The 71822-nt window shown below is 44.7% G+C and overlaps 1 protein-coding gene and 6 long non-coding RNA genes across 14 annotated transcripts in view; 4 read left to right on the forward strand and 3 right to left on the reverse strand.

Annotated features, from left to right (window-relative positions):
* Nucleotides 1-29698: 29698 nt before the first annotated feature.
* On the reverse strand, nucleotides 29699-30288 carry LOC135369236 (uncharacterized). The gene is made up of 2 exons (XR_010414998.1): nucleotides 30230-30288; nucleotides 29699-30057 (listed from the first exon to the last, which is right to left on the reverse strand). It is a non-coding gene; the product is annotated as an uncharacterized LOC135369236 (long non-coding RNA).
* A 1674-nt stretch (nucleotides 30289-31962) lies between these two features.
* LOC135368066 (uncharacterized) lies at nucleotides 31963-32307 on the forward strand. The gene is made up of 3 exons (XR_010414657.1): nucleotides 31963-32045; nucleotides 32114-32176; nucleotides 32241-32307. It is a non-coding gene; the product is annotated as an uncharacterized LOC135368066 (long non-coding RNA).
* LOC135368065 (uncharacterized) lies at nucleotides 32042-33149 on the reverse strand. The gene is made up of 2 exons (XR_010414656.1): nucleotides 32798-33149; nucleotides 32042-32304 (listed from the first exon to the last, which is right to left on the reverse strand). It is a non-coding gene; the product is annotated as an uncharacterized LOC135368065 (long non-coding RNA).
* Nucleotides 32812-33297, forward strand: LOC135368067 (uncharacterized). Its single transcript, XR_010414658.1, has 3 exons — nucleotides 32812-32851; nucleotides 33022-33156; nucleotides 33217-33297. It is a non-coding gene; the product is annotated as an uncharacterized LOC135368067 (long non-coding RNA).
* A 65-nt stretch (nucleotides 33298-33362) lies between these two features.
* On the reverse strand, nucleotides 33363-36240 carry LOC135369237 (uncharacterized). 6 transcript variants are annotated; one of them, XR_010415002.1, is made up of 4 exons: nucleotides 35100-36240; nucleotides 34864-35025; nucleotides 34543-34740; nucleotides 33363-33375 (listed from the first exon to the last, which is right to left on the reverse strand). It is a non-coding gene; the product is annotated as an uncharacterized LOC135369237 (long non-coding RNA). The 6 variants fall into 6 exon arrangements; XR_010415000.1 differs by lacking the exon at nucleotides 33363-33375 and having other exon boundaries at nucleotides 33382-34740; nucleotides 35100-35437; nucleotides 35819-36240; XR_010415001.1 differs by lacking the exon at nucleotides 33363-33375 and adding an exon at nucleotides 33382-33714.
* A 29674-nt stretch (nucleotides 36241-65914) lies between these two features.
* On the forward strand, nucleotides 65915-67857 carry LOC135369238 (uncharacterized). 3 transcript variants are annotated; one of them, XM_064602857.1, is made up of 5 exons: nucleotides 65915-66100; nucleotides 66755-66791; nucleotides 66934-67017; nucleotides 67234-67392; nucleotides 67464-67857. In XM_064602857.1, the coding sequence occupies exons 1-5, from the start codon at nucleotides 65990-65992 to the stop codon at nucleotides 67808-67810; spliced, it is 738 nt and encodes a 245-aa protein (XP_064458927.1). In that variant the 5' UTR covers nucleotides 65915-65989; the 3' UTR covers nucleotides 67811-67857. The 3 variants fall into 3 exon arrangements, with proteins under 3 accessions (XP_064458927.1, XP_064458928.1, XP_064458929.1); XM_064602858.1 differs by having other exon boundaries at nucleotides 67240-67392; XM_064602859.1 differs by lacking the exon at nucleotides 66934-67017.
* Nucleotides 67858-71004: 3147 nt separating this feature from the next.
* LOC135369239 (uncharacterized) overlaps nucleotides 71005-71822 on the forward strand; it is a 1682-nt gene continuing 864 nt past the window's right edge. The window contains exons 1-2 of the long non-coding RNA XR_010415005.1: nucleotides 71005-71105; nucleotides 71173-71418. This is a non-coding gene — a long non-coding RNA (uncharacterized LOC135369239). The remainder of the gene's footprint in view (nucleotides 71106-71172; nucleotides 71419-71822) is intronic.

Raw genomic sequence — 71822 nt, forward strand, 5'->3', positions numbered from 1 at the left:
AAGCGGCCAGGGTAGTACCAGTGTATAAAGGTGGCTGTAAAAATACTCTAACTAATTATCGCCCCATCTCAGTACTTAATGCTTTAAATATAATACTAGAAAAAATATTATCCTCCAGGGTCTCTAGCTTTCTTGAAAAAAATAAAGTAATTAGTCCCACCCAGCATGGTTTTCGTAGCTCACGCTCGACTGCAACCGCTGTTCTCTCTATTACGGAAGCTATAAACAACTGCCTTAACAAGGGAGACATTTGTGTAGCCATCTTCCTAGATATAAAAAAGGCATTTGACACAGTACGTCACGATGTCTTGTTAGGTAAGATGTCCAAGTATGGAATTAGAGGCCACTCACTTGAACTTTTTACTAGCTACCTCAGTAACAGAACCCAAATTGTATCCGTCCACGAGTGCTGCTCGCCTCCTCTTCCCGTGCATATGGGAGTCCCACAGGGTTCCGCTCTGGGCCCAATATTTTTTCTTCTTTATGTAAATGATTTTAGTGAGGCCATCCACTCTAATAGTATCATGTACGCCGACGACACCGTGTTACTTTTTACTGGCCCTACAATTGGTGTCATTCATGATAAGATTGCTAGTCTAATTCCCCAGCTCTTGGAATGGCTTAAAGTGAATTCTCTGTCACTAAATCTTTTGAAAACAAAATATATGGTATTTAGGCCATATCGTAAGACTGTTTCATTAACAGATTTTAATATAGTTATTGCCGGAACAACAGTTGAACGTGTCGACACCATTAAATACCTTGGTGTAATTTTGGACTCCCACTTGCACTGGAAGCCACATATAGAAAATGTATGCACTAAATTATCAAGAGCAAATGGAGCACTGTTCAGAGCACGTCGACTGTTCCCAACTGCTGTCCTGAAAAGTCTGTATTTTGTGCTCATCCAATGTCATTTGCTGTACTGTGTAGAATCGTGGGGGCACACGTATCAATCTTATCTTAAACCGGTTGAGGTCTTGCAGAATAGAGCAGTTCGCATTATATCCAATACATATAACAGACAATCTTATTCATGCATATATAAGACGTTACACATTTTACCTTTCAATTTACTACGCTTTGAGCGAACTGTGTTAATGGTTAATTTTTGTATACTAAATGAGGGAATAATTGATGGTATCAAGTTACTTTCAGTTACTCGCACAAGCCGTACTGTATTGGAACATCACTTTATTGTACAGTGTTTCTCAAACATATATGGTAAGCGCCTTCTCCAACACCAAGGGGTCATAAAGTGGAATTCCTTGCCCCTTGATGTCGTTGTAGCCAAACACTTCAAATTAGCCGTCCGGAGGTTTCTGTTCGATTCTTATTGAATATATCGTTATAGTGATGTCAGTAAGAAGGGTTGATGATATATGTTTATATTTTTGTTATTGTGTAATCTTAGCGCTTGTATAAATGTGTTTCCTCAGCCAATCTTTTTCTTAATGTAACTGCCGCGTTTGAATAACTAAACGTTGAAAAATATTATCGGATCGCACTAGCTTGTAGCTATGATCCGACTGGTATATAGTGCCTTACCATGTATATTACGATGTTGTCAGTTCAATAAAAAAAAAAAAAAAAATGTCCCGTGTTCATCTGTTGTACGTTCTAACCCCCTCGCCTCCCCGTGAATGGATTACTTTGCCCTACGCTGAAAAAAAAAGTCACACGCACGCTCATAGTACAAATCGTCGCAAAAGTTTCTAGGAGGTAATTGCCGAGAGTCCGACAATCCTCCGGCGAGTACGTAGCCATTTAGAGTATTTTATCACCCAGGGTGAAACACCCTGTATAGAGGTCTTAGATGGTACGTTTGACGACTCGTGACGCATATCTGGCCGTATTTGCCTGAGTCATTGCTAGCGCAATCGACAAAGCCTGTAAATGCAGTTGTAATGATAATTTTCAAATCATCGTACTTTTGCCAAATCACGAAATCATTGTACTTTCGACAAGAACAAAAATACAAAAAAGAAGAAAAACACCACCGCTCGCTCACTTCTATAAATTTGTAAATTCTATAAATTTACCGTATTTATTGAAAGCACCAAAAAGTATTTCAGTTTCTGGTGCTCCAATGTCAATTTCTTCTTCGCCTCAAGCTAATCAAGAACGCGAGATTGCCTTCCCTATATCCGTGCTACACCCTCCACCGTGCACCGGATTACTTGGACGACTCGTTTCTAATGAGCATGTCAGTGGCTTCCATTTTGATATTTGTAGGTTAGGTTAGGTTAGGTTAGGTTAGGTTACGGTAGGGTAGGGTAGGGTAGGGTAGGGAAGGGTAGGTTAGGTTGGGTTGGGTTGGGTTAGGTTATTTAGGTTAGGTTAGGTTAGTTATACGCTGGGTGTTAGTGCCCGTCACAGGACACACAAACTTCACGTTGTTGTCAGCTGTTGCGTAGTGCAGATTCATGTGTGTCCCGTTGACCTCGCGCAGGTTGCTTATGCATCTGTAGTCCTGTCATTCGTCTGTCGCTACCTTCGTGCCCGGTGCGAAGCCCTGCCGAATGAGCGGGCCGGGTGTAAAGAGCTATACTCAGATATCGTCAAAATGGTTTGAACATTATCGGAGTCTTCGATTGTCCTGATGCTTGTCCTGTGCATACATGTCCCGTGTTCATCTGTTGTACGTTCTAACCCCCTCGCCTCCCCGTGAATGGATTACTTTGCCCTACGCTGGAAAAAAAAGTCACACGCACGCTCATAGTACAAATCGTCGCAAAAGTTTCTAGGAGGTAATTGCCGAGAGTCCGACAATCCTCCGGCGAGTACGTAGCCATTTAGAGTATTTTATCACCCAGGGTGAAACACCCTGTATAGAGGTCTTAGATGGTACGTTTGACGACTCGTGACGCATATCTGGCCGTATTTGCCTGAGTCATTGCTAGCGCAATCGACAAAGCCTGTAAATGCAGTTGTAATGATAATTTTCAAATCATCGTACTTTTGCCAAATCACGAAATCATTGTACTTTCGACAAGAACAAAAATACAAAAAAGGAAGAAAAACACCACCGCTCGCTCACTTCTATAAATTTGTAAATTCTATAAATTTACCGCATTTATTGAAAGCACCAAAAAGTATTTCAGTTTCTGGTGCTCCAATGTCAATTTCTTCTTCGCCTCAAGCTAATCAAGAACGCGAGATTGCCTTCCCTATATCCGTGCTACACCCTCCACCGTGCACCGGATTACTTGGACGACTCGTTTCTAATGAGCATGTCAGTGGCTTCCATTTTGATATTTGTAGGTTAGGTTAGGTTAGGTTAGGTTAGGTTAGGTTAGGTTAGGTGAGGTGAGGTGAGGTGAGGTGAGGTGAGGTGAGGTGAGGTGAGGTGAGGTGAGGTGAGGTGAGGTGAGGTGAGGTGAGGTGAGGTGAGGTGAGGTGAGGTGAGGTGAGGTGAGGTGAGGTGAGGTGAGGTGAGGTGAGGTGAGGTGAGGTGAGGTGAGGTGAGGCGAGGCGAGGCGAGGCGAGGCGAGGCCAGGTCAGGTCAGGTCAGGGTTGGGTTGGGTTGGGTTGGGTTGGGTTGGGTTGGGTTAGGTTAGGTTAGGTTAGGTTAGTTATACGCTGGGTGTTAGTGCCCGTCACAGGACACACAAACTTCACGTTGTGGTCAGCTGTTGCGTAGTGCAGGTTCATGTGTGTTCCGTTGACCTCGTGCAGGTAGCTTATGCATCTGTAGTCCTGTCATTCGTCTGTCGCTACCTTCGTGCCCGGTGCGAAGCCCTGCCGAATGAGCGGGCCGGGTGTAAAGAGCTATACTCAGATATCGTCGAAATGGTTTGAACATTATCGGAGCCTTCGATTGTCCTGATGCTTGTCCTTAAGGTGGGCTTCACCTGACATCAAAACGTTACATTTCGCCATTTTTCGTGGAAACGTACGTACAAATCTAGTGTTAGCGTGTTAGCGCAGCGGTCAAAGTACGCGCGCACGAGAGCGAGGAGGGCACGATACCCGAGGCGGGCGAGACGGCCGGGGAGTAAGACAGAGGATTCCGTCGGAAGCATTTGACGCTACACCTTTGGCAATGTCAGACGTTCGTCTTACGTATGAAAGTTTCGTTTTTTTTTTCTTCCTACTTCCGATTCCGATTCCATTTTTATCCGACACTAGCCATTCTGGTAGGTTTGTAAATTAGGCTTCACCTAACGCACCTGCGCGCTAGGTGAAGGCGAGTTGCAGAATGGTGACGCCTACCAAAACAATGCCCCGGAAGGAGGCAAATCATGACCAGGAACGGTGTCGATGCCGGTTCGGCTGATTTGCTGACGCGAGTTTCGTTTCTACTGCAACGCGAGGCTATCGAAAACGAGTAAATATAACGAGTTTCGACAAAAACTGATGTTCCACGAACAAGACTCATTTAAGAGAAAAAAGTTTCATATTCAAAGCGCACTCTGCTGCACGTATACAGCGTCCATATACAGGGTGTCCCAGAAAACGTGTCATTGAATTATAATAGAAAAACTACGCCACCTAGAATCATGCGGTCAACGGCATTCGCTCTTACTAGGTTTTTGCCAACTCCTGATGTGAATCTTATGTACCGAAAGTTTAATTATGTAAATATTTGCTAAAATTTGCCAAGTAAAGGTCTTTTTTTACCCCACCAATATAAAGAGGGTGCCGAATTCACTCAAGTTCATAATAATTGAATGCGATATTTCCGAGCTATCCCATTCGAAAAAATAGCAAAACATCATGCTTTTGGTAGCACCGCACCATAACGCGCGACGACTTTTTGAGCGCAATCGCTCTCAGTCCGACGATAGGGGGTTGTAAACCTATCGCACAGAGTGATAGTAGAAAAAGTGACAGTTCCTGAAATTGGGAGAGGGAATGTGCGATCCCAGCGAAAGTCGGCCTGATAAGCCATATACCTGTGTTATCTCTTTCTGCGTTGCAGGTGTGGGCTGGGTTTCCAACCTCCTTTCGTTGGACTGAGAACGATTTCGCTGAAAAATTTGTCGCGCGCTAGCTCCGTAGAGCATGACGTTCGGCTATTTTTTTCTGATGGGATAGCCCCTGAATATCCCTGTCAATTATCATTAATTTCCGATCATTAAAAGCGACCTTTACTTGGCAAAATTCCGACTTCAATTCGCAAAAATTTACATTATTAAAATTACGTTGCACGACCTTCACATCAGTCGGTGGCACAAACCTAGTAAGAACAAATGCAGTTGACCGCATGATCCTACGTGGTGTAGTTTTTCTAAATTATAATTCAATGACACGTTTTCTGGGGCACCCTGTATACTGGGATGCTCAAGATATTCCTCTCCAGACCTTCTCCTCTCCTCTCCAGACCTTCCGATACCGATAGCTTCCGATTAGAGCTCTGCCGGGCCCGGGCCCCCGACCCGGCCCGCGGGCCGAGCCGGGCTTGTTATTGGGTGTGTGCTCCGGGCCGGGCCGAGCCTGTGCCGACAAAATACGCTAGTACCGCGGGCGGGGCCGGGCCCGGGCCGACAAATATGTTTCCGAGAGTCAGGCCCCGCCGGGCCACGCAGTTAATTCATACAATGGAGGTGCGTTAGTTCATATCGTCATGCGCTTGCGTCATTCCTGTGCATATTTTGCAAAGACAAGCAAGGGATACTGCATTAGGCATATGATTCGACCCTCTGGAACATTCTGAAAACCACTTTACATTGCTCCTCACTCCTCACGTATTTCACAATCACTTGGCAAAGCTTGGTGAGATGGGTATGGACTGGGAGAAGGAGTTTGTCGACCGCATCCTGTACCTCCGCAAAATCTTGACAGTGTAACGATAACGCCCATGCCCGCGTACGTTCTGGATTTAATTTGGTCTGGTGCGGTTATGGTGTTAAACTGCCATCACTTGTATGTTTGTCTTCTCTCCTTATAAATTTACTGGTAAATTTGTTGGATAATCGCCAGAAACGCGTACGTCGCGGCTGGAAATACTATGCCAGGATCTACTCGCCGGGTCACCGGGCCGGGCTCTATTTGCTTAGACTCCGGGCCGGGCTCTAGTCACTGGGTCACCGGGCCGGGCCGGGTCGGGCTGCATAAAAATATGAAGGCCCGGGTCGGGTCGGGTCGGGCCGGGCCATTTTTCGATGCGCCCAGGCCGGGTCGCGCCCAGAAAAGTTCGCCCGTGCAGGGCTCTACTCCCGATACCGTCTACCAAGCTACAGTAAGCGGTACATATTGCTGCAATACTGCAGGTATCACTTGAACCTCCATGAGAGTCCTCCTGTTGATATGGTTGTGCCTCCTCTTTGTATGCCTGCAAGAATTCAAAGAAATCTGCCCCCATTCACTGTGTTGTCCTCTACTTGTTCGCAGATGCTCAAAATATTCCTGTCCCGACCTGAAGACAGCTTCCGATTACGTCTACCAAGCTACCAAGCTGCAGCAAGCGGTATATATTGGTGCAATACCGCAGGTATCACTTGAACCTCCATGAGAGTCCTCCTGTTGATATAGTTGTGCCTCCTCTGCCACATCGTGCAAGCCTGCAAGAATTCAAAGAAATCTGCCCCTATGCAATTTGTTGCCCTCTACATGTTCGTAGATGCTCAAGACATCCTTCTCCAGACATGAAGATTGCTTCCGATTACCGTCTACCAAGCTACCAAGCGGTACATATTGCTGGAATACCACCGATGTGACTAATTCCTTGTGAATCCCCTTCTGCCATTTTAAAAGAGTGTCACTACCTCTTTGACACTTGTTCACTCTACGCGACAAATTTCCCGAGACATGAGAAATGTCGCAGCAGACAAACTAGTGTACACTAATGCTAAGCAAAAGTGCCCGATGCAAAGCATGAAACCAAGTCCTTCAATGCAGACAAGAATAGGCATTGCCCAGTAGGATGTCAAAATGACGCGGACGCATTGCCCTTCCACCGACAGTTGGTTCGCCCCGGTCCATGACTGGTACACCTTGACAACTGCCCTGGGTATATTGTACCAAAGCAGCCCACAAAAGACACCCGGATGCAGCGTGAAAACAAGCGCAAGGTATGGGCGCCCTACAGCTAAGAACACTGCTAGACCCGTCAGGTACACAATTGCGAGCGCGGTTTTCGCCATCATCTTTCCGCCACGAAGCAGTTGATCGACTTGAAGTTTCATCCTGAAAGAAATGACAGAAGGGAATTAGATACGCGAAGAGAGAGAAGGTAGACGCGAGGAGAAGTAAACACGAAGAAGATATAGACGCGAAGAGGGCAAACACGAGGAAGAGATAGACGCGAAGAAGAAAAGGCAAACACGAAGGAGAGATAGACGCGAAGAAAAAAGGCAAACACGAAAAGGAGACGGTAGACGCGAAGAAGATACGAGAGAGGAAAAGACGGTTGAAGAAGAGAAGAGAGGAAAGACGGAAAAAGAGGAGAAGGAGCGACTGGAGGTTCGGAAAGATTGGCGATCGATGGAGATGCACCGTTTTGCAATTAAGTACTCCCTTCTCATCGTCTATGGTGAAACGCCAGTTGCCTTTACCACCTAGCGGCACTATACGGAGCACCAGTGCATGGAGCACCTAGCGGCTGTCATTAGATGGTCTGACCTTTCCCCGTATATCTTTCCTTTTCTCTGCAAATACCCCCTGGTTTTGGTCACGACAACGGTTTCGAAAACATGATAAGCCAATGGCGCTGTTCCTTTGTACGGGGTGATATCACAATTCCAAACTTGGATTTGGTAACTTCCTTTTCCGTAGGGCTTTCCATGTATTAAAACTCACAGGAAAGGGAAGAGGAAGAAGTTATAGTCTCTGTGAGAAAATGGCAAAATAACAAAATTCGCCGGCCGCAACGCGGTGCTCGCGTGCCCTGGAAAGCTAGATGCTGAGACCTATAGCCTTCACACTGCGTTATTTTGCGAACGACTTCATCAAAAACAATGGTAGATAATAAGGGTTTCTTCGCATGACGTCATTCGCTGGAGACCGCCACTGTCGCTTGCAGGTAGATGTGCTGCATACTCTAGGCACTGATCTCTATGTATAAAGGCTGGAGCGCGCATAGGAGAGGGGCGCGTGGGAGAGAGGTGCGGCAACAGGGCGCCATGTTGGAAGGCCCACTGGCGCCGGCTGTTCCCATAGGAAACAATGGGAAGCGATTGGACTTGGAGTATTTATTGCGATTTAAACGCACCTCATTGCTGATTAGCAGGCATCTTTCTTAGGAATCAGTGTGCTGATGTATTCCAAATGTGCTTCAGTCGTGTTCCTGTAGTTTTTAATGGTAATTGCCTTCTTTTTCTTCTCCGCTGCCTGTATTCCGAATAAGGGGTCGTAACTGTCGTTCACAGGGCGCATACGCATGAAGGTGAATTTGGTGAATGTTAACCTATAAAATTAATTATTTTTGTTCAGGAAGGTTTCATTTTCCGTTTTTATATTTTTTGTTTGTTTTCCTTTGTTGTTCGGTTTTCGTGTGGTGTTCCGCGGTTCTCGTTCGTTATGATGTTGTTTGGTATTGTACGGTTGTAGTTTGACTTTTTCCTTTATCGTATTATGTTCTACGAGTGTCTCTGGGTGTGTCCTGCAATAAGACATCGATCCTTCTTCTGAAGAGGCTCATTATTTTATTCACCACATCAGCATCCAGCAATGGGCGATGAAACTCCCTATTCCTCGTCTTAAAATAACGTTATTGTCACGAGTGCTTTCCAGTTGTTCAGCTGTCAGCGTATTTCATTCCAGAAATTCGAAGCGCTGTGGACGAAGAGCATGCAATGCATGACTTATCACATACACTGTAGGAGCGACTGCACATACGAGGTTAACGCATCAGTTTATTTACTTCCACAGTACCTCACAAATTAAAAGAACAGCGGAACAAATAGGCATATTGGCGCAGGTTCCTCATCCGCTTCTTCGGCACAGCTGAGCGACTGTGAGGGGAACCTGCAAGTACAAGCGCATTGTTTATAGAAAATACATGGTCTTGAGATTTGTAGGAGCAGCCACAAATGCTTTCTTAGTACGTAATGGCACCAGCGAAGCAGCAATGCAAACAAATCCGAGATCAGATGCATGCGATACGAATAAGCATATTTTTCCTCAAAATAAAGACTTACCTGCGAAAAATTATCCCTCTTTCTCTGCCCGTGTGAAGTGTACTCAAAGCTGCAACAAACTAGCATGACATACCCTTTAGTTTAAAGTAAATTTTAAAAAATACGGGCAGCCCCGCTTGAACTAAATGCAGACGACAGAATGCGTTGGGCCCACAAATATGGCGGCCGGTGACCACGCTGTGGAGCACCCTATGCGTGATCCAGCCTATATACTATAGAGGTCAGTGACTGTAGGTCCCGTCCAAGCCGCCACCGATATCGCACCCACCGTATATTTCTAGATGGGCAGAAATCCAGCGAACCGGTAGAAATGTAGGAAAGGAGTTGCCTCAGGACAGAAGCCGCCGATATTTCGAATAGAGAGCGGCTTCTGTCCTGCTGAGGCAACTTATATATCATACATCGTATATTTAGTGTTTCAAATTTATTGTGCAGCGTGATTTGTAGCATATCCAAGCAATTTTCATGTTTTCGACGGTAATAGTCACCCAAAAAGCATATGGCAGCGAACTAATGCGGGAACATCACTTCGAGGGACCTACAGTATGCCGGCGAGGTGACGTCAGTGAATAAACCCTGCTCTATACCCTCAAGACTCGGTCATTTAATTTTTTTCGCGTGCCCTCTCGGTATTTCTTCAGTCCGCAGAGGACATTACTGGAGCGCTGCTGCGACTTGAAAGGCAGCCATGTTTGTTGACATAGTGTGTCGTGTAGCGCTATGGTCTTTCTAGCACGCCATATATAGGAGCGCTAACCAAGGGTGCGTTCTAAGAGAAACTCGCGGGTCGAGTAGATCAACTCTGGATTGTGAACATAGAGAACAACGTTGATTTTCCAAGAGTCACTCTACTTACGCAGCAAATATTTATGTGCATTCTACATTGCACCCTCAACATATTGTCAAACTTTATCACGAATGAGAAAGCCGTCTTTATTGAACATACTGCGCACCCAATTGCAGTGATCGAGTCGTGCCCACGTGACCCCGGAGAAATCCCGGGTCGAGTAGATCAGAACAAGAAGCTTAGGAACGTGTACTCAGAAAGACGTGTACTTAGCATGTACTTAGGAAGGCTCAAGTAGCTTAGGAATGTGTACTCACCTCGACTGAGTAAAGATGGCGACACGTAATGCGCGTTCGGTCGGTTCGATAATCACCCGCGCAATACCACTATAGGTGCATTCTTTTCGCTTGCACCTCCTGCACCAGATCTGAACTGGGTTATTTGCGTGCTGCACTTTCCTGTTGAAAAGAAAGGCATTACTAATAAAGTTCCTTTCAGCTGGAAAGTGCAGCTCCCGAAAACCCGTTTCGCGTGGAGTCCAAAGTAGTGCAGTCCAGTGCAAGTGAAAAGAATGAGCTTACTATTTAACTTCGAGGATGAGGACGACGAATTGTGGGCACTGATCGCGAGCTTGATGGAGGACGACTGTCCCACCGAAGAAAGGTACAACTTTCTTTGCTAAAGTACGCATATGCTGCTGACCTCTGCACCCTTCACGCATGTGTTTTTAGTGCCGGAACTTGTACTACATCAAATGATATCAGAGAAAACCGGAATATTAAGATTTCGGCTAACTACAATAGCCAGTGCTTGACGAGTGCTGCCCACAATTTTCCTACATGATTCCAGCGGCCAGGATACGGGGCTATACGCCGAAATTACCGTGCCCGCCCAAAGCCCGGAATCGTTCCGAAGACACTTCAGGCAACAGAAGTCTTCTTTTGAACGACCAGTGTTGCTGCTAGCGCCCAGCATCATGCCCGAAATAAAATGGGCAGCGACAGAAGCACCGAAGCAGCCCATGATGTTCATTTGGTGGCTTGCAAATACGGAAAGTTTCAGCTAAACAACTCTCTCGCAAATAGTAACACTGCTCAACAGTTGCGTGTGTACATCAGTGTTTGGAGATGGTCAGGTAATATGAGTAAAATTATTAGGAAAACCAGGAAAAGTCGGAGAATTGAAATAGTAAAGTTTGGTAGACACCCTGCGTTGTAACTAGTTCCCTTTCAGAGGCAACTGCCTCAACACTGCTGTACATACACACTGCTCGCTCGTTTTTGGAACGAGACATCAAGGAAGTTTTATCTGACGTGTATCTGCAGGTCTATTGGAGACAGATTTAACGTCACGAATTAAGTCGTCAGTGTTTCGTGTTGTGAAGCGTGTTGGCATGGCGCCATTGGGTCACTCACGACACTTCATACGGTGGCCCACACAAGAGGAGGCGCTGCACATCGTGTTGCGCTTTGAATCAAAGGCAGGATTCCCCCAAGATGCTTGGTGCCATCCATGGAAGCCACATCCCAATAAAAGCATCCCGCAAGGACTCACGGGCATATGTAAACCGGAAGGGGTTTCACTCCCTTAACCTCCAAACAATCTGTGATGACAAACTAGGGTTCGTTTACTGCAGCGCTGGTGAACCAGGCTCCTACCACGATGCACGGGTATTTCGGCGATCTGATTTTGCGCGTAATGGTGAGACCCGAAATGTTTCCACTGAACAGCATATCTAGGGGGATGCTGCCTATCCATTCAAGAGATACCTAATCACCCCATATAGGAACAACGGGAAATTGACCTCAAGCCATACATCTTTCAATAAGAAGCACTCGAAGTTTCGAGTTGTTATCGAGTGTCCATTCGGGCTGTTGATGTCTCGCTTCCGGAGACTTATTTACATGGAGACGCGTCGCCTAGACATCGCAGCGGCACTCATTACTGCTGCATGTATCCTTCGTCCATTGAATGGGGAGAGGAATAGACAGGCACAGGGTACAAGTTCGACAGCATAGAGCAAGAAGAAGCAATAGCGGAGGATGAGGATAGACGGAAAGAAGTGGGCACACAGAAGCGAGATGCCATAATGAATCGCTTGTGAACTAATCTTCAAGAAGACCACGCAAGTACATGTAATTAGCTTTTATCAATTGATTCTTTGAGGTATTGTTCAAATAAAACTGTGAATCTCTCTGCCTCCTTGTACCCTCCTCTCTTCCAACTCTAACCTGCGCTTCATGACGTCAAGGAGGTCGTCATAGCTGTGCCTCCTCTTCCGTGCTGGTGAGTCTGGTTGGGAGTCTGGCTCCTCCGTCACAGTTAGGCCTGTCGATGAACTCGCAATTACCACGGCGTTGGTCGACGCACTTTTGCATTGGAGGCTTGTCCAAGAAGACCCAGTTTTTCCTATTTTTTGGCAGTGAACAAAAGTAACGCAGGTCGGTCACTTTAAAGCCATGTACGCTCAGTGCAGCTCACCTATTGTTCCCACTCTGCCTGTTATGGTCCTTGGGCCTCCTGATATTTCTTTTTCGAGTTTTTCCATTTATTTTCCACCAGCAGTGGTGTGAAAACATGGCCGCCTTCCTGAAGACCGACAGATGTGCTAGTGGAAAATAACGTGGAATAGAGCTGGCAGCACACAAATACTTGCAGAAAGAAAATGTAAAGTGCAAAACAATTTTTGCCAATTTGCTTCCACATACGAACATAAGAAAAGCAGCATAGCACTTACGTTGACCAGAACACCTGTGCTACAGGCCCCTTCTTTGGCAGGCCTTCACAAAGTGCACTTTCCGTCAATTTCGCTGGGCCCCGTGATCAGGAGACTCTTGCATGTAGTTGCAGGAGTCTCGTAGTTGTGTTGTGGGGGACAGGAAACTGGGATAAGGTCTGCCGGCATGTGAGACGCGCATGGCACCAGCATATTCTCGGCGGGGCTGTCCTCACGCTCGTTCTGGGGAGCGCTTTGTGTATCTGGGAATAAGAAAAACAAAACGGGAAAGTCATTTTCAAGCATGTTTGAACAGCGCCGTGTCGAACTATAAGCCAGCGTAAAATGTAACAATCTGGCAAAACCTCATTTAGAAAATCTATGCAGGAAATGTTGCATGGAAATATAACATCGCTTGAAATACTAATTAGCGATGCCCTGAAAAAAAGGCAACATGCACTGCTAATCACGCGGCACGTGGTACAACAATAGTAAGATCCCATTCTAGCATAGTTACAATAGCAAAGGGGTAAATAACCTTATAAATCGGATGTAAGACTTACTTTGAAGTCCCCCATAGTGAACGTCTCGGATATGATCGTGGGCGTCAGCCTCGTTGCCGAATATGCGGTCGCAAAATCCGCACCGAAAAATCATTGCCACCTTCTCTGCCATCCACGAGTCTATTATGTGCCGTCGCCACACAATGCACTTTCAGCGGATTAGTTTTCGTTTAGTGTTTCGGTTAGTGTTTCGACCACGGAACACGCAGACGACAGGCGCTTCCGCGGAAAACAGCAGACGACACTCCCATGACGTCACTTCCCCTGTCGGCTTTGAGGGGGTGAGTTGGACCGAGTTAACCCAAATCCGGCCCGATCTGGTTTTGGAACGCGAGTAAAGACGCCATCGAGTTACTCGACCCGCTTTTGGAACGGCGCTTCGGTAGAGATCTACTCCCGAGTTGATTCGATTAAGGTTCGGAACGCACCCCAAGACACATAGGATGCGTTCCAGAACAAACCCACGAGTCGAGTATGTCACATGACCGAGTTGTATCATGTGACCACAGAGTACGCGCCCGGTCGAGTAGCTTTGGGAACGCATGGGACTCCGACCGAGTTAAGATGGAGGCCGGTGTCCTCACCGCCTTCATCTTGCGCGCGTCAGATTTAGTTTGCAGAGACGACGATAACGACGACTGGGAATGTATTGAACAAGGTTAAAACTTGGACGGGTTGGTATGACAGCTTCGCACACCTTCGCACTGGGGTTTTTATCGATTTTAAAAAGGGAATGTATTGTGAGCTGTTTACAGGAGTCACCATGCCCCGTCGGACATAGTTGAACTCTGTCTTGTCGGCCCAGTGGGCATTTGGCTTTTTCAGCACTCTGTGTATCTAGTTACTTACTGGACAGTTACATTCAGAGATTGCTTGTCTGGTAGTATTTCTTCCAAGACACTGCACAATTTTCCCCCCTCTACTGGAGAATGAAATGGAAAAGAAGCTGACATTGTCGTCATTTATTTGTTAATTTTTTGTGGGATGGAAGACTTCACGTACCATTAGCTACCCTAAATGCAACAAGTGGATACATCCCGTTGCATTTGGTAGTCAAAAGAAATAAAAGAAGAATATTAACATCATGACGACAGAAGGTGAAAAATACAAAAGGTGGAAGCTGCTAGTTGGAATCCTAGAACTGAGTTAGTGGTGCGGGCGTGGTTAGGTCACGGAAATGTCCGCGGCGTCGAATTCGAATGTGAGCTGAACGGTTGAAACAAAACATGTAATCAGAGCGCGATGAAGCGGTTCTGATTGTACACGTATCGCGAAGCGCGCAAAAGCCTCCTGTTTCATTCACCTTGAAAGAAGTCTGGGCTTGGGCGAAAAGAGGGGAAATTCGTGACCGAGTTCTGTCGTGTTGTCCCTTCCTTCCGCAGCTCATAATTTATCCAAGTTCCACCCAGGCATTTATCCACCAGCTATCCTGCGCCTATGCTACATATTTTATCTGAATCCTGTTCACACGAACGTACCGACAAACCTTCTTACAAGTGTGAAGGCAAAGGAAGAAAATTAATATTCCATTTAAAATCCAATTTCGGACACACGCACACAAAAGTAATCATGATAATAATGCTGGTCAGTAATAGCCCTTACTCCTAATATAGTTTTGAACGTTTCACATAGAGCTCTGCCTTTACAAGGACCACGGGGCTACAAGGCAGTGAAACAAATAAACATTGCAGGGCAGCTGTTAGTGAACATATGCTAAATAGATAATGGCAAAGCGATGTACGTGAAGACAAAATAGAAAGGCGCACCAGGGAGACTGACTTTGTCCTGGGAAATATATCCGGCTCACGTGTCTTTGGGCGTTCGCCTGCCATTTCGCTGTCCATTTGTGTATTGATAACCCGTCGTGGAGGCAGTGGCGTATTTAGAGCTACCTGCGCCCATGGCAACCAGTGAGTCCTCGTCCCTGTTCAGGCACATATCGAGGACACAGTTGGTCGTGTTTTGTAAATACTTTAATGAAATCCACAGAACTACTACACATGGAGATGGCCCACTAACGTCACATGATAGCCTTTCTGGGTTTTGCTGCTGCAAATTTGTCGATAATGTCATTGAAATCAATTTCTTCTGTTTCGTCTCGTTCAACACTTAGGACAGCAAGGTCGGAAAGCCTGTCCTGGCCCATTGATGCTCTTAAATACGAAAGTATCAGCTTTAGCTTGCTAAATGACCGCTCACAGCTGGCAATTGAAACTGCGATCGTAAGCATTATCTGGACCGCAACCGGAAAGTTCGGGAAGACATTCTCATCTCCAGGAAGTCACATCACTTTACACCTGCCCCAGCCCGACAGACGGGTTCAGGTCAACCCTCTTGTTGGTCCGCCCTATACGAACTCCTCTTTTCGTCGGGTCGATTTTCTTGCTCAGATATCTCTCTCAAAGTCCCACTGCTGGGATCGGCTTGCTACCTAAACATCCTCAAATGCTGCTGTCGCGTCTCGAGTAACCGTACAGGGTACTGGGATCTCCCTTTTGTTTAGGCTGCTTTGGTCTCGGCCGTGACAGTCGCTCACTGAGCTGGTTCGGTTAGCTCACGGTGCCCCGTTCTCGTCAAATACGTCACGTGCCCAGTTTAGCTACCTCGTGGTTAACATGATGTCCTTGGGGATGCGTTTTCGTGTGGTCCGCACTAGGTTTCACACTGCAACCTCTCTAATGGCGGGTGCTTTATATCATTTATGAATGTGCCAGGTTGAGTGCCTGACCTGGCACATTCACACCCGACCACATAATGGCGCTCCTGTTCACCTGGCGCCCATGGCACCTGTCCACACCTGCCACACCCTAGATACGCCACTGCGTGGAGGTCGAGGCTTTTCGACAACCAAACGTTCAGCTGGTTTCGATACCGCGCTTTCGCGGAAAAGAGCCGACGACAAAAGCCTGACGTCATTACTCGAGCGAACCTTCCCTGACCGGCCATCCGAGGAGAGTTGAATCGAGTTAACTCTTTGGTTACTCCACCTTGTTTTGGAACGCGGTAAGTGACGTCATCGAGTTACTCGACCCAGTCTTGGAACGGCGCTTCGGGTAGAGAGCTACTCCCGAGTTGACTCGAGTGGGTCCCGGAACGCACCCATACTTCCAGCCACGTTGAGGTTTAGAACATCACGAGCTTTACTCCCCTCCCCGAGCCCACGAGCACTCTTCGTCGTCTTTCACATGAGTACTTCGATAACATCACAACTCATATTTCACCTTTTTACGTAAAACTTAGCTAGGGGCATTTCTCTTTGCACTTTACACAGGGTGTCCTAGGGTGCGTTTTTTTATTCTACCCGGGTAACTCAGGGGTAACCCTTACTGGGCAGAAAATCGAGGGTGACGGAAGTGACGTCATAACCTACCGGCGAAAATTCAAGTCTCGTCGCTGGAGGGTTACTCTGGGTACCTACTCTCACTGACCCAGCTCAGCAGGTGGGTAGCAGAGGGTTATGACGTCACAGCACGTCAAGTGAGAGTCCCGCGTCTTTTAACTTTGCGATTCCGAGCATATTTCGGTGGCTTTAGCACGACTATTGTTTCGTTGGATGGATGCCTTTTTCTTCCTTCGTCATCATCTTCCGCTTCGTCAAATGCGTCAAGCAGCACAAGTGCCGCAACTTCTAAAATCATGTCCTCGTCAAAAACGTCGTCTGCCTCTGCCGCCATGTTCGCTGAGACGGGCGTAACTCGTAATGGGCGAAAATTTCTAAACGGGGGTACCTACCCACAGATCACGTGACATCTCACTCGGGTCACGTGGTGCGTAACCCGAGGGGTTACCCGGGTAGAATAAAAAAACGCACCCCCAGCTAAATGCGCACACATTTCTTAAAAATTTATATATCACGTTTTCTGAGATGAAATCAATTGCAATATGCTGAAGGGCACTCCTTAGGAGGGTATTAGCGAATTCCCATGGCCATGTGTTAATTAACTTTCAATCATTAACGTTGTAATTCTAAAAGATACGAAGTTGTCCCGACGAGCACATCTGGTCCCTTCGGTCAACTGATACCGGAGCCAGTAGTAAAGGGTGGTTGAGAAACAACATGGTGTCCAAACTACGTGACCCCTTCCCCTGAGCCCTGCGCGTATTTTTCCCTGCGCGACGCGTGTGCGGATCTTTGTCCGAGCGCTTATCGGCGGGGGGAGGGCTGCGTGCGCGTTTACCCTCTCACATTTTTCAGCCTGGGCCAACTTCTTTCAAAATTTTTGCGCCTTGGCCGACCTTTTTCGCGTATTTTTTCCCACGATCGGCGGGCGGCGCTCGGGTGGAGGATCTTACCGGTGGGCGGCGCGTGGCCGGAGTGCTGCGTGCGCGTTTACCATCACACATTTTTCAACCTGGGCCGACTTCTTTCGTCTTTTTTCAGCCTGAACCGACTTGGATCGCTATTTTTTTCCCGCTACAACAGGTGTGCAGTAGGCTGTGTACATGCAAAGGATAGCCATACACAAAAGTACAAGTGAAAATATATTTATTAAAGTCATCATAAATTATGTTATGGCTCTGCATAAATGTATCATGCCTCTAAATTTCAATGACCGATCCTTCTCCAGCAATTCTATCCTTCAGATGTTGAACTTGTACAGAGTGTAGTCAGGTAAAACCTATTTGATGGTCAGGTCTCATTCTATATGAGAATTCTTACACACAGTGTGGAATATTCATCTCCTTAGCAATCTTCAATCTAATCATAAGCTGTTTTCGTTGCGATGTGTAGAATACATTGCAATGATGACAAAGAATACAATTATTATTTCAATTATATGCTTGTTTATTCCGATAAATTACAGTTCTATTTCAAACGCTGAAGTTTTCGTTTGTTGTCTTCATTGATGAATTCCGAAGACATGAAATAGTTTATTCTGATTATTGGGTGCTTGAATCCAGCGTTTATTAACGCAGGTGATATGTTGTCGCCGTGTTTGTATTGCTTCAACAACTTGCACTTTGTCGCGATGAACTTGCACATTCTCTTATTGATGTTTCCCTTCTTTGTATGAAGATTCTTGAATGCTGTACAAGAGAGTATTAGATGAAAATCGTCCGGTGGTCCACCGCAATTGATATGCTTGTTGAGTTTCAACAGGTGATAATACATCAGACCTTGCACGACAATATTGAACTTCTGCTCATTCGACATCACTGACTGGTAGAATAAAATACTTGCGTTGCCGTGGTAGTGGAACATATCACGTGATAAGATTTTATGTACTTTCCATCTCAGATATGTGTAATTTCAACAAATCCGTAATGAATCGTGCGATATAGACCGTTTGTATATGATAATTTGATCTGACTGCTTTCTTGATGAACGCAACGCCCATTGCAATGATTACAATTACATCTGGTCTAGTGTATTTCAATTCTTCGTTAGCAAATCTCAAAAACTCCGCCATCAATCCCAGTGGTCCTTCCAACGTTGATGTGCAGATATTTTTATAAGTATTGTGGATTCGGCATATAAATTCTTGCACCTTCAGTTCTGTAGTTTGTACCATATCTCCAAATACGACCATGTCTAGGACGTATTGAAAGGCAGCGATAATGGAATCGTTTCGCGGCTCTTCCTTTTCGAAGCAGTGTTTTATCAGGTCCTCCCATGACTTATGGTAGCGAGTACAAAATCTGTCCATCTTTTCAATGTAGAACAGTTGTCTCTTCTGTTTTCAAGTGCGCGTCTACACTTAATTAAAAGCATATCTATGCTCATTTTATTGATTAAAATTTTTCAGAATGTTAATAATATCCCCGTGCCATGAGAATTATGGAAATTGATTTACAAAAAGATGTGATGAGTAAGAAAAAATGTGCGCTTTCAATGATTCTATGTACAAGGCCATACTAGAGGCCATCCCTCCCTAACTTGATGTTGGTGTTGGGGGTCGTCGGGTTTCGTCACACTTTATTGCTTGAATCCACTAGTTGATCATGTTTATTCATTGAAAATGACAAGTTTCTGTACAGATTCTACGGTGTATTCACGCTGCTTGCTTAGAAATGATTTGTCTGAATTAATTATTGTTTTGTTTCGATTGATATTCTATGAGTTGAACATTATGTATACATGATGTATTAATTGTGTCGTATTTGTTTCAATTGTTCACTCGATTGAGATAAGAAAAAATAATCTCTGAGTTAGGAATGCCTCATATTTCTGAGCTGCGTTTCACATTTGATTTTTCTGTGTGGTTCATTAGAACTTTCTGTTGCAAGATATTTCAAAAATTGATGTAATTAAATTTGTTTCTCGTTTTTTGATTGAGTATCGTTGCTACCAATTAATAATTTGGACTTTCTCACATGTTCAATAACAATATCGCATCTCTACAAACTTAGTCGACTTGACAACCACTTTGAGGAAAGATTTCCGTCTCAAGGAAAGGATGCGAAAAGATAGTGATCCCCGCGAGTGATATCGACATCTATTTGCATTGCACAATAAAATATATCGCCTTTGAACTATCTTATCTGAGCTCTAGAACGTTCTGTTCGCTGGACGAAGGAATATAGCCCCCAACCCTTTGAGTGATAAAGCATTGGAGCTTGGTCATATAGATACAGATGTAAAGTCTCCCGGCTTTGAGGAAAAGAGTTAAAACCAAGATGAAAACAGTGCATATTTTCTATGTCATGGATACCTCCATCAAGGTTCGTAGTGTTTGCTAGAATGAAAATTGTATCTTGTTCGATTTTATGATGGTTCAATGATAGATTATTTTCCTCTGTTATTGTTTACGTGTCGCCGCGTGTTCCCCTGTTCTTCAGCGTTAAGTCTGTGCTATATTGTAATATTTCTGCTTTTGATAGATTGATTAGCTATTATTTCTCTATGTGTTAGATTGTGCGCAGGTTTGGCTCTCTATTAATTGTAGCTGTTGATTGTGTTGTTTCTCGTTATTTCCTTACGTCTATGCTGTTCACTTAATAAGAAATTAAAAGTTGTGTAATGTTGGAATTGCGCGCGAAATGTTATGACAGATATTCAGGCTATTGCAGTGATGGTTTTCACGTGTAGGAATATTAGACTTTTTATAATACAACTTGTAATTTGATTGTAATCATATCGATTAAGAATATCTTCTTTGTAGTGGTACAGATTTTATTTCCTCTTGTGTTCGTGTCGTTCGTGTTCCGGGGTATTCCATACATCTATACGCACCCGTCTTCAACAAATCAGGGCAGATATAATCAGATCTGGTTGTTAGCTGGGAGCGTGCTATGTGGTGATGTTCATTTTTAACATATCTATTTTCTGTCTTGATAAAACAAAGTAATGTTTTTAGCATGTCTTAGAATGAAAATTGTATAGTGTTCGATTAGATTACGTCACGAGGATGATTTGGGTGTTGTTTTTAATGCAGCCCCCAATAGACGGATTATCTCCGATGAATAGAAGGATTAGCCATTGTGTAGGGTACACCATTAGAGGGTCCTACGAGCGACGCTTCACCACTGGGGGCCGCTGCTGTCGCATGCCGCGGATGACGTCAATGCTCCTTCGGGGAGCATGGTGAGAGATTGCGGGAGGCATGGGATGGCGGTGCGAAATAGAGCGCCCTTGTGCAAGGCTGTGGGGGCGCTGCGAGCGATAGGACCGCCACTCTCGGCGGCGGCCCTCCACAGCGTTGTTATGGCCTCGTGACCGCGATAGGCGGCGTCGGCGGCAAAGGGTTTTGGGTTCAGCGTTGTGTACCAGTCTTTGAGCGAGTTTATATTAATCTCACTCCGTTTATTCAACTGATGGTTGTTGTTTGAGAGCTCAATTGCTATGCTGTGAGATTGGTTTGTACGGCAAGCATACGGCATACGACAATATAGATCAATTAATATAAACAAAAGGACGTGCACGATAAATTACGCCACATCATTCTTCCCGTGTTGCTCCACTTTGTGTCCAGCGTTGTGTACCAGTCTATGAGCGAGTTTATATTAATCTCACTCCGTTTATTGTTCAACAGATGGTTGTTGTTTGAAAGATCGATTGCTATGCTGTGAGATTGGGGTCTACGGCACCCATACGACAATATAAATAAATTAATATAAACAAAAGGACGTGCACGATAAATTACGCCACATTTTTCTACCCGTGTTGTTACACTTTACATTATAAACGCACTTTCGCGAACCAGTCCGTTCACAAACAGCCGTGTGCATCCCGTCGTGTATATATACTTAGATATTTTCCTTTTAATTGCCTAATAGCCTTTTGCGACTCGAGCGAGTATGTTAGAAGGCTCAAGACTTGCGCAATATTATTTTGGTGATGGTGCATATGTTCAGACGAGAGTGGAGGAAAGTTGTTCCCTATTTGCTTTATATATTTATTCACTTCATTTATCATTCTCACATACTAGTTTAAATTTAATTAGCGGTTAGTAATACTGCAGTATAAGCAATTTAGAACACTACAGTGCTGTCAGATATATTGTAAGCGCCTTATGGCTGCAGAATCACTGCGTGGATATCAGTAAAATTTTAGTGCCTTCTTTGCTGTGGTGGTCACTGCCTCTAATAGGGATTCAGCTGAGCGTTGTGGCAATTCCAATGTAAACAGTCATCTGCTATATTGGAAAGTGAGTGATTATGATCAAACAAGTCTCAATAAACATGATACATTCTACAATCTGTGATTCCTAAATGTCAGTATGACAAGGTATGAAGAAATGTTAACATAGTGCATGTTATCATGTTATCCAAAGCAAGTTCTTCCACATCCCCCCTCCCATATACACACACTGAGAAAAAAAATGGGTCTTGGGTTTGCCTCTGGTGACATAATTTAACTACACAAATGCAGATATGTGCAAGCGAACGCATTAGCAAGGAAAGCATGAAGATTATTGCAGTTGCAACAGCCATGTCAGTAGGTCATGCACACCTTGGTATTTTTGAAATTTCTCAAACTTTTCCATATCTTCTATATGCAACGTGCTGGACATCTGGTGTGCAACACCAGATATCGAGCCAAAATCTGAGTCAGTATTGGGTCATGAACACACCGGTTTAACATGAGCAACAATAAGGAAGACGGAATGTCAACAAGTTGCAAACCGCTGTTCCATCTTGCACATTTGTCATGCTCATCTAGGTATTTTTGAAATTTCTTAAACAACTCCACGTCTTTTATATTCAACGTGCTGGGCATCTAGTGTGCAACACCTGATATCGAATCAAAATCTGAGCCATTATGGTGTCATGAACACACCGGTGTAACATGAGCAACAATAAAGGAAGACAGAATGTCAACAAGTTGCAAACTGCTGTTCCATCTTGCACATTTGTCATATGCTCATCTAGGTATTTTGGAAATTTGGAATATGAATAGGATGAATAAATGTTAACACAGTGCATGCTATCCGAAGCAAGTAGCAAGTTCTTCCACATCCCCCCCCCCCACACACACACACACTCAGAAAAAAAAAGGTCATTGGTTTGCCTCTGTGCATGCAGCTTCTCTGATGAAATTACCTAATACTGATATAAAAAGTTTGTTGTTTTTGTTTCCATGTCGTCTGGCTTATTGTTGCTCATGTTACACCGTGTGTTCATGACCCCATACTGGCTCACATTTTGATTCGATATCAGGGGTTGCAGACTAACATGTCCAGCACATCTAGGTATTTTTGATATTTTTGAAATTTTTTAAACATTTCCACATCTTTTATATTGAACGTGCTGGACATTTTAGTCTGCAACCCCTGATATCGAATCAAAATGTATTTTTTGTATCAATATTAGGTAATTTCATCAGAGAAGCTACATGCACAGAGGCAAACCAAGGACCTTTTTTTTCTGAGTGTGTGTGTGTGGGGGGGGGGGATGTGGAAGAACTTGCTACTTGCTTCGGATAGCATGCACTATGTTAACATTTATTCATCCTATTCATATTCCAAATTTCCAAAATACCTAGATGAGCATATGACAAATGTGCAAGATGGAACAGCGGTTTGCAACTTGTTGACATTCTGTCTTCCTTTATTGTTGCTCATGTTACACCGGTGTGTTCATGACCCCATAATGGCTCAGATTTTGATTCGATATCAGGTGTTGCACACTAGACGTCCAGCACGTTGAATATAAAAGACGTGGAGTTGTTTAAGAAATTTCAAAAATACCTAGATGAGCATGACAAATGTGCAAGATGGAACAGCGGTTTGCAACTTGTTGACATTCCGTCTTCCTTATTGTTGCTCATGTTAAACCGGTGTGTTCATGACCCAATACTGGCTCAGATTTTGGCCCGATATCTGGTGTTGCACACCAGATGTCCAGCACGTTGCATATAGAAGATATGGAAATGTTTGAGAAATTTCAAAAATACCAAGGTGTGTATGACCTACTGACATGGCTGTTGAAACTGCAATAATCTTCATGCTTTCCTTGCAAATGCGTTTGATTGCACATATCTGCATTTGTGTAGTTAAATTATGTTACCAGAGGCAAACCCAAGACCCATTTGTTTTCTCGGTGTGTGTACATGGGGGGGTGAATGTGGAAGAACTTGCTTTGGATAACATGATAACATGCACTATGTTAACATTTCTTCATACCTTGTCATACTGACATTTAGGAATTACAGATTGTATTGTAGAATGTATCATGTTTATTGAGACTTGTTTGACCATAATCACTCACTTTCCAATATAGCAGATGACTGTTTACATTGAAATTGCCACAACGCTCAGCTGAATCCCTATTAGTGGCAGTGACCACCACAGCAAAGAAGGCACTAAAATTTTACTGATATCCACCCAGTGATTCTGCAGCCATAAGGTGATTACAATATATCTTACAGCACTGTAGTGTTCTAAATTGCTTATACTGCAGTATTACTAACCGCTAATTAAATTTAAACTAGTATGTGAGAATGATATTTATTTATTTATTTATTTATTTATTAGTTTCACGTGCCCGCCAACAGCGTGAGCCTACATAGAGGTGCACGGAAAGATTAACTTACAAAAGGATAAAAAGTTACAAAGAGGATAAAAATAGAGTAATGTCAGCAAAAATGTCCACACTAGTGTTTTCAATGTCATTAAAGCAACACTGCATGCGCGCCAAAGGAGAAGACGGGTGACAAAAATGTGGATATAATGAAGTGAATAAATATATAAAGCAAATAGGGAGCAACTTTCCTCCACTTTCGTCTGAACATATGCACCATCACCAAAATAACATTGCGCAAGTCTTGAGCCTTCTAACATACTCGGTCGAGTGGCAAAAGCGCTATTAGGCAATTAAAAGGAAAGTATCTAAGTCTATATACACGACGGGATGCACACGGCTGTTTGTGAAGGGACTGGTTCGCGAAAGTGCTTTTTAATGTAAAGTGTAGCAACACGGGAAGAATAATGTGGCGTAATTTATCGTGCACGTCCTTTTGTTTATATTAATTTATTTATATTGTCGTATGCGTGCAGTACACACCAATCTCACAGCATAGCAATTGAGCTCTCAAACAACAACCATCAGTTGAACAATAAACGGAGTGAGATTAATATAAACTCCCTCAAAGACTGGTACACAACGCTGGACCCAAAACCCTTTGCCACCGACGCCGCCTATCGCGATCACGAGGCCATAACAACGCTGTGGAGAGCCGCCGCGGAGAGTGGCGGTCCTATCGCTCGCAGCACCCCCACAGCCTTGCACAAGGGCGCTCTATTTCGCACCGCCATCCCATGCCTCCCGCTATCTCTCACCATGCTCCCCGAAGGAGCAATGACGTCATCCGCGGAATGCGACAGCAGCGGCCCCCAGTGGTGAAGCGTCGCTCGTAGCGCCCTCTAGTTGTGTATAGGGTTGCCGCCAGGCCGGTTTTATACCGGCACGGCCGGTTATTTGCCCGCTCTGCCGGTACGAAGATGATACCGGCAGCCTTTTGCCGGTATTTGTGGCTCAACATCTCTCATAGGGGCTTTTACAGGGATATATACTGTATATATATACTCTCCACCCCTATATACTATATAGGGGTGGTATATACTCTCCACCCCTCACCCACTTTCTCTTTCCCGCGAACATTTCCTCCTTTCCCTCTATTCCACCTCCTCTCCCTCAGCCGGTATTTTTCACTATGAAAGGTGGCAACCCTAGTTGTGTACCCTACACAATGGCTAATCCTTCTATTCATCGGAGATAATCCGTCTATTGGGGGCTGCATTGGAAACAACACCCGGCTCTCTATTAGCTGTTGATCTTGTTTCAATAATGTTTTCTTGTCTGTTGTTTACACGTTGGCAGATGCGCCGTTTAGAGTGTTTCTCTGCTATTCAGTGTTTAGTGCGTGCATGTTTCTCGTTTTTTATAGATTGTTTTTCAATTATTAATCCTTTGTGTGCCTCTTGTTTACGTGATGGGTTTTCGTTCTCTATTAGCTGTCGATCGTTCTGTTTCTCGTTATTTCCTTACGCCTATGCTGTTCATTTAATAAGAAATTGGTTAATTGTGTAATGTTGGAATAATCAACTTAGATTCCCTATTGAGCTCGAAAACGTTCATAACTGTCACAAAACAGGTGTACGCCTCCCGTCTTCAACAAATCAGGGCAGATATTATTAGAGCTGGTTGTTGGCTAGGAGCGTGCTATGCAGTGAAGTTCATTTTTTAATATATTTTCTTTGTTGGAATCATAAAACAAAGTAAGGTTTGTAGTGTCTCTTAGAATGAAAATTGTATTGGGTTCGACTAGATTAAGTCACGAGGATGATTTTGTGATACTTAAAATGATAGATTATTCTCCTCCTCTGTTGTTTTTTTTTTGTTAAATGTAGTGTTATAGATTTTATTTCCTCTTGTGTTCGTGTCCCGTGGTCTTCAGGGTTCTCTGCTGTCCACAATTAACTATCGGCACTTGTAATTAAAGCTCCACTATGGTGGTCACGTATAATAATACTTTATAATATTTTTTTTTAATTTTGATTGGAATCATATTGATTAAAAATATCTTCTTTGATTAAATGTGTCATAATGGAATATTAGCTGTTGTGCTCGAAATTGCTTACATCTATCAGGTTCTCACATCTCAGACTTTTTATAATAAAACTTGTAATTTTGATTGTAATCGTATTGATTAAGAATATCTTCTTTGATTAAATGTGTTATCACTTCTGATTCATTGAAAACTTGTGTGTATGATTACAGTTTGAACTGTGATACCTATATTCAATGCTATTGCATCATACCTCTAATAAGTATATTCTTTGTTACGTGTATTGCGTTTCTTCTGCTTCAGATTTTTGGCTAAGTTTTTCCCATTTATGCAGAGCCATAACATAATTTCTGATGACTTTAATAAATATATTTTCACTTGTACTTTTGTGCATGGCTATCCTTTGCATGTAAACAGCCTACTGCACACCTGTTCGAGCTGGAAAAAATTAGCGATTCAAATCGGCTCAGGCTGAAAAATGACGAAAGAAGTCGGCCCAGGTTGAAAAATGCGTGATGGTAAAGGCGCACGCAGCCCTCCGGCCACGCGCCGCCCACCGGTAAGAGCCTCCACCCGTGCGCCGCCCGCTGGTCGTGGGAAAAAATACGCGAAAAAGGTCGGCCAAGGCGCAAAAATGTCGAAAGAAGTTGGCCCAGGCTGAAAAATGTGAGAGGGTAAACGCGCCCATGTAAAAGCCCTCCCCCCGCCGATAAGCGCGCGGACAACTATCCGCACACGCGCCGCGCAGGGAAAAATACGCGCAGGGCTCATGGGCAGGGGTGCCGTAGTTTGGACACCATGTTGTTTCTCAACCACTCTTTACTACTGGCTCCGGTATCAGGTGACCGAAGGGATCAGATGTGCTCGTTGGGACAACTTCGTAGCTTTTAGAATTACAACGTTAATGATTGAAAGTTAATTAACACATGGCCATGGGAATTCGCTAATACCCTCCTAATGAGTGCCCTTCAGCATTTGCAATTGATTTCATCTCTGAAAACGTGATATATAAATTTTTACGAAATGTGTTCGCATTTAGCTTGGGCACCCTGTATAAAGTGCAAAGAGAAATGCCCCTGGCTAAGTTTTACGTAAAAAAGGTGAAATATGAGTTGTGATGTTATCGAAGTACACATGTGAAAGACGACGAAGAGTGCTCGTGGACTCGGGGAGGGGAATAAATCTCGTGATGTTCTAAACCTCAACCTGGCTGGAAGTATGGGTGCGTTCCAGAACCTACTCGAGTCAACTCGGGAGTAGCTCTGTACCCGAAGCGCCGTTCCAAAACCGGGTCAAGTAACTCGATTCAACTCTCCTGGGAATGCCGGTCAGGGAAGGTTCGCTCGAGTAATGACGTCAGGCTTTAGTCGTCTGCTCTTTTCCGCGAAAGCGCGGTATCGAAACCAGATGAACGTTTGGTTGTCGAAAAGCCTCGACCTCCACGACGGGTTATCAATACACAAGGGGACACCGAAATGGCTGGCGAACGCCCAAAGACATGTGAGCCGGATATATTTCTCAGGACAAAGTCAGTCTCGCTGGTGCGCCTTTCTATTTTGTCTTCACGTACGTCGCTTTTCCATTATCTATTTAGCATATGTTCACTAACAGCTGCCCTGCAATGTTCATTTTTTTCACTGCCTTGAAGCCACGTGGTCCTTGTAAAGGCAGAGCTCTATGTGAAACGTTCAAAACTATATTAGGAGTAAGGGCTATTACTGACCAGCATTGTTATTGTTATTACTTTTGTGTGCGTGTGTCCGAAATTGGATTTTAAATGGAATATTAATTTTCTTCCTTTGCCTTCACACTTGTAAGAAGGTTTGTCGATACGTTCGTGTGAACAGGTTTCAGATAAAATATGTTGCATAGGCGCAGGGTAGCTGGTGGATAAATGCCTGGGTGGAACTTGGATAAATTAAGTTTTGTTTCAGCCGTTCAGCTTACATTCGAATCCGACGCCGCGGACATTTCAGTGACCTAACCACGCCCGCACCACTAACTCAGTTCTAGGATTCCAACCAGCAGCATCCACCTTTTGTATTTTTCACCTTCTGTCGCCATGATGTTAATATTCTTCTTCTTTTATATCTTTTGACTACCAAATGCAACGGGATGTATCCACTTCATGCATTTGGAGTAGCTAATGGTACGTGAAGTCTTCCATCCCACAAACAATTAACAAATAAATGACGACAATGTCAGCTTCTTTTCCATTTAATTCTCCAGTAGAGGGGGGATAATTCTGCAGTGTCTTGGAAGAAATACTACCAGACAAGCCATCTCTGAACGTAACTGTCCAGTAAGTAACTAAATACACAAAGTGCTGAAAAAGCCAAATGCCCACTGGGCCGACAAGACAGAGTTCAACTATGTCCGACGGGGCATGGTGACTCCTGTAAACAGCTCACAATACATTCCCTTCTTAAAATCGATAGAAACCCCAGTGCGAAGGTGTGCGAAGCTGTCATACCAACCCGCCCAAGTTTTAACCTTGTTCAATACATTCCCAGTCGTCGTTATCGTCGTCTCTGCAAACTAAATCTGACGCGCGCGAGATGAAAGCGGTGATGACACCGGCCTCCATCTGAACTCGGTCGGAGTCCCCATGCGTTCCCAAAGCTACTCGACCGGGCGCGTACTCTGTGGTCACATGATACAACTCGGTCATGTGACCTACTCGACTCGTGGAAGATTAGTTCACAAGCGATTCATTATGGCATCTCGCTTCTGTGTGCCCACTTCTTTCGGTCTATCCTCATCCTCCGCTATTGCTTCTTCTTGCTCTATGCTGTCGAGCTCGTACCCTGTGCCTGTCTATTCGTCTCCCCACTCAATGGACGCATTGTGCAGGATACATGCAGCAGCAATGAGTGTCGCTGCGATGTCCAGGCGACGCGTCTCCATGTAAATAAGTCTTCGGAAGCGAGACTTCAACAGCCCGAATGGACACTCGATAACAACTCGGAACTTTCAGTGCTTCTTGTTGAAAGATGCATGGCTTGAGGTCAATTTCCCGTTGTTCCTATATGGGGTGATTAGGTATCCCTCGAATGGATAGGCAGTATCCCCCTAGATATGGCTGTTCAGTGGTAACAATTCGGGTCTCACCATTACGCGCAAAATCAGATCGCCGAAATACCCGTGCATCGTGGTAGGAGCCTGGTTCACCAGCGCTGCAGTAAACGAACCCTAGTTTGTCATCACATATTGTTTGGAGGTTAAGGGAGTGAAACCCCTTCCGGTTTACATGTGCCGTGAGTCCTTGCGGGGTGCTTTTATTGGGATGTGGCTTCCATCGATGGCACCAAGCATCTTGGGGAATCCTGCCTTTGATTCAAAGCGCAACACGATGTGCAGCACCTCCTCTTGTGTGGGCCACCGTATGAAGTGTCGTGAGTGACCCAATGGCGCCATGCCAACACGCTTCACAACACGAAACACGGATGACTTAATTCGTGACGTTAAATCTGTCTCCAATAGACCTGCAGATACATGTCAGATAAAACTTCATTGATGTCTTGTTCCAAAAACGAGCGAGCAGTGTGTATGTAAAGCAGTGTTGAGGCAGTTACCTCTGAAAGGGAACTAGTTACAACGCAGGGTGTCTACCAAACTTTACTATTACAATTCCCCGACTTTTCCGGGTTTTTCCTGATAATTTTACTCATATTACCTGACCATCTCCAAACAGTGATGTACACATGCAACTGTTGACCAGTGTTACTATTTGCGAGAGTTGTTTAGCTGAAACTTTCCGTATTTGCAAGGCACCAAATGAACTGCTTCGGTGCTTCTGTCGCTGCCCATTTTATTTCGGGCATGACGCTGGGCGCTAGCAGCAATACTGGTCGTTCAAAAGAAGACTTCTGTAGCCTGAAGTGTCTTCGGAACGATTCCGTGCTTTGGGCGGGCACGGTAATTTCGGCGTATAGCCCCGTATCCTGGCCGCAGGAATCCTGTAGGAAAATTGTGGGCAGCATTCGTCAAGCACTGGCTATTGTAGTTAGCCGAAATCTTTCTCTTTTCGCTTAAATCATTTGATGTAGTACAAGTTCCGGCACTAAAAACACATGCGTGAAGGGTGCAGAGGTCAGCAGCATATGCGTACTTTAGCAAAGAAAGTTGTACCTTTCTTCGGTGGGACAGTCGTCCTCCATCAAGCTCGCGATCAGTGCCCACAATTCGTCGTCCTCATCCTCGAAGTAAAATAGTAAGCGGATTCTTTTCACTTGCACTGGACTGCGCTACTTTGGACTCCACGCGAAACGGGTTTTCGGGAGCTGCACTTTCCAGCTGAAAGGAACGTTATTAGTAGGGCCAGGATTTTTAGGCACTAAAAAAGTGCGAAATAGGAAGGCATTTAGGCCCTAAAAACATCGAAATAGGCAAATATAGGCACAATAACATTGTAAGCTTCTATTGACTCATTTCTTCACTATTCTCGTAGCATGGCACAGTGAAAGTCGTTCTGAAACTTGATCTGTTTGCTCTAAATAGGGCCTTGTAGTGGGAGAAGCTTCTTTCCACGTCATATGACGTCACAGGTGGAAACTTGAAACATGAAATCTCGTACGGGCTGAGGTCTTGATCTGGTATAGGTGTGTCCCCGCCATTTAGGATCTCTCCAATCTTCAGCAGTGTGGAAAGGGCCCGATTCTTTTGAATGAGTGCCTCCATCTTCGTGGTGGCTCTGGAGCCTTTCCCCTCGAGGTTTTGGAGCGCAGAGCGGACACATTGTAGGATCTTTAGAGATTCATTCAAAGAAATGCCAACTGTTTCTAGCCCCAGGCAAAAATCTGGACTGGTTCCAGAATGGTTCCATTTGAATCTGGACTGGTTCCATTTGAATGTGGATGGTTCCGGAATGGTTCCAGTTGAATCTTTTTATCTTTTTATGTATTTTAGCACGCGTATGATCTATATTTCTGGGGTTTTTATCCGTTTACGTCTTCGATAAAATATATGCTGTAACTTCAATTCGTGCTCATATTCTCATCTAAAGGCAAATGTCATAAAATGTACCAGCAAACTGCCAAAAGACACAATCCAAAGATGACACACTCCGCCAAATAATGAGAAGAACTAAAAACAAAGAGGTAATTGCACGGGCTGACCCAAAGCAGATGCAATAATTATGAGGGCGCTCCGGTGCGGCGGGAGGCTTTCAATTCAAATTCTAACGGCGGGCCGCGAGAGGGAGCAGAGCAGGGGGGTCGGACTCGGCAAGAAAAGTGTGCCCCCGAGGGCGCTGACATTTTGGGAGGCATGAACAGGGTTGCCTTTGGCTGCGCGCTTCACCGCTAAGTTTGACTTCCTCGTCTCTTGTTTCAAAACTCGTTTAAATGTCACAAATCTGTGACTGTTTTGGTGAAATGTGCAAAATTGAGAAATAAAGTGTTGATAAAAGTCAATAAAAGTCTGCAAGTTCAGTTGCTGTGTGCTGTCAAATTGCGATCTCAACGTTCTCTGGCTCAATCGAGCACCAGCAGGGAACTGGCATGTAGTTTCGCTTTCGCATCGCTCTGTACTTGTCAGACGCGGACGCTGCAGTTACACAGCTTGAAAGATGCCCAGCTGTTGTGTGAAATGCAAAATGAGGCAGAGTAAATCCTGCGGGGTGTCATTTCACAAGTAAGTGTCCACTGGGTCCATGCACAAGTATTTTCTGTGGCGTGCGCAGTCGCCTATAAACGTTGTTCACTCTAAACGAATATTGTCGAAACTTACGGCACGATCTTGAGATACATATTATCGCAGTTTTCCGCGGGATCCACACCTGCTTTCCCGATGGCTGGAAGCACTTGACATGCAATCGCTCGTTCCTACACGCTGTCAGAGAGTATGCTCTAGGCACTTCCACACTTCTAGCTTCATCGCTGGTCATCAGACAGCAAAACTGAAGGCAAACGCGGTCCCTATGACAGTGAGGCCAGGAACTGCTGAGGTATCCGGTTATTCTTTATTACTTTTAAAATGATACAAAAGGAGATAATAATGGAAGAACTTTTTTAGAGCCAAGTAACAGCCAGCCAGCCAGATGAAAGAGATGAAAGTGGTGCTGACACAGTTTCCCTGGTAAGTACATAGTAGTTTGTGCAGCCACCCCCCTGTATGACTGCCTTCACTGCATGTTTTCCAGGAAATGCTTGAAGCCAGTGCTGAGCAAGCAGAGCCCGCCGTCCCTTCTCCAGCTGTTCCACTGCCTGTAAGGACATGAATTCTTGCTTACGTGCTTTTACAACTAGACCTGTAGGACGGCTTGGCCTATAGATTGTGCGATTCCTTCCCTTTTTAATGGTCTTAATTTTCTATCAAGGAGATGCCCGAGGCAAGTGCTGTGGAAGCAGAGACTACCAGCCCCCCTCAACCTGTTTCACTGCTTGTAAGAATGGCTTGGTCAATAAGTCATACATCTGCTTCCATGTAGGATTTTTTTCATTCTTTTCTAAGGAAGGTCCTGAAAGCAGTATTCCACGGGCCCAGACCCCCAGCCCTAGTCCGGCTATCCTACTGCCTGTGAGCACATGAGCTTTCTTAATAATAATAATGATGATGATGCCTCACTAGTGCTCAAGAATGTAATACCTATTTGTGGGCCTAAGGCTCCAATAACTATTCTCAAAGCGTGAATTCTATGCAGTGTAACGTCATGTAACCCGAGCTGTAGAAATAAATGCAAACATTTTTTAGGCTAACGTGTTTGACCATGAGGACCATCCCTACTGTAAGCTGCCACAAAAGCGGAAAGCAGTGAGTATATGTCTGTATGTCATTTCTTATTCCTGCTGCTTTCTGCTGTCAGGTTCTTCTGCTGCTGAAAAACATGAAAACACAGACAAATTGCTTTTGTGACTATAGCCCACTGCGAAACAATGCATTCCAATTCCTGTGAGCAGCGACAGTTCCTACTACCATTTCAGGAGTGTCAGCAGGAAAGCCCAGATCCCAAAACACAACGACTTGAGGACATTTCTCTAGATGTTTTGTCCCCTGACCCCAGAGCAGGGCAGCAACAACCGGAAACATGCAATGAAACCACGCCTACACGACAACCGGTAATTTTAAAATGGAAAATATTGGGGAATGCTGTCCTTAACCAACAAGCAACTTTGCAGGTGTCTGTGAGCAACACAGATACTGAGGGCAGCCCGATCACACCCAAGGGTCACAAGGAGCACACCTACCACAGCAAAACAACGCCAAGAACAGGAATGAGACAACTTCGAGAGAAGAACCAGTACCTGCGTGGTGTCCGTCGACAGCTGCAACTGACCCTGAAAAGGAGAGAAAAGAAAATTAAAAATCTAAAAAGCCTCATTGCTGAACTGAAGGAAAAGAACTTGTTGGCAGAGGAGGCTCAAACAAAGCTGGAGTCCTTTGGGGAACTGCCACAAGAGATACTTAAGGAATGGGCAAAGAACGTGAGAAAGAAAAAGCCAGGCCGTAGATATTCCCCAGAAACTAGGAGATTTGCAATGACACTCCACTTTTATTCACCTCGTGCCTACAAATATGTCTCAAAACTATTCCCAATGCCAGCTGTAGACACACTCCGCGAATGGTCAAAGGTTATTGGTGCTTGGCCTGGCTTCACGCAGGAAGTCTTAGACCACCTGAAGAAAAAGCATGAAACAACTGAGAGGAGAGAGAAGCTGTGCTCAATCATGCTTGATGGAATGAGCATACGCAAAAAATGTGAAGTAGACAAGGCCACTGGACGGCTAATTGGTTGCGTTGATTTTGGGGAGGACCACACACCTCATGACACGGATGATGCGCCCCTAGCAGGTGACTCTTTGGTATTTATGGCTGTGGGCGTGGCATCACCATGGAAAATACCCTTCGGCTATTTTCTAAATAAGGGGCTATCTGGGGAAGTACTGAAGACACTACTGACAGAAGCCATCATGGTGCTAACAAATTGTGGGCTCGAAGTCGTGGCAGTCGTCTGTGACGGGCTATCGTCTAATGTTATGATGGGGCGACTGCTGGGGTGCCATATCCATGCCAACAACACAGAGGACTTTCGGACATTTTTCTCCCATCCTGCTGATGCTGACAAGAGCATACACCTAATTTTTGATGCTGCACACAGTCTTAAACTGCTCAGGAACCTGTTTGGGGACCACAAGGTGTTACAGAGCAGCCACTATGGAGTAAGCAAATAGGATGACAATACTACCAACTGTCCCTTGTGAATAATGTGGGAACAAGGATGGACGAGTTTTTTTCTGGTCCCTCCACGTTCCAGCATTATGCATAAGTTGAGCTCACTTTTCTGCATTTGAATGCAGTACACCTAGCTTCCATTTCAGTTTCTCTCTTGCCTGCCAACAAATTTAAGTATACTTTCACCCTTCTTAGACAATCAGGTGGGCCTTTATTGAAAGGCTGCAGCAACTCCAAGAGAAGGAGGGCCTCAGAGCAGCAAACAAGCTCACCAGATCCCATATTGAGTTTGGCCGCCAGATCATGAAGGTCCGCCTTGCAGCGCAGACTCTAAGTTCATCCGTGAGCAAAGCCCTGACCCACGCACGGCTCCTGGGATTGACCGAATTTGAAGGAAGTGACGCAACAGCTTCGTTCATTGCCGACGTAGATGAGTAGGCCTTTCATTTTCATGACTGTGGCCACTAAAGCTAAAGCATGAACATCTTTTACAGAGCATTTGATTTGCTTAATTCGCACAGTCCCATTGGCAAAGGATTTAAGGCACCACTTCGCAATGGAACAATTTCCCAGCAAGGAAAAACGATGCTTACATTGTCGTCAAGAATGATGACACTGCGACTTCCATCCGGGGAGCTAGCTGCTCAGCATGGGAGACGCATGTCAGTCATCAGCGTGGCCTTTACGCTAAAAAGTGTCGCACAGCTGGCAGAAGCGCTGTTCCAGGCGGGCGCATGCAGGTAACATGTAGAGGTCTAGAATCAGAAAACAGTATGTTTGAACAAACTATATTACTCCCTTGCACTCCCCTAATTACATCACTACGTACCGCCTCAGCCAGGACCACTTGGAACTGTTCTTCAGCTGCATCAGGCAAAGAGGAGGATGGAATAATAACCCATCAGCTTCCCAATTCCGTCATGCCTACAGGAAGCTTCTGATACACGCTGAAGTTCAGGCCCCAAGCTCTGCGAATGTTGCGCCTACAGTGGAAGGCATAGAGACACTCGGTCACCAGGGCAAGCCGCGAAGGGAGGAAAGTGCAGGTGAGGAGACTCCCACTGCAGAAGTTCCTGCAGAGGACAACATCTGTGCCCTTCTACAGTGTGCTGACCATGACTACGGGGAATCATCCAGACTCAGCAGGTTCAGCGAGGACATTGTTGCCTATATTGGAGGATATGTTGTTAGAATTGTCTCCTCAAAACTCACCTGTAATGGTTGTTTGGACACACTCCTAGATGACGAGACATCAAGTGTTCTCATCATGCTCAGGGACAATGGAGGGCTGGTTAAACCATACTGGTTTGTTACACGTCTGCTGTGTAGCGCTGAGCAGACCTTTCGTCTCGAGAAATTGAGGTCTGTGAAGCTTGTAGTGCGGGCGATCGTTTTGAAATCGTTTAATCACTTCATCCTAACACACGGTGACAAGCTACCACTGTGCCAGCACTATGCAGAGGAGCCTGATCACATAATTTCACTGGCAAAAGTGATCCTGCAAAAGTATGCTGGCATCAGATTAAGAGAACATAGTAGAAGAATTACAGAAGCAAGTCGTGGTGCCCAAGTGAGGCAGATGCTCACGAAACAAATCTTGTTCCGCAATCAGTAGATGCCCTAAATCGTTGTCGTCTTCGCTCGCCCCAAGTGGACCTGCGACCCAAAATTTATTTTTTCTTCTTACATATACCTGTGTGCCTTGATGAAAACACTAACAGTTTACGACGCTTTCCTACATTGTTGCATTGTTATAACGCGCAAACGACGGAACAAGGTAGGAGTGATACACAGGCAGTAACATGTATCACGAATTTCGCCTGCTGTCCCTGTTAATGACCAACAACCACGGCAAATAAAGGCCTTTCGAGGAAACGCACAGTTCGGAAACACACCTTTCTTTGTTCGAACACTTAAACGGTCATATATCCACATTACATGCTATTCGCTAGGCCTCACTGTGTGCAACAAGACACACGTTATCCTTTTACGCCACGATACAAGCTATTATTCCAAAAGAAGCCGTTCAACGCAATTGCCCAAAGGTACGACGACAAACGTCTGTATCATGCATGCAAACAACAACTGATAGGTGTATGCTTACATATTTCCTGCTCGGCTCGGCGAGCAATGCGGAGGCCATGAGAGCAGACGAACGCCACGCCCGAGGCGTTCTCACTTACGTTGCCATAGAGATCCGCATTGTTGCCCTCAAAAACGAGTACTTCGCTAACATTTAGCGTGCAAAAAGAGGTCTGGCAACGCTGTCTATGCCTCCGCTGGCCGCGCGCAGGTGGGCACACCCCGCGGTAGGGAGAAAGGATTGGCCGCGCGCCACGGCCGTTCTCTAGAGTCTTCCTATATTATCTCTATGGAGGAGAGAGAGCGCGTTAGTTGGAAGTTGGGAACTTGAAGCGTCGTTGCGAGGTCGTTTTTTCTCTTCGGTTGCCGTGGCAGATATCGGGCATCGCCTGTGCACTATTTACGTGGTTTTAGTGCGTTTTCTAAGACAACGTGATGACAATGAGTCATGTGAAACATATTGGCGATATCTCGGAGAAGTTTCGACGCTAGGAAGACACAGCGTCCGGAGAAGAACCGGACGATGAAACGCCAAACGGACTGCACAGAATGCTTCTTCCGATTTTAAGAGGTATAAGTGCTTACCGTGGTGCTTCGATTACTGCTGATTATGTGTTTTATTTTAGGAGCTAGAGGAACCTGAGAAACATGGTTAAGACGAGTATAAACATTAGGGTCGTTTGGTGAAGAGGAAAATGGTACATGCCGCGACCTACATGGACGGAGGTGTCATCTTTGAGAAAATACAGGTGTGAGGTGGTCAACAAAACGCCATGTTCCCTGTTGTCCGTGAGTGCATCGCAACTTCAACACAAGCACATGCCTCGTCTGAACGCAGTGAGTGATTACCCGTGTGCGACTTAGTACGTGAGAGATGTATCGATAATTTCTTTATCCTTAATGTATGCTCATAGCAGAATAAACAATATTTACTTCAACAGTATGTGCTTTTCTACGCATTACTTTCGGTTCTTACATGCATTTAGTGGTCCCATCTGCTAAGTGGTCGGATCCCAGACCACTTAGCAGAAGGGACCACTAGATAATTTCCATTGGTTCCACTACAAGTGGTACCACCGTGAAACTGGTTCCACTTTTAACTGGTCCCAGCCATTGAATGGTTCCACATTCCAAGTGGTTCCTGTCCGATAATCCACTTCGAAGTGGTCCCACTCCAGATTTTTGCCTGGGGCTTTTTGATGTTCGTCGACAGGCAGGAGAAATTTTCGGTTCACTGCGTTGTACTGATGGCAACCAACCGATGCGGTGAGCAGCCTTGTTAACTAACTCTACTCTAAGACAGGAGACACAAAAAGCTAGCCTCACACCATGAGTTTCTGTTAAGGAGGTTACGTGTCCGTGAGTCACAGAGGCGAAGGGTAAGAGGCTATCGAGGGGGATCAACATATCCCTGTTAAAAACGGTCGATGAGTCACAGGGGTGCAGAAAAGATGGCTATCGGAGGGGTCAACGTATTTTTCAGGCTTTGTGATGCGATGGTTGCCCTATATAGTCGTCAAGGTTGCGACGAGAATAAATGTGTGTTGGAAGGTGACAAAACCTCCCGTTCTGCCACGATATATAGCATGGAAGTAAGAAGGTCCGGTCCCAAATTGTCTCGAATAGGCAATTCTAGGCACGAAACTTGGAAAAAGGCATTTATGCATGAAAATGTTCAGTTTAGGCATTTATAGGCATTTTTAGGCAAATGCCTAAAAATCCTGGCCCTAGTTATTAGTAATGCCTTTCTTTTCAACAGGAAAGTGCATCACGCAAATAACCCAGTTCAGATCTGGTGCAGGAGGTGCAAGCGAAAAGAATGCACCTATAGTGGTATTGCGCGGGTGATTATCGAACCGACCGAACGCGCATTACGCGTCGCCATCTTTACTCAGTCGAGGTGAGTACACGTTCCTAAGCTACTTCAGCCTTCCTAAGTACATGTTAAGTACACGTCCTTCTGAGTACACGTTCGTACGCTACTTGTTCTGAGCTACTCGTCCCGGGATTTCTCCGGGGTCACGTGGGCACGACTCGATCACTGCAATTGGGTGCGCAGTATGTTCAATAAAGACGGCTTTCTCGTTCGTGGTAAAGTTTGACAATATGTTGAGGGTGCAATGTAGAATCCACATAAATATTTGCTGCGTAACTAGAGTGACTCTTGGAAAATCAACGTTGTTCTCTATGTTCACAATCCGGAGTTGATCTACTCGACCTGCGAGTTTCTTTTAGCACGCACCCTTGGTTAGCGCTCCTATACAGGGTGTCCCAGAAAACGTGTCATTGAATTATAATAAAAAAACTACACGACATGCGGTCATGCGGTCAATGGCATTTGCTCTTACTGGGTTTTTGTCACCTCCTCATGTGAATGTCGTGTAAAGTAAGTTTAATTATGTAAATTTTTGCGAGCTTAAGTCGGAAATTTGCCTAGTAAAGGTCACTTTTTTACCCCACCAATGTGAAGAGCGTGTCTAATGTAGTCAAATTAATGATAATTGACAGGGATATTCAGGAGCTATCCCATCGGAAAAAATAGCCGAACATCATGCTCTACGGAGGTCGCACAGAATAGCGCACAATGAATTTTTCAGCGCAATCTTTGTCAGTCCGACGAAAGGAGGTTGGAAACCCAGCCCTCTCCGATATCGCAGAAAGAGACAAAGCAGGCACGGCTTATCACGTCCGACCTTCGCTGGGATAATGCTTTCCCTCTCCCAATTTTACGAAGTGTTACTTTTTCTACTATCACTCTGTGGGCTGGCTTCGGAACCTCCTTTCGTCGCACTGAGGGCGATTGCGCTCAAAAAGTCATCGCGCGCTATGGTCCGGTGCTCCGAAAAGCATGATATTCGGCTATTTTTTTTCCGATGGGATAGCTCGTGAATATCACTGTGAATTATCATGAATTTGAGTGAATTCGGCACGCTCTTCATATTGGTGGGTAAAAAAGTGACCTTTACTTGGCAAATTTCTGAGTTCAGTTCGCAAATACTTACATAATTAAACTTGGAGTACATGACATTCACATTAGGAGGTGGCAAAAGCCTAATAAGAACAAATGCTCTTGACCGCATGATTCTAGGTGGCGTAGTTTTTTTTTGTTATAATTCAATGACACGTTTTCTGGGACACCCTGTATATGGCGGGCTAGAAAGACCATAGCGCTACACGACACAATATGTCAACAAACATGGCTGCCTTTCAAGTCGCAGCAGCGCTCCAGTAATGGCCTCCGTGGACTAAAGAAATACCGAGAGGGCACGCGAAAAAAACTAAATGACGGAGTCTTGAGGGTAGAGTAGGGTTTATTCACTAACGTTACCTCGCCGGCATACTGTAGGTCCCTCGAAGTTATGTTCCCGCATTAGTTCGCTGCCATATGCTTTTTGGGTGACTATTACCGTCGAAAACATGAAAATTGCTTGGATATGCTACAAATCACGCTGCACAATAACTTTGAAACACCAAATATACGGTGTAGGAAGGGAGTTGCCTCAGCAGGACAGAAGCCGCTCTCTGTTTTCGAAATATCGGGGGCTTCTGTCCAGAGGCAACTCCTTTCCTACATTTCTACCGGTTCGCTGGATTTCTGCCCATCTACAAATATACGGTGGGTGTGATATGGGTAGCGGCTTGGACGGGACCTACAGTCACTGATCCCTATAGTATATAGGCTGGATCGCGCATAGGGTGCTCCACAGCGTGGTCACCGGCCGCCATATTGGTGGGCCCCACGCATTCTGTCGTCTGCATTTAGTTCAAGCGGGGCTGCCCGTATTTTTTAAAATTTACTTTAAACTAAAGGGCATGTCATGCCAGTTTGTTGCAGCTTTGAGTACACTTCACACGGGCAGATAATTTTTCGCAGGTAAGTCTTTATTTTGAGGAAAAATATGTTTATTCGCATCGCATGCCCCTGATCTCGAATTTGTTTGCATTGCTGCTTCGCTGGTGCCATTACGTACTAAAAAAGCATTTGTGGCTGCTCCTACCAATTTCAAGACCATGTATTTTCTATAAACAATGCGCTTGTACTTGCAGGTTCCCCTCACAGTCGCTCAGCTGTGCCGAAGAAGCGGATGAGGAACCTGCGCCAATAAGCCAATTTGTTCCGCTGTCCTTTTAATTTGTGAGGTACGGTGGAAGTAAATAAACTGCTGTGTTAACCTCGTATGTGCAGTCGCTCCTACAGCGTGTGTGATAAGTCATGCATGTGCATGCTCTTCGTGCACAGCGCTTCGAATTTCTGGAATGAAATACGCTGACAGCTGAACAACTGGAAAGCACTCGTAACAATAACGTTATTTTAAGATGAGGAATAGGAAGTTTCATCGCCAGGGTCTATACTCCACCCCATTGCTGGATGCTGATGTGGTGAATAAAATAATGAGCCTCTTCAAAATAAGGATCGAGGTCTTATTGCAGAACACACCCAGAGACACTCGTAGAACATAATACGATAAAGGAAAAAGTCAAACGAGAACCGTACAATACCAAACTACTTAATAACGAACGAGAGCCGCGGAACACCACACGAAAACCGAACAACAAACGAAAACAAACAAAAAATATAAAAACGGAATTACCTTACAATAACAAACAGTATGAAACCTTCCTGAGCAAAAATAATTAATTTTATAGGTTAACATTCACCAAATTCACTTTCATGCGTATGCGCCCTGTGCACGACAGTTACGACCCCCTATTCGGAATACAGGCAGCGGAGAAGAAAAAGAAGGCAATTATCATTAAAAACTACAGGAACACGGCTGAAGCACGTTTGGAATACATCAGCACACTGATTCCTAAGAAAGATGCCTGCTAATCAGCAATGAGGTGCGTTTAAATCGCAATAAATACTCCAAGTCAAATCGCTTCCCATTGTTTCCTATGGGAACAGCCGGCGCCAGTGGGCTTTCCAACATGGCGCCTTGTTGCCGCACCTCTCTCCCACGCGCCATTCTCCTATGCGCGATCCAGCCTTTATACATAGAGATCAGTGCCTACAGTATGCAGCACATCTACCTGCAAGTGACAGTGGCGGTCTCCGGCGAATGACGTCATGAGAATAAACCCTTATTATCTACCATTGTTTTTGATTAAGACGTTCGCAAAATAACGCAGTGTGAAGGCTATAGGTCTCAGTATCTGGCTTTCCAGGGCACGCGAGCACCGCGTTGCGGCCGGCGAATTTTGTTATTTTGCCATTTCATCACAGAGACTATAACTTCTTCCTCTTCCCTTTCCTGTGAGTTTTAGTACATGGAAAGCCCTACGGAAAAGGAAGTTACCAAATCCAAGTTTGGCAATGTGATATCACCCCGTACAAAGGAACAGCGCCATTGGCTTATCATGTTTTCGAAACCGTTGTCGTGACCAAAACCAGGGGGTATTTGCAGAGAAAAGGAAAGATATACGGGGAAAGGTCAGACCATCTAATGGCAGCCGCTAGGTGCTCCATGCACTGGTGCTCCGTATAGTGCCGCTAGGTGGTAAAGGCAACTGGTGTTTCACCATAGACGATGAGAAGGGAGTACTTAATTGCAAAACGGTGCATCTCCATCGATCGCCAATCTTTCCGAACCTCCGGTCGCTCATTCTCCTCTTTTTCCGTCTTTCCTCTCTTCTCTTCTTCTATCGTCTTTTCCTCTCTCGTATCTTCTTCGCGTCTACCGTCTCCTTTTCGTGTTTGCCTTTTTTCTTCGCGTCTATCTCTCCTTCGTGTTTGCCTTTTCTTATTCGCGTCTATCTCTTCTTCGTGTTTGCCCTCTTCGCGTCTATATCTTCTTCGTGTTTACTTCTCCTCGCGTCTACCTTCTCTCTCTTCGCGTATCTAATTCCCTTCTGTCATTTCTTTCAGGATGAAACTTCAAGTCGATCAACTGCTTCGTGGCGGAAAGATGATGGCGAAAACCGCGCTCGCAATTGTGTACCTGACGGGTCTAGCAGTGTTCTTAGCTGTAGGGCGCCCATACCTTGCGCTTGTTTTCACGCTGCATCCGGGTGTCTTTTGTGGGCTGCTTTGGTACAATATACCCAGGGCAGTTGTCAAGGTGTACCAGTCATGGACCGGGGCGAACCAACTGTCGGTGGAAGGGCAATGCGTCCGCGTCATTTTGACATCCTACTGGGCAATGCCTATTCTTGTCTACATTGAAGGACTTGGTTTCATGCTTTGCATCGGGCACTTTTGCTTAGCATTAGTGTACACTAGTTTGTCTGCTGCGACATTTCTCATGTCTCGGGAAATTTGTCGCGTAGAGTGAACAAGTGTCAAAGAGGTAGTGACACTCTTTTAAAATGGCAGAAGGGGATTCACACGGAATTAGTCACATCGGTGGTATTGCAGCAATATGTACCGCTTGGTAGCTTGGTAGACGGTAATCGGAAGCAATCTTCATGTCTGGAGAAGGATGTCTTGAGCATCTACGAACATGTAGAGGGCAACAAATTGCATAGGGGCAGATTTCTTTGAATTCTTGCAGGCTTGCACGATGTGGCAGAGGAGGCACAACTATATCAACAGGAGGACTCTCATGGAGGTTCAAGTGATACCTGCGGTATTGCACCAATATATACCGCTTGCTGCAGCTTGGTAGCTTGGTAGACGTAATCGGAAGCTGTCTTCAGGTCGGGAGAGGAATATTTTGAGCATCCCAGTATACAGGGTGCCCCAGAAAACGTGTCATTGAATTATAATTTAGAAAAACTACACCACGTAGGATCATGCGGTCAACTGCATTTGTTCTTACTAGGTTTGTGCCACCGACTGATGTGAAGGTCGTGCAACGTAATTTTAATAATGTAAATTTTTGCGAATTGAAGTCGGAATTTTGCCAAGTAAAGGTCGCTTTTAATGATCGGAAATTAATGATAATTGACAGGGATATTCAGGGGCTATCCCATCAGAAAAAATAGCCGAACGTCATGCTCTACGGAGCTAGCGCGCGACAAATTTTTCAGCGAAATCGTTCTCAGTCCAACGAAAGGAGGTTGGAAACCCAGCCCACACCTGCAACGCAGAAAGAGATAACACAGGTATATGGCTTATCAGGCCGACTTTCGCTGGGATCGCACATTCCCTCTCCTAATTTCAGGAACTGTCACTTTTTCTACTATCACTCTGTGCGATAGGTTTACAACCCCTTATCGTTGGACTGAGAGCGATTGCGCTCAAAAAGTCGTCGCGCGTTATGGTGCGGTGCTACGGAAAGCATGATGTTTTGCTATTTTTTCGAATGGGATAGCTGGGAAATATCGCCTTCAATTATCATGAACTTGAGTGAATTCGGCACGCTCTTTATATTGGTGGGGTAAAAAAAGACCTTTACTTGGCAAATTTTAGCAAATATTTACATAATTAAACTTTCGGTACATAAGATTCACATCAGGAGTTGGCAAAAACATAGTAAGAGCGAATGCCGTTGACCGCATGATTCTAGGTGGCGTAGTTTTTCTATTATAATTCAATGACACGTTTTCTGGGACACCCTGTATATGGACGCTGTATACGTGCAGCAGAGTGCGCTTTGAATATGAAACTTTTTCTCTTAAATGAGTCTTGTTCGTGGAACATCAGTTTTTGTCGAAACTCGTTATATTTACTCGTTTTCGATAGCCTCGCGTTGCAGTAGAAACGAAACTCGCGTCAGCAAATCAGCCGAACCGGCATCGACACCGTTCCTGGTCATGATTTGCCTCCTTCCGGGGCATTGTTTTGGTAGGCGTCACCATTCTGCAACTCGCCTTCACCTAGCGCACAGGTGCGTTAGGTGAAGCCTAATTTACAAACCTACCAGAATGGCTAGTGTCGGGTAAAAATGGAATCGGAATCGGAAGTAGGAAGAAAAAAAAAACGAAACTTTCATACGTAAGACAAACGTCTGACATTGCCAAAGGTGTAGCGTCGAATGCTTCCGACGGAATCCTCTGTCTTACTCCCCGGCCGTCTCGCCCGCCTCGGGTATCGTGCCCTCCTCGCTCTCGTGCGCGCGTACTTTGACCGCTGCGCTAACACGCTAACACTAGATTTGTACGTACGTTTCCACGAAAAATGGCGAAATGTAACGTTTTGATGTCAGGTGAAGCCCACCTTAAGGAGCAGCATCTGTTGCTCAATGTCGTTTTCTCCCCTTGGTATTGTAAAAGTATGTGAATTTTTTTGGAACGCTTTCTTTTCTTATTTATTTTTCTCTTTCCTTTGTGAGCTTACTTGCGCATTTCTATCTTGTATTTTTTATACTATCGACAAAAGCGCGAAGAAAAAAACGCGAAGAAAAAAACAAACAAACATTACGGGACAGTGATCGCAACGTCGCTTCTTTTCGCCTCTCCGTCTGTACTATGAGCGTGCGTGTGACTTTTTTTTCCAGCGTAGGGCAAAGTAATCCATTCACGGGGAGGCGAGGGGGTTAGAACGTACAACAGATGAACACGGGACATGTATGCACAGGACAAGCATCAGGACAATCGAAGGCTCTGATAATGTTCAAACCATTTTGACGATATCTGAGTATAGCTCTTTACACCCGGCCCGCTCCTTCGGCAGGGCTTCGCACCGGGCACGAAGGTAGCGACAGACGAATGACAGGACTACAGATGCATAAGCTACGTGCTCGAGGTCAACGGGGCACACATGAATCTGCAGTACGCAACAGCTGACCACAACGTGAAGTTTGTGTGTCCTGTGACGGGCACTAACACCCAGCGTATAACTAACCTAGCCTAGCCTAGCCTAGCCTAGCCAAGCCAAGCCAAGCCGAGCCGAGCCGAGCCGAACCGAGCCGAACCGAACCGAACCGAACCGAACCGAGCCGAGCCGAACCGAGCCGAACCGAGCCGAACCGAGCCGAACCGAGCCGAACCGAACCGAACCGAACCGAACCGAAACGAAACGAAACGAAACGAAACGAAACGAAACGAAACGAAACGAAACGAAACAAAACGAAACAAAACAAAAAACAAAACAAAACAAAACAAAACAAAATAATAATAATACCTTTATTAATGTGCCCAAGAACAGACGAAGCCTTGGTGTTGGCGCACGCAGACAATGCAGTATTTACAAATATATACATACATACATATACAGATTAGGCGAAACATAACATAAAAAATTAAGGAAGAGGAGCGTAAAGGGAAGATATTCACAGTGATACATACAATACAGACATGGATATATACAGTACATAATACTAATAAAAAAAACTGTACAACTTCATGTGTTAGTGAGTGAACGCAAGAGGAGAGTTTTAAAAACGTTTCAATGCGAGGTAAAGATATCAACAGAGGGGTGAATTACGTTTGTCATTTGTTGAATACGTACGATCGGATTTGCAGGCATATGGTGGGATAAGTACAATATATTCGTGTGTCGGGTTACATTGACAGGTACGGCGATATGAAGCTGATGTAATAGAGATGGTGTATCGAGAAAACTGTGTAAGATCTCATAACAGAGCATAATATCATGAAAACGGCGTCGCGTTGAGAGTGGTTGGAGGTTAAGAAATGACGTTATCTCAGTATACACATACATTCTAAAGTGAGGGCTTTTTCTTAAGAATACGCTATGTACAATGTGTAGAAATTTCTTCTGGACAGATTCAATCCGTGACGAGTCAGTGCAGGAAAGAGAGTTCCACACTGGAGACGCGTATTCCAGTCGCGGTAAAATTAAGGAACGATACAGGTGAAAAAATACAGAGTGTGTGGAAAAGATTTTGCATGTATATGTGAGCAAGCCAAGAATTTTGAGAGCTGAAGACCGAACGTAAGAGACATGATCATGAAAACGCAGCTGGGAGTCGAAAATGACCCCCAAATCCTTCAGTACATCGACACGCTTGATGGCATCGGAACACATGTATGTATTGCATATTATGTTAGTTTTTCCGGAGTAAGTCACATGTTTCGTCTTCAATGGATTAATAGTCATCCCATTTTTAGAGCACCATTCAATTACAGAATAAACGTCAGTTTGTAGCTTGTGAACGTCGTTTGGGTCGTTGATAACTTTGAATATCTTCACGTCATCGGCGTACTGAAGAACATTAGAATGACGAATATGCCGAGCTAAATCATTAATAAATACATTGAAAAGGAGCGGCCCCAGAATTGAGCCTTGAGGAACACCTGAAGGGGGAAAGTAAGGAGAAGAAAAGGCACCGTGCACCTTTACGACACAGCATCTGTTACTCAGAAACGAAAGGAAGAAAGCAATGAGGGCGTTTCCGAGACCAGTCATATGAAGTTTGTGAAGTCAAATAGTATGGTCCATCATGTCAAATGCCTTTGAAATGTCAAAATAAATTGAATCTACTTGTCCTCGTTCTGAGACACAAGGAGCCACGACGGACATAAACGATACAAGATTGGTGACAGTGGATCTGCCTGGCATAAAACCATGTTGTTGTTCACATATCTGCGACTTGAGAAAAGAAAACGTGCGATCATAGATTACCTGCTCAAACACCTTTGAAAACGCGCACAGTAGACTGACAGGACGAGACGTTTGACACATTTAAAGGATCGCCAGACTTGTGGACTGGTACGACAACCGAAGTTTTCCAGCAGGTGGGGAACACAGAGTCTCGTAGAGACAGGTTGAATACATGAAGGAGGACGGGTGCAAGGAGGTCACCGTAGGCTTTAACGAATACTGCAGGAATTTTGTCGGCCCCTGGGGTCAAAGTAGGTTTTAGCTTCCGAATAGCTGCGATGACCTCCTCGTAGGACACTGCTATACAAGGAAGGTGATAAGATGCGTTCGACACGGAGCTCGAATTCGCAATTGGCTGTGCGTTACCGCGTTTATATATTGAAGAAAAATGTGTAGCGAAGAGCTGAGACATCAGGGTTGGGTTAGAAGATACCCCACCGTTACTGTTCAAAGCGCATAGACTGTTTTCGTTTTTAGAAAGACGCACTTGTTTCCAAAATTGTTTAGGATTACTCTTGAGATCCATTTCAATGGATTTGATGCGATTGGCATAGTCACGTGATTGTGCCTGCTTAAAGAGTGTCCGGTAGTGAGCAAATAGTATGTAGTGTGTTGTGGAGTTATGCTTTTTGAATTGCCGGTGGTGGAGTTTTTTCTTCTTTAGGTAAGATCAGGTCTCCTTCGAGAACCAAGTAGGGTATCTATGAACATTATGTATGGTCCGAGTGGGGACAAAGGAACTTATACCTGAATGAACAATATCTGTAAATAAAACAGCAGCACTGTTAGCATCAGTGACATTGAATACGGGTTCAAAATTAGCTGCTGCGAGATGATGATATAGACCAACGTAATCTCCTCGACGAAGATCGAAAATATCGGATGCTACATGATGATTACGGAAAGAAGTAGGCACGGACACTGCAAAAGGGGGGTGATATTTGTCTGGCGGAATCAACGGGGAAGCAGGTCTAACAGACGTAAAATTGGCCGAGCGGACGAAACAAAGATCAAGGAATTGTCCCCTATGGTTGGGGACAGTGTTAACTTGGGAGAGTGACAAGAAATCGGCAAAGTCACGAAGACAGTTTACACCGTTTAAACCGTAAGACAGTTGAGGAACGGCAGGGGAAAGTTGTTGAGCTTCGAAATGAGGTAGATTGAAATCACCTAAGATGAAGATGTCACAGTGTCTATCAAGTAATGGCTCCAGGGACAGAAGGTACTGGGAGAGTTCTGACGGATTAAACAATGGTGGGAAGTAGTGGACACCCACAAGTAAGTTGGGGTCATTGAGGCGATGAATTTCTATCCATACCGACTCAGGGTATTGCTCCAAGTCGCGGCGACGTATAACTTTCAAGGCATTGGACACTGCAATTAGGCACCCACCGCCACGTGCAGTAGCTTTCCCAGAAACAACGCGATCTGAACGGTACACACTATAGCAATCGGGAAAATAGGCGCTGTTCGGGATAGAGTCATTTAGCCAGGTTTCAGAAAGACAGATGATGTCGTATTCGCACTCACACACAGCTGAGAAAAAGTTCGAACTCTTCGTACGCAAGCCACGCACGTTTTGATAGTAGAGACTTGCCCACTCATTCTTGACTGCCATCCGTGGGAGCATGTTGGTCGGAACTGTAGATCATGCTGCTGTGGAGTCGACCCCTGAACTGCTTGACTAAGCAGCCAGAGGGCCACACCGCAGGATCGTGAAGGAGGTCAAAGGCAGCGTCGTCGGTTGAGATGTGGAACGAGGCATACGTTTCGTAACGTGATTTTTTGACGTGATTTGTTAACGTGATTTGTGCACTTGATAGACGAGGAGTCAGTTTTCTTTGCGACGAATGCAGTGATGTCGTCTACAGTTGTCGCAGGAAGGAGCTTGGTGACGAATAGTGCCTTGTTGGCGCGGCGCGGTTCCACGGCACTTAGGCCTTCGGAAATCGACGTGCCGAAGAAAGCTCTGGGCTGAGGTGCACGTACGTTGGGCATTTCAATCGGCGACATCTCACCGTTAGAAAGACTTGGTGAAGATGTGTTGCCTGCAGGTAGTTTAGCGGCCTGTGCCGCGAACGTGACTCCCGGCATTCGAGTCAAATCCTTAGATGGGGCCGAAGTAGGGAGGGAGGCCGGTTGCGACGACGCCACATTTGCACGAAAATTCGGAGTGATGGCTGCATCCCTACGAAGAGAAGCTTTACGGAGTTCAGCTCGCAGAGAGTTGATCTGGATCACCATAGCCGAAGAAGATTCGTGAAACTCCTTTTTGAGTTGGGCGTTATCACGGCGGAGCGCGGCCACCTCGTCGGTCAGGAAGGAAATCCCCTGAAGGGCAGCTTGGAGTAGGGAAACAAGGTCAAGGCCATCGGGTTGGGGCAGGGAGAATCCCGGTGGGGAAGCCGGAGACGATGGCAGGTTGGTCTCGTTAGGCCTAGTGGTCACCGAAGGCGATGGCACAGAGTCACAGAGCGGGCATAAAAAACGACTTACGACGTCCGGAATTTTGGCATCATCGGAGGTAAGGTTCATGCATTTAGCATGCACCCGTTTGTCGCACTTTGTACACTTCAGAGTAGATTGTTTACCGTAAAACGGCAGAGCGCAGATGACACACGTGTCGGCACTGGGCGCCATCTTGATATAATAATAATAATTTTTATTCAAGAAAGCAAAATAGATATATAACAAAACAGACCCGTCTAAGCCGAAAGGCTTGTGGCACTGGGCCTGAGGCAATCAGCAGCATACAGTTTGGCAATATACGAACATATAGAAGAACTACATCCTATGATAAAGTTTCCGTAGGGCTTTTTTTAGTTTGTACTTAGACTCCAAACAGAAAATGTCAACAGGGAGTTCATTGAAGATACGAGGTACGTAGCATTGCCTGCGACAGAATCCATATTTTGTATGTGAAAATGACACAACAAAGTTAACCCGCCTGCGTCTAGAAGGGCAGCATTCGCTAACCGGGGTCCTATATGAGGGGTCCCAAAAATGTTTTAAAGTGACAACGTATTTAAAAAGGTTAAAGAATGAGGGGAAACCAAGACGTCGGAATAGGTCGTAAGAGACGTTTGTAGCTGAATTTTTGTAGTCTACACTCTTTAAGCAACTCCTCAAGATCCCATTCATTCTGGTCTTCCAAGTTTCACTACAATGGCCAAAAAGGGTAATGCCATAGCGGAGTACGCTGTAACCTAGGGCATCAAGAATAGTTCTGCGAACTCTGAGGGGAGACACATATCTCAAAGAAAATAATAAACAGGAAATTTGTCTTAGTTTGATGCACACATGCGAAGCTTGTGTGCTCCATGTCATATCGGAGTCGAAGTACAAACCCAAATACTTCATTGTTTGTGCATACTTCAAAGGCTGGTGACCCGATATACAGAGCCCACAAGAATCATCAAAACGTTTTAGAGGACTATGAAAACATACTAGTTGGGTTTTATCAAAATTTAGACATATGCCACAATCAGAGAACCAGTTACTAACGGTGTTACCATCAATTTGAAGCATCCGGATTGCCTCAACCTGAGACACGTGCGTGAAGACCAAAAGCGTGTCATCTGCGTACTGGTATACTTTGCAGTACTTAACAACTCGACAGAGTTCATTGACATAGAAATTAAATAACAGTGGAGCAAGGACGGACGCTTGCGGGACACCCATTTTTACGTCGACAACATCACTCATGTTACCGCAAACAGAGACAATCTGAGTGCGGTTATTTAGAAAATTTACCAACCAATGATAAATTCGACCTCTGTATCCATGGTCATATAACACTGACAACAATATATCAAGGTGTATGGTGTCAAAAGCCCTAGAAAGATCAAGAGACAAGGCTGCCGCAAACTGCTTTTTTTCTAACGCGTTGTATAGAAAATCACTGAAGTCTTCCAATAGGGCCAATGTGCCTCGTCCCTCAATAAAGCCAAACTGACTATCAGGTATGAGATTAAACCGGTTAGCAAAATTGTTCATGACAGAGTACACATATTTTTCCATTATCAGGGCCAGGACTGGGACTATAGATATCGGTCTATAATTAGCCACATCATCGCGCTTTCCCTTTTTAAAGACTGGTCTAATGAGTGATCTTTTAAGCATCGCAGGCACCTCGCCAGTCGAAAAAATACCGTTTAAAATGGATACAATGATATGTTTCATAATGTGAATATTCCTTTTGACATCGATACTATACGGATCCCATCACAGCTAGGGGCCCTAGTGTTGAATAAGTTACTAACAATGAGAAGCAGGTCGTCTTCCTTCATATCAGGAAATCCACATCAGTTTTTATTAGGTGAGGCCAGTCTAGTGTATCTACCTGAACATGGCTGTGTTTGAATATTAGCGAAATGTGCGCTAAACCTGTCAGCCAAGTTGTATACAGTATCAAAACTGTTGGTCAGGTGCTGATCAATGCTACGCTCCGCATAATGACCACGTAAGTGGTTAATTACACGCCAGGTTTCTTTGATGTTCCCTTTAGCGCTATTGAATTTATTATGGTAATAAGCACCTCTTGCCAGTCTAATAAGTGCCGTCACCCTATTCCTCAGTGCACGAAATTTGTTTTTTAATTCAGTATCACTTGGGTGTCTACGACATCGCTGCCAACAAATTTCTTTCTGTTTGATTAGAGACAGAATATCATTGTCAAGCCAGTGATGATCCACCTTTCGTTTAGTAAATCTAACAGGACGCTTGGCTTTCTCGTAGCACATCGTAAACTTTCCTACGAGGATGTTGTACATCTCGTGGTGCGTGCGATGCATGAATTCATCCGACCAGTCTTGTTGTGCGAGTTGTCTATGAAATAAGTCAGTATCAATAACTTGAGCAATTGTTGAGCAACTGGCATCGGCCTGGCCTTGATTGCACAAAAAACCGAAAGTGAAGTAGTGGTCAGACAGCTTTTCTTCAACAACTCCACCCCATGCAGAGCCATCACGGCATCTTACATTTACATGATCCAAGCACGCGGAAACAATATGATCACGTAACGGCTCTACACGAGTCGGTTGTTGTATCAATGCATTCATACCAAACTCTGCAAGGATATCAAGGTAGTCGCATACAACACGGTTGGTGCTTTTCATAACGTCTATGTTAAGATCTCCAATCATACAAATGTCCGTGGACAGAGACTTAGAAAGAATATGTTTTAGCTCATCAAGAAACAGCGTGACATTACTCTTAGGGGGACGATAAACAGAAAGCACAGTCAACGAGGTGTTATTTCCAGTAACATTTAACACGATACATTCCATTTCATTGGCTGAAACAGGGGCTATCTGAGCATGAAAACCCTTCCGAACATAAACCGCTAAGCCACCCCCACGACTCGTGTCACGTGTTAAGAAGAAAGGCTGATACCCAGGAACCTGATAAAGGTTTGTCTCCAGCGAGGTTATGTTTATTTCAGAGATAGCAAACACGTCAATGCAATCTTGCAATTTGCTAATAATTGTTTGTAATTGACACCAGTGTCTGCGCATGCTTCTGATGTTGATATGGACGACACCAAAGGAAGTACGAAGATTAGGTGGGTTTACTACCTCCAACAAGGCATCAAAGTTTGGCAATACAAAGCAAGTGTTCATGACGGATTAGACAATTTTAGCGAGGTCTTTGTGGCCTGTGATACGCAACACTGGATCCCTTTCAACCTTCCTGACATAAATTTTTCCGTTCTTTGTCCACACGAACCTGTATGCTTGTTCTTTCGCACGTTGCTTTGCCTTCCATAACAGGTCTCTGTTGAAACCTGTTAAGTTTTCGTTCACGTAGAGGTTATCAGGCAAATCTCTATTTTCTGAAAGCATTCTTATCATCTTGCGCTTCTGCAACAGAGCGTTCCTGGCTTCCAACGAAGTAAACCTAACCAATATAGGCGGTATCTTGCCACCTTTCACAGGTAGACGGTGAATGTGTTGCACAGCTTCAGGCTTAAAATCAGATATGCTAGCTTTACTAGCTATGTTCCGAACAATGTCTCTGAGGTTTTCGCCCTCCTGTACGGGTATCCCGTGAAGCTCTAGGTTGAGATTACGATTGTGCTGCTCACTATCGTTCTGTAATGTTAGTAGTTTCTGTATTTCTTCATCTTGCTCAGCAATAATAATAATAATAATAATAATAATAATAATAATAATAATAATAATAATAATAATAATAATAGGAATAGGAATTGGAATTGGAATAGGAATTGGAATAGGAATTGGAATAGGAATTGGAATAGGAATTGGAATAGGAATTGGAATAGGAATAGGAATTGGAATAGGAATTGGAACAGGAATTGGAACAGGAATTGGAATAGGAATTGGAATAGGAATAGGAATAGGAATTGTTTATTACCATCTGTTAAATCATTTGTACATGTCATAAGGTCCACCTAAACCATAACGGTTTGTGGGCAGGACCCGGCAATCAAGTGGGACACTAAGTAACAACAGTAACAGTAGAGGTACCTTAACAATAACAACACCCTTAATTTATGGCTCTAGTTACACATCTGAAAAACTAATCTACTCGAAATAGACAATGAGTTAGTAATCATGACTTAGTAACAATAACCGTAACAACACCATTAATTTATCAGTCTAGCAACACATCCAGAACACTCTTAACAGCTCGAATTGACATCAAATCCAACGAATCAGTTGGCAAAGTATTAAATATATTAGGAACGTAGTAGCGCCGCAAACCCTTACCATAATTTGTAAATATTCGTGGTACATAGTAAACTTCCGGACATCTGAGGCCATAATAATATGGACGACTGGTCTTAAACCTGTCAATCCAAAAAAATTTTAACACAACAGTTCTAATAAATAGATTCTTAAAGGAAGACATTCGGTGTAAACGGAACATATCAGCACCTTCCAAATCTGACCCAAGAAGTTGCCCATACGATAAATTCCTAAGTGCAGTTCTGAGGATGCGATCAATTCTATTCCCCCATTCCGTAGAACAGTTAGAAAATAATGTAATACCATATCGCAAACTAGAGTATCCTAAGGACTGCAAAATCACTTTTCGTACTGAGTAAGGTACATAAGATTTTTGATTATACAATAGGCATGAAACAGCGCGCAATTTTTTAGCCACAAATGCCAGGTGCGTGTTCCATTTCATATCACTATCAAAGTGTATACCTAAGTGTTTTATTGAGGAAACATATGTCATAGCCTCACAGCTACAATCAGTGCAATCTGACGTATGAAGATGAACTGGTAAATTGCATGCTAGGCGCTTTAGCGGGTTATGAAGACAGATAAGTTGCGATTTTACGGGATTAACAGCAATACCATTTTTATGAAACCAATCCATCGCCAGGCTAATATTAGATTGTAAAGATTTCACAGCTTGCAGATAGGAGACGTGAGTTGTGAGTAGCATGGTATCATCCGCATACTGGTAAACATGAGCGCCCTTAATTGCTTCATACAGGTCATTAACATATATGTTGAACAAAAGCGGTCCTAAACACGAACCCTGTGGTACACCAGCACGGACAGGAGTGAAGTTACTTAATGTTTCTTTTATCTTGACCCTCTGTGTTCTATTGCCTAAGTACGACTCGAACCATCTAAGGAATGGACCCCTAAATCCTATGGCCTCAATTTTTTTTAGCAGATGAGTGTGATTTATCATATCAAACGCCTTAGAAAGATCCACTGTCAGTGCTGTCGCAATAAGATTGTTATCTAGTGCTTCGTACACTACGTCTGAGAGGTCTTCAAGAAGTGCCAAAGTACCCTTACCCTTAACAAAACCATATTGGGTTTTTGAAATAAGAGCAAATCTTTCTAGAAATGAACTTGCTATTTTAAAAACATGTTTTTCCATAATTTGAGAGATTGTAGATAAAATTGAAATTGGACGATAATTTGCCAACAGGTCACGTCTCCCACCTTTATGCAAAGGACGAATAATAGAAGTTTTCAGCGCTGTAGGAATAATTCCACAATGAAAAGTGCCGTTAATAATATATAGTAATACATCCTTCAGCACAGCAAAATTGCGCCGTAGATCACCAATTCTTATGCCATCTGCACCAGCAGACTTGTTACTCCGGATGACAACATACGATGAGAGTCATGCAGTCGATTCCGCAACGACAAGCCATCTGTTATACTACAGAATTGTACACTCATCTAACGTAAATCTCAATCAAAACTGTGTATCTATCTAGGAAATGTTCTCAAGATCGTCCAGACATCTTATCTTGATTGCTGTTTCGCCCTCAGCTTTTCTGACAAAGATTTTGCCATTCCTGACCCAGGCAAATTGATATTGTTTCTCTTTACACCATTTCCTTGTTTTCCAAAACAGTTCTCGGTTCTGCAGTGTCAAATTCTCATTGAAAAAGATTCTGGATCCTGACCATTCGAGCCGTCGGTTCTTTGACCTTGCAACCATCCAAATATTCTTTACATCAATGGACTTGAATTTAACTATTATATTAGGGGTTACATTCTTTTTAGAAGGGAGCCGGTGCACCGCCAGCACATCCTCCTTGACAAAAGCAGTTATTTCCAGCTCCTGAGCAACCTTTTGCAAAATTAGGCATAAGTCCTCATTTTCTGAATAGCCAACACCGTGAATTTCCATGTTGCAGTTGCGATTGTGCTGCTCACTCTCATTTAGCGCTGTCTTTACCTCGTGAAGAGCTTTAGCCTGCTCACTCATTTTAACTTCCAAACTGACTACCCTATCCTTCAAGCTTTTACTTCCTTGCTATGTTCAGTAACAGTGGCATGTATTTCATCATATTTAGATGAGAAATGTTCGATCGACTTCTCAATAGACTGCACAGTTTCAAACATGGCGGACATTTTATGAACGGCGTCCTTAATTGACATCAGTTCATTTATCTTCGCCGAAATTTGTTTGAAGTTGTCGACAGCAGATTTTAAAGGTAGTAACTCGTCAAGCTTTTTACTTATTTCCGTAATATCTGCTGTTTGTGACGACTGTGAACCTCGACTATCAGAAGCACGGCACGTACGGCCATCTCCAACTTTCTCTTTTTTCATTACTCATTGATTTAAAAGTTCCATCTGCCACTCCTGAACATTGCTGTCCCAGATGATAAGCATAATTGCATCCACAGCATTGCAAAAATTTCCCATCTCTCGACAAAGATCGATTACATGCTATACAATCTGAGTGGGACATTGCGATTCACAGGGCACTGTACAATTCACTATATGAAGTCACAATATGCAGTCAGTGGCGAAACTAATGACAGGAGATAAATCAATTTGCCTCACCTGTCGAAGTAAGCAAAAAGGGTTAGGCACAGACGCGATGTATGCCACTGACTGCCTTAAATAATAATAATAGTAATAATAATAATAATAATAATAATAATAATAATAATAATAATAATAATAATAATAATAATAATAATAATAATAATAATAATAATAATAATAATAATAATAATAATAATAATAATAAAGCTGTAGGAATTGCACAGAAAACATTGGCAACTGTATAGTGTTTGCTCGATCGCTTCTCTTCGCTCCGTTGGTTCGGCCTGCTCATGTGGGGAGAGAACAATATACAAAATGCGTGACTGCGGTACCTCCACATTTCCGCGTTACGGGCGCGGGGGTTCTTTGACGAATTTTCAGGTTGCTCTCGATGTGTTTCAGATGTAAAATGTCTCACGTTTTTACCTACGTACGACTTAGATCGGAGAGCAAATCTTAGTATAACAATTTTAAAACTGCCACGTACCGGCTTTCCCAAGGCTGCATTTCACGCGCTGTTGTAAGATTCCCAGGTACATAATTCGTGTGCATACATGAAAATACTTTGAAGCAATCCGTCAACCGTGATATATCGAGTGATGCAAGATTTTGCGGCATATATAGATCTTGCGACATTTTACTCATGACTCATGACATATATAGGGCACAATTTGCGAAGAAAAAAGCGCTGTTTCCTACTCTGTGTGGCTGTAAAATTGCTACGTTCGCTGGGTTATACAGCCTTATGCCATCAAATTGACCACGGGTGCATATTTACGTAGACTGTTGCATTCAGGAGACCATTCGCGAAGTTCAGTGACAATTTGCAGTCCTAGGGAGTAAATGTCAGGTTAGGGGACTAAAATGGGGAGTAATTGCAGACTAGGGGAGTAGAAGCTGCAATTACTCCCCGTTTTATTCCTTTTTTTCTTAGAGTTTAGTAAGTTATGATGTCTTCCTCATGTTAGCTGGGATATAAGATAAAACAATGGCAACACATATACTGAAAATGATGCTGGGAAACTTGAGCAGTGCAAACGTTATTTTCCTTTTCTGCCCAATCCAACTGTATTGTTACCCCAAGGAGTCTGTCAAGATGTAATAGAGGGTGGTGCGTGTTGCCTGCTGGGCAAAATCGTTCCCACCAAGACACGACAGAGTTCATGAATCTGTGTTTGATTTGGACAACATCCATAATATTGAGCTTCCAAACGTATAGTCTACCTCGAAAACGGACAGAGCTGTGTGTATACACCATAGATAATGCGTATCAAACTCATAAAAAATCAAAATGATTTTGATTGATGCTTTGAAGAATAGCTGAATTACTACTCGTGTACAGTAATTCAGTTCGCATTAGTGGTTTTGCTCAAATGCAGCTGATCTGGCATATGCGCATCCCTCCGAGGACAGGAGATCGTACACTGTGGTAGTGGTACTGGTGGAAGAACATGCCGTTGTCGGCCTCACATATCTGGGCAACTTCACGACTGACGCCCTGGGGGAATGTGCGTCCTGGGCCGACTTCTAACTGTGCCGACATATATGTATGAAAGCCTCTGAGGAAAACCCAGGGAAAACCTCAGACAGCACAGCCGGCACCAAGATTCGAACCCGGGTACCTCCTTCCCAGTCTCGACGTGACATTAAGTAATCTAAAAACAGAACTTCACCGCATAGCACGCTGTGCGCCAATCATAGCCGCGAATGATAGGGTTGTCCCTTTTGATTCGAGGAGAGAGTGAGGCGTACGCCTTTTTGTGGCAATTATCATCTATCTAAATTGCCACAAAAAGGCGTACGCCCGTCTCTCTCCTCGAATCAGAAGCAATAACTGTATCATTCATGGCAACGGTTGGCTCACAGGGTGCTATGCGGTGAAGCTTTGTTTTTAGAGTGTAGGATCGGTGTTCGCAGCCAGCACCGGGAGTGGAGATGGCACTGAAGAATATGAGTACTGCTCGAAGAGAAGTTGTCGTCTTCAGAAGCTGAAACACTGTCTTGCCTTCCCACAGCCGTGTGAACTGCAGTTCGTCCGATTTCCTTCCCAAAAAATACGAGCCATGCCCGCTGCGGCGGCGTGCTGCTGTATAAATGCCGCGCTTGCCCCTCACTTTTGGGATTTCCCGTCTTCCTGCGACAAGGAACGCACGAACACACGGTGAACTTCTGCTAGGATCCTAACCTTGAGGAATGTCCTTTCCCAAACATAACAAAACCTCCCGGGGTGTTCCTATGGATATCCTTTCACGGAAATTCGGATCTCCCTGGAAGACAGACATTTTTCCGACGGACGTCCCCCACACCTCCGAGTGGCCACGGTTCGAACTTCCCACAAATATCCGTCGTTTGTCCTCATAGGATGTTACATGTAGGAGATATCTGGACATTGCACGGGCTTACTTATTTACATGCACACGTTGTGTGGATATACAAACATCCGTAGAGGAGAAAGATATTGATCCTCAGTTTTCGTAGAAATCAGCATTTTTCTGCCTGCCATTTTGTTTTAATCCCCGCCTCCGCACCTTTTAATTTCTGTTGCTCCTGTTTGTTTCTAGTAAATGCCATGAGGAAGAATGAACGCAGCATTTTAATAAGAAAAAAATATATATGAAAGCTCCGAGAAGACCACCCATTCCCAGAAGCTCACTTCGAAAGGCAGTGCCATTTTCTTCCAAAGAGAAAACAGATACCATATACTGTTTGTCTCGCGAACATCCCCATATTCCAGATACCTTCCCGCCTGTGAATCAAAGCGATGGATGAGTTGTTTAAGCTTAATGCGATTACGCACGCGTACAACAACGAATTGAGGAATTGATCGGTGTATTAACTCGCTATCAAGACAACGTCTGTGTTTCTTACTGGTTCTGGTTAGAGACATTCAACTGGTACTTCGAAAGTCATACTTCGCAGTGCTACATCGCCCCCAGTTTCTCTCTCTCCCGCAATAAATGATCCGTGTAACATCCAGACCAGTGTTGCGGATTTGGCGGCTCAAATCGTATTTAAATCAAATCCACATTTTTTCTGAAGGTAGCAAATCAAATCCAAATCAAGTCCGGATTTAATTTTGACACGTTAAATCAAATCCTTTCAAATCTGGATTTGTTTTTCCGGACCTAAATCAAATCCGCTTCTAAATCGGGATTTATCGAATCTTTTGACAAATCCGGGAGCCAAAATTCGTGCAGTAGCGTTACTAGACCTATAACCGTGTCTACAAATTACTAATACTGCACGCATTCACTAACAGCACTTAAATAACAGCGTGGCGTGGCACAAAGAGCAATAAATTTCGTCTGATTAACAAGGATATAAAGGGCCAACCTATCAATCCTCTGGCCGAAATTTTATTCCTATTTTAGGACAAATTTTTGAGTTTAGAAAGACATTTTCGGTTACGCCTGCTCGGCCTGCTCCAAACTATCAGTCACAACGTATCAGCCTGTGTCAGGGGCGGATCCAGACGCTCGGTTTGGGGAGGAGGGCAATTTCTTTGTCCGAGCGCGTAGTGGGGGAGGGGGAGAGGGACATTTACTGTATAAACCCAGGCAGAACACCATCTCCTACGGACGTCCGAAATAGATCCCAATGTCCATATCGGAAAACTGACCTCCGTGGGACTGTCCTCGGATATTTATGGAGGGATATCCGTAGCCGTATATCCGCAGGAGGTCTTGTTGTGGCTATTTCACGGATTGACCGAATCAGCTCCATGATGGGATGCTGTACGGATCATGTATTTGAAGAGAGAGAGAAATGCGGGACGATGTAGCACTGCAGAAATTCGACTTTCCATGAACCAACTCACTTTCTCAAACAACATCAGTAAGAAACAGAGACATTACCTCTACTCCGACTTAATACGCCAAACAATTTCTCATTACGCCTTTGTTTGTGCACGCAATCGAATTAAACTTAAGCAGCTCACCCTTCATTTCGACTCACAGGCGAACAAAGCTCTCGAATATGTAGAAACTCGCGAGAACACCCATGTACAGTGTCTGTTCCCTGTTTGGAAGTGAATGTAGCCTCATTTGCAAAGCATTTCGGCTGAGTGGCCCAATCTCCTTGTTCCTGTTTTTCCTTCTTTTCTTCTTTCTTTCTTTTTTTTTGAAACGCCGCGCTGATTTTTCCTCGTGGGAAGTAAAGCGGAGCAACAGAAAGTGAAACGACCGGCGACGGTGGCAGTTGTTAAAAAAATGGCGCAAAATCCGCTTTATATTTTACTACAAAGCGTATACTGACTTCTGAAAATTAAAAAAAAACAGTAACACGCGCTCGGAGATACACGCTACATCCCAGAGAGCTCCGATTTATGTCCGTATCTCCTGGTTATATCCGCAAAGTGGACGTTCGTAGGAAGTTCGAAGCCCAGCCAAGTGTAGTATATCCGCTGGAGGAATTTCATTATTCTGCGGATATCCGTATCTCCGTGAAAGTATATCCGATGGACATCCGTAGGACATAATTTTCTGACTGGGAACTGACGTTTTGTGGGGGGGGGGGCGATTGGGGGGAGCAATTTGGCGAGTTGCTTCTACTTACAGCCGTCTGCTCGCTCTACCACAGGAGCAATATAAATGATATCTATACCATTTGATAGAGAATGAGTTACCGGTTCTAATGAATCTACCTTCAAGGGAATGCGTGTACCCGCTCATGAACAATAAAAGTTCGAAATCGTACATTTTTTGCCGGAAGTGCTGTGTTCGGGAATTTTTTCGTAGCGCCCCTTTAAAATAGGAGTCACGGAACTTTTTCCACGTGCTGTCTTGAACCCATAGTTTTTATCAGCCACATTTGAAGGATGTGGTAAAACAAGAAGCGCGTTGCTATGAGGTCCAAATTTGGGAAAAAATCCGAACCAACCCTCCGCCTCTCCATATCGGAAACGGTTCATCTGATGGAGCTCGAAATTGTTGCATTTGTCATCAATTGAGATGCTATCTAACATATATTTTTTTCATGGAAATTAAAAATTGTCAATTTCCCACCCTTGTCGATTTAAAATGGAACTATCCAAGAGTGGACAGAGGCGACCTCACTGTGTCACCTCTAGCGTTCGCACGCCCCGTGCGGGCAACGGGCACGCCGAGCGTGCTCCCTCGTAAATGCTGAAGACGCGCAGCCATTTCGGATCGTTGGGATCGTTGAATGTGGATGTTGTATTTCACGCGCGACCAGCGTGGATTAGTGGAGCGTACGATTAACTGGAAGCTAGCACCATGCAGCCGCGTTTTGGAGGGCATGAGTACTTCCCCCAGAGCTAGGCAGTCCCGAGCGTTGCCCGAGCCCAGAGCTGCGTCGGCCTGCAGTGTGATAGCATTAGATTCCTCCTCACGAAAAAAACTCGTCCTACGACGTTTAATTCCCCGTTGGCTCAGACGGCTCTCCTCGCCAGCGCGTAGCCGACAGCTGGCCACTCCTCCGCGCAATGCCAGTGGAAGAGGGGCGCAAAGGGAAGCCCAACGAAAATACATGTAATGAATGAATGATGGGAGTTGAGTTGAAGGCATCCAGAAAGAAAATAGTAAAACTTTATCGCAAATCAGCCGCACTTTCTGTTGCATTGCCAACACGTAATTCGTTAAGTGTCCTTAAATTTTTGTGTTACACCAAAATAGAAAAAGTGATACTGATAAAAGTGTATTGAATCGTAGATGACTGGCTCACTCTGGGAGGGGCGGTGCACAACCCCCATCTCCATCATCACGTATCGTGTTGGTGTTGGCTCGGGCTTCACGGGCATGAACAGTGTGGAGTTGGTAGGTATGGTACACCTTCCCAAAAGCGGATTTTGGGTCAGGGACGTCCTCGTCATTTAGCACTGGCCGAACACGCCTGAGTGAAGGAATTCCTATCGCGGGCCTAGGCTCAGCTACGCCCAAAAACACACGCCTGCGTCGATTTCTACCATCAGTACTCAAAAGACCACACGTCGTTGGTTACTGTACCCTGGGGGTCACAACTAAATGGATCGTTAATAAATCGCGGGACATGTTACGAATACTTATACTCAACATGTAGCCCATGGGTCTATTTTAATGCTGACGTTTCGGGGCTTTGGAAAAATTTTCCTCGCGCAGTACAGACTGTTGTAATCAAGGGGGAAAAAAAGGTATGCGAGGAAGAGTGGCACATCTTGCCATGATTGTCCGTGGGAGTAGGAAAGGCTTGCCTTCCCGAAATCACGAAATGATAGGATATGATCCATTTATTGTTCGTTTTTACTTTGTTTTCACGTGAATGCGTGTACCTATATGCGTTCAATATGATGGCGAAGACCAAGAATTTCGCGACATGATTTGGTAAGCTTGAAACGGGTCGTGCTTGAAGACTCAGCTGGAGGTCCACGAGAAAGGTGCCGTCCAATCGACAGAATAACGTTAACTGCGTTCAAAGAACTGCACCTGGTGTTCCCTCGGTGCGGTGAGGGGAAGTGATTGAAACAAAACGGCTACTCCCGTCGCTCTGGGTAGAGGACGCCGCTAGTGCGTGTGCAGATTTCAGACAAGGTCACATTAATTCGCGTAGAATGTGAAACGACGCTTCGCTCAATTTCAAATCCATGCATCTTGTGAGGGAGCTTGGCGAAATCCACGCGCAAATCCGCTGAAAAGGGGGCGATTCAATCAAAATCAAAATCATTCGTGGAAAATGCGATTGAATCCAAATCCCAATCGTGCCTGGAATATGCGATTGAATCCAAATCCAAATCAGTAGTGGAAAATGCGATTCAATCCAAATCCAAATCCTGCCCATATTTTTTTTTTTTTGCGCAAATCAAATCGCAAATCAAATCCGCCAGCCCTCCGGTGGATTTAAATCCGGATTGAAATCAAATCCGTGGATTCAAATCCGCAACACTGATCCAGACAGGGATCTAACTCGGACAATTCTTGAAACAACCGCGACCGGACATCCTGTGGATACAGATCCTGGGACGTCCATGTATGGGGCTCCCAGTGATATCCGACGGATATAGATTTCCGGATATGGACCTTGGGATTTGTTTCGGACGTCCACAGGAGAAATTGTTCTGTCTGGGTTAGCGTAGCCTTGACAGTGCTTGTGTCACGTGCTACTGACGTAAACTTTTTTATCAGCGAAATGCACTACCAGAGCTGCGCCAAAAGGAAATGCCTCAAGATTAGGATCCTAGCAGAAGTTTCGTGCAAGCGGGCCCTGATACACTGGAGCGAGACACAAGCCACCGATCGCGCAACCAGACGCGTAGCAAGTAACCATTGAAACCCATTCATACGCTATCGTGCTATTCCAAAACTGTGACGTGCTGTTCGCACATCACTCAGAAACAAGCGCACGCATTGTTTTGGTAGGCGTATCATTCTGTAAGTGGACTTCACCTAGCGCACAAATGCATTAGATGAAGCCCACTTTACAAACCTACCTGTACGGCTAAAGTGTACGTACGCTTCCGCCAGAAATGGCGAAATGTAACCCTTTGATGCCAGGTGAAGCCCACCTTACCGAGCAGCTTGTGTTGCTTCATATCGTTGTCTCCCCTTCGTATTCTTTGTAAAAGTATGTGCATTTTTAGCACGATTTCTACGCCTGTACCATGGGCGTCCCTGTGACTCTTTTTTCAGCGTAGGGCAAAGAATTCCCGAAGGGAGAGGGGACAGAAACGTACAACCAATAGACCAAAGACAATAGCATGAGGACAATCGAATGCTTCGACATGCAGACGGTCCTCTGATATTGTCCAAATGATTAGACGATATCCGAGCATAATTCTTGACTACCTGCGAGCGTATACGAAGAGGGGAGTCAAGTCCTGTAGATCACATAAACAAAATACAGAAGCCGACACTGAAGATTTTTGTTTAAGTTTAATTTGTACAAGCTTTCGCGTGGAGGTCCACGCTTCCTCAGGTACAAAGTGAAGTGGTGACACACATAAGTATATATAGTATAGACATATACACTACTGTACAAAAAAAGGGGAAGAGGAAAGGAGATATGGTGCCACATGTCTGTGTACAATGAATAGCTGGGCAGACGGATAGGTGACCTCTAACCGTTTAAGAACAGTAAAAGGTGTTGTTGTGAACAAAAAGGCTCGCCAACCCAGTTTCGCGGAAGGGGGGTCAGGAGTATGGGAAACGAGTGGCCCAGAATGGACAAAAGGGAAGGTTACGGATTATCTAACGGAGTACCAGACGATGACTGAAAGTGGGGATTCAAGAATTGTGCACAAATAACAACAACAACATATATATTGTGATGATGAAGTGGCGGTGATGACTAAATTTACATCAGCGGATATAACGAGCCAGGACTAAGATTCAGACCATTTGGTGTGAGACACTTGAATTGCGAAATTAAGTAGGACTCTCTATTCTTACGTTTAATGTCGGTGCGGAACCCAGATTCTAGCAATATAATTTTCAAATCAGTTTCAAAATCGTGATTAGGTTGATTGAAGTGAATGGCGACAGGAGTTTGGCGGGCATTTAGGATATCAAATTTGTGGCCATAAAATCTTTTTCTCATTGTGTTGGAGGTTTCACCGATGTATTGTGAATTGCACTTGCTGCAGAATATCAAGTAACAAATATTGGGTGAATTACAGTGGAGTGAATGACGAATTTTCAAACAGAAGTCACCCAAAGTGCTACGGGCAATGGTGGACGGCGCGATAAATTTACAGGTCTGGCACCGTGTACTACCACAGGGATAACAACCCGGCGAGCGCTTCATCATGCATGATGACGTGAGGATGTCGCGCAAATTTTTCGATCTACGGAATGCTACTAATGGGGGAGTGGGAAAAATTTCCTTTAATTGCTCGTCAGCATGTAATATATTGAGGTGGCGTCTAAGAATGGAATTGGTATTGACAAGTGATTTATGATATGTGGTGGATAAAACTACATTACTCAAGTCCTTTTTGCGTTTCGGGGTAAATAAGGACTCCCTGGATAGGCTAGATGATTTGGCATACGAGTCATGGATGAGTTCAAATGGGTAATTTCTTTTTTCGAAATCAGATACCATTTGCTGAGCATGTTTTACAAAATCAGTCTGATCTGAGCAGATTCGTTTCACGCGCAAGAACTGACCATATGGAATACTCCTTTTCTGGTGATTGGGATGATAGCTTTCATAGTGGAGATACTGGCGCTTGTCCGTTGGTTTCTTGTATAGTTCAGTGGTTAGCCTACCAGATTTACATGACACTGTCACATCAAGGAAGTTGATGGATGACCTTGAATAGTTACAGGTAAATTTAATTTTGCTATGCAGAGAATTGAAGTGATCAAAAAATGACTGCAGAGATGCCTCATCACCAGACCAGAGGACAAAAATATCGTCGATGAACCTGAGATATATAAGTGGCTTAAAGGGACTATCGCATCCGGGAACGTGTGTATGAGACCCATACCATAATGTTCGGTATCATTTCACAATCTAGTTGGCCCAATTTCTCTTTCGAGAACGCCGTACATATTGAGTAAACGAATTTTAAATATTCCCGCCGCCTCTGAAGCTAAGGAAGCCCAGCGATAGTAACATCATGATGACGTAACGCAGCCGCACGAATGGGAGGGCTGCGCAGACGACAGTCTCCGAGCTCGTCTGCTTCGGGTTTGAGTCGCCATCGTCGCCATTTACCTCGCGAAAAGTCATCGATAAATACGCCGACTTCCGCTTGTGATTGCGAGTTCTGACGCGACCATGTCGCGTGAAACACGGTGTTACGTTCCTGGGTGTACGAACACTTCGGGCTCTAACCCAGAAGTGACATTCCACAAGCCGAGGGACAGTGACACGAAGCGAAAATGTGAGGCAGTAGTCGCCAGCAGACATCCTGACGTACGAGGAGAAATACATGTGTCCCGCGTTTGTTCTTCACACTTTGCGGAGGATGCGTACATGGAAACGGATGTTCTACAAATCCGACTTGGAGTTCCGAAACGAAAGCGGCTGAAGGCTGACGCCGTGCCCACAATATTTCCGGAACCAACTCGGCCGCGGTCTGCTGAGGTGGGTCACAGTTCTCGTATATGTCAAATGGGACCCCGCAAAAGGACATAATAATTGATAGGATCTAGCCCTGAAAAGCGTGCCTGCAACGCAGTTTACACGCTTTTCTCGGCATTGGCGCAGCCGGCGAAGTTCGATCCCTAAAACTAAGCAATGTGGGTTTTGCAAGGGAAACCCATGAGCTGAGATTGCCATTCTCGTAGTGCTTGCTGGAAATGTCGCTTACCGATGGGATGGATTATTATGAGAACATATATAATGAAGGGGCGTATGCACGTTTTCATTTAGCCGCGCGTCATATACGAACACGAACGGTACTTTGTCCTTTTGTGGGCTCCCTTTCAGCGAGCAAATTTGCGCGTGAGGTTTCATTTTCTCTACTGCATTAATGCATGCTGGAAATACAGGTTGCATGTTCGAAAAACAAGTGACAACTTTATTTTGAGATTATGAATGGGGAGTTTGTCGCCGGGCGATACTCTACCCCATTGTTTCTGGTAATGTGGGGTATGGAACAATATGAGTCCATTTTCATAAGAGGTATCTGTACAAGGAATGTTTTTTCTAGGCAGATTTGTGAAAACCAATCTATTACATATCTTATGAGATGTTGACTTATGAATTGGAACCACAAGTAAATAGTTTCGTTTACAGGTCCAGTCCACCAGCTTCACTGAAGCCAGTGCAAGTGGTACGTTCCGTAGAAAGCTCTTATTAGGCATTGCTGCACATTCATGCTCCCGCCTATCTGTTCCAGTTTAAGATGTTTTTGTCGTACTTGTCCTATACCAGCCTGTTACAGTGATAGGTGTGATAACGTGTTTGTATTGTAGACGTGGAAAGGATGGAATCAGCAAGCGATGCGGGTGAATGTTTCAGCCTACAACAATCCATGTCATCAGCGGGTCCGGAAAATGGTACATGCCCAATTCATTTATGCTCACTCTTGATAAAATCCATGGTGGTTAAAATGAATGCATAGGCAATTACTCTTGAGATTCATAGCTCCTCCTTGTAAACACAGGAGAGCAGTAATCACATCATATCCCATATTGTTTTTTCATAGCTGTATTGCATAATTGACTTTCTGCATTTTTTGTATGTGTCATGTTGGTATTGCTCTATTTCTTCAGTGCTAGTGCTGGATGGACTGCCCCTTGAACCATTTGTGCCCTACCAGATAGTCAGCCAATATGGGTTCCATTACACATTAGTACCGCACAAGCCAGAATCTGTAGCGGAAAGGGTTCAGGACAAGGAAACACAAACAGCTATTCCGACATCCACGCTTGGTAATATTGTAATATCATTTACAGGGAACAGACCTTTTACACACGTAGCCTACTACCAATTTGGTTTGCAGGCACTCAAACTGGGTTCCACATGCAAAGTAGGGAAAGCCAGACAGGCATGAGCCTTCCCCCTTCCAGCTCCCTTCTGTTGACATCATCTGAACTAGCAACTTGGTGTCCAGAAGACAGCAACATTGAAAGCGTGGAGGTCTCTGCAGGACAGGCTTCCATGCAGCATATAGGTGCACCAGCATTTGAGGAACTGATGCCAACAGATATGCTTTACATGCCTCTTTCGCCCGTCCACTGCTCCACCCCAGCTAGAGAAGAACTTGATACAACCTTGGGATCTACATGGTATGCCGTAGTACAAGTGTATTATATTTACAGAAAATTGTTAATAGCTCTGGTGATCTAGTGATTACAAAAAGGAAAGCTATGACGTCCATTTAAGTTAATATGAATTACATTGTGACCGTTGTGAGGCAAGTGTGACAGAGTTACAGCATATTTGTCTACCCACAGATTAATATTGCCTCTTGATGTGTTTTACTATCCATGTGGGTGGTGAGCCTAAACAGCTTGTACCCTATCATGAAGTTGCTACTATCTGTGTCGGGTCTGAACCCAAGATAATTGGGTCAGTAGGTGGACATGCTACCAATCAATTGATAGGAGCCACCTTGAAATGAATACCACGGATGCTAACAGCATATGTTACAACAGCAGTCAAGGTGGTGGATAAAGCTTGAAGATAAAAAAGCTTAGGAAGAACAACAGACATGCACACGGATAGCTCATAGCAGCAGTATAACACGTAACACAGACATGAGAGAAGTTATAACAGTAAAATACATGGGAACAGAAGGGGTAAGGAAGCTGTGGCCAACAAACTAGGCCACCATGACCACGCTGGGGAACAGGTCATTTTAACCTTGGTGAAACAGACCTACAGGGAAGGATGTACAGGGATTTTATGAAAAAGTCATCCTAGAAACAGCACCGCAAAGTGTGCTGCCCTGACGAATAGGCCGTGCATTCCAAGACATATAGATGCCTTCCTAGACTGAATAGCAAAGGCTTTCTACTTCACACACAGGGGGGGGGGGGGGGGGAATATGTTTATTGAGAAAAAAAAAACAAGGAAAGGTTAGTCAGGCAAAGGCCGACTTGCTATTCCTTTCGTAAAGAGGAACGGAAAAGGAAAGGGGACGAAAAGATAGGAAGAAAACGAAAAAAGGAAAGAAGGCGGCATGAAAGAAAACGAAAAAAAAACGAAAGAAAGAAAGCGAAAAAAAGGGAGAAAACGAAATAGAGGAAAGAAAACGAAAAAATAGAGAGAGAACGAAAAAAAGAAAGAAAAGAAAAAAAAGAAAGAAACGAAAAGAAAAGGGAAAGAAACGAAAAAGAGGAAAGCAAACGAAAAAAGGAAAAAACGGAAAGAAGCGAAAAAAAAAGAAGAAACGAAAAAAAAAGAAAGAAACGAAAAGAAAAGGGAAAGAAACGAAAAAGAGGAAAGAAAACGAAAAAAGGAAAAAAGGAAAGAAGCGAAAAAAGAAGCTTGTAGTATGAGCGTGTGGAGAGTGCATATGGTGCTGGGGCGAAACGAGAGCAGCAAATCCAGTGAGGCCTTGCTGTCAGTCAGAACAACCCACTGTGCAGCCGGCAGACCGAGCAGATGCTGTAGAGCAGAGAGGATGCCGAGGAGTTCCGCTTCCATAGAAGACATTGGGTATGGGAGGACAACGGCTTGCTGAAAGTCACTATCAGGGATATAAAATGCAGCACCCGAGCTGTCTGCCGTGACTGAGCCGTCCGTGTATACCTGGCGATGATTCTGATACGTGGAGTGCAAACAATGGAGAGCGAGTTGGAGGGCTACAGGTGCGGGAGTGTCACGCTTGCGCTGAAGACCAGGGATGGTGGAGCAGATATCAGGACGCGCAAGGGTCCACATTGCTGGCGCATATGTGGGAGTGGTTGGGGAGGGAGGAAGATGATCCTTCAGGCGGGCGATGGTCTTGCCGAAAGCTGAGTCAGGGCATTCGTCGTCAATATGGCAAAGATAGTGGTGAGGGTGACTAGTTAGATAGCGAGAATATACTCGAAGTGTATCAGCATCCCGCAGAAGAGGGACAGGAGTCTCCCGTGCTTCAGCAAGCGTGCCGTAAGTCTCTGATGTTCGTGGTACTCCCAGACAAATGCGAAGGCCGCGGGCTTGGATGTTAAGGAGCTCGCGCTCCTGCGTTTGGCTGAGGGCATGCAAGATAGGGAGGCTGTAGCGTAGTGTCCCCAACACGAGGGCCTGATGGACGCGATGAAGATCAGAGCAGGACGGGCCCCAGGACGCACCAGCGATACGTCTGAGGACGTGAACTGAGGCAGTCGCCTTTGTGGTAATCATCTTCACATGGCGGGACCAAGTTAGGTCGCGATCAAGTATAACACCTAGGTATCGGCATGAAGTGGCGAAAGTCAGAGGGGAGCCGTCAAGGTAGAGCGGATACCTGCGGAAGCACTTGCGCGAGAACGCCATTGCAACAGTCTTCGCCGGCGACACTGTTAGGCCACGGGAGGCAAGATAGGTGGTAATCACATGTAGAGAGCTTTGCAGTCGGCGCTGGATCGTGTCTCGACGGATTGCAGAAGTCCAGATGCAGATGTCGTCGGCGTATATTGTGATGGATGTATGAGCAGGGATCAACGGGGTAAGGGAAGCCATGATAAGGTTAAAGAGGAGGGGGCTAAGGACACTGCCCTGCGGGACCCCACGGGTCACGTGGTGCTTGGTGGTGTCACCGCCGGCGGTGCGCACGAAGAGATAACGGCCTGATAAGCACACAGCATTGTATTACACATATACGTTTCGCAAAGGTGAATAACTTCTTTTCTTTCTCGATGTAGGCAGCCTGATCCGAAGGACGTGACGGTCCACTCATCTGAATTAACAGAGGGATCAGAGACTGAAGAGTAAGCTTTGCACTTGAAAGCCGTGGGAATTCTTACATTGCAACTATTTTTTTCCTAGTGACGAATATGAGAAGGAACATGAGGGACATCATTCTAAATCCAATGTGCATCGAACGTAAGTACAGCATGCTCCAGTATGCTGTGTTTTAAGACATAGAAATATGTGATTGCTTTTCAGGCTAAATCCAGAGGAACGTCTCTTCCTGGTGGCGGAGTCAAGTCTGCGAGAGCTCCTGTCACAGTGTCCTTGTGGCAGCAGCGATGCTGAAACAGACATCACAACAAGGGGCACATGGCTGAGAGCAGCAACAGCTTGCAGCTGTGGGAAACTGCGTACATGGTCCAGCCAGCCTTGGGTGGAAGACAGACCACTCGGAAACATTCTGCTCTGTAGTGCGATTCTGTTTTCCGGCGTGAACATAACCAAGGCATTTCGTATGTTTGCCATGATGAAGGTACAAATACTGGCACTTTTCTAGTGTTAATGTAACCAAGGCATTTTGTACATGTTCCATACGATGCAGGTGCCAACACTGACTTTGTCGCAGTACTTCAGAACACAGAAACAGCACCTCTTTCCTGCCGTGAATGATGTGAGTACATTTATACATATGCCTACCTTGAAGCACATGACATGGTTGTGGACACCATAGTGACTGACCGCCACACTGCAATAAAGTCTGTGTTAAGGGAATTGTGTCCACACATCAAACACCGTTTTGACGTGTGGCACGTTGCGAAAGGTGAGCACTCTCAACAAGCATAGAAAGTTGCTTTCGGTATTCAAACTCATGTGGTAACTTTGAACAGGGATCAAGAAAAAGCTTGTGTCTCTCAGCCGCTCCACAAAGCACCACGTTGTGAAGTTCTGGATAGAGAGCCTTATCCGACACATATACTGGTGTCCAAAGTACAGTGGGGAAAGTGGTGACCTTTGTCTGGCGAAGTGGGTATCGGCAGTGAACCACATTGTCGATGTCCATGAACATGACAACCCACTGTACCCAGTTTGTTATCATGGCCCAGTTTCAGAACCACGAGAATGGCTCAAAGAAGGTAAGTACAAATAAATAAACCAATGGGTGCAGTCAGGCGATAACTCAAGAAATCTCTGAGAAAACTTTAAATGAATATTTGGTAAAGTAATTGCATCTGGGTTTTCTGGAGTAACACAAATGCAAAATGTGTGACATATATGCGTGTGTCTACTCTACATGCATGCCCTGTTATCATTGTTTTGGGAAGTGTGATTTAGCTGGAACTGAACAAAATTCAGAAAAAATGCTTAACCCTTTCTTAAATATAGCACAGCATGTAAATGGTTTTGGTGCTTAAAAAATACAGTTCTCACAACTCAGACCTCAGTGGCTGAACGATGGCGATGACAGGCAGGGTGAAGTGACCCGACGAGGCTGGTTGTGGCATTAAACCAGCACACTCTTGAAAATGGTGTCCTAAGA

Source organism: Ornithodoros turicata, chromosome 9, assembly GCF_037126465.1.
Source record: "Ornithodoros turicata isolate Travis chromosome 9, ASM3712646v1, whole genome shotgun sequence".
Lineage (NCBI taxonomy): Eukaryota > Metazoa > Arthropoda > Arachnida > Ixodida > Argasidae > Ornithodoros > Ornithodoros turicata.

Bases quoted from the DNA above. Each gene is read 5' to 3' on its own strand.
- LOC135369238 (XM_064602857.1), top strand. From the start codon at position 65,990: ATGGAAACGGATGTTCTACAAATCCGACTTGGAGTTCCGAAACGAAAG. The intron at 66,101-66,754 runs GTGGGTCACAGT...TTTCGTTTACAG, and splicing joins CTCGGCCGCGGTCTGCTGAG to GTCCAGTCCACCAGCTTCAC. The intron at 66,792-66,933 runs GTACGTTCCGTA...TTTGTATTGTAG, and splicing joins CACTGAAGCCAGTGCAAGTG to ACGTGGAAAGGATGGAATCA.